Source organism: Triturus cristatus, chromosome 4_1, assembly GCF_964204655.1.
Source record: "Triturus cristatus chromosome 4_1, aTriCri1.1, whole genome shotgun sequence".
In the NCBI taxonomy this organism is placed as follows: Eukaryota; Metazoa; Chordata; class Amphibia; order Caudata; family Salamandridae; genus Triturus; species Triturus cristatus.
In genome coordinates this window covers 1,217,855,037-1,217,927,125 of record NC_140585.1, presented here as the reverse complement: position 1 = coordinate 1,217,927,125, position 72,089 = coordinate 1,217,855,037, and positions in this window count along the sequence as shown.

Here is a 72,089-nt window from a genome sequence, read left to right as displayed (position 1 = left end):
TTATCCTCCTTATCCTCCTTATCATTCATGCTAGGCACAAGGTCATTAGATGTAGGGGGAGGGATTATTGTGGATGGGGCTTGTCTAGTTATATTAAACATGCTTGGGATTGTGCGGTTGCGAATGCTGGAAGAATGATCTTCTGCTTGGTCCCCTACAACTGTAGATACAGCACTAGTAGCCTCTAGGAGCGCTTGGTAGTCATCGACAATAACTTCAATCCTATCCAGCACACAGTTGGATGCCGCATGGGTTACTTTTTTGGCCTTTTTCCCTTTTTTGTTAGAGCTGCCCCCACCTCCTTCCATAAATTTCCTTTTGGCCATGAGCAGATAACACAAGATATATATCAATAAATGACAGTTTCTCAATGCTTAGGGATTTAGCCAATAAAACAATTTAAGTGTATAATAATAATTGTTAGTCCTTGATAGTGATTCACACTGGATGATGTACGACAGTCACACTAAGCATGGGAGGATAGGTATGGCACCATAGCACAGTACCTTGATGGTCTTGATGACTCGCACGAGGGATGGCCCAGCCCTGCCTCCTCCTGCACCGGCTCAGCCCGGCGTCGCCCGCGCGCGTCCCGCGACGCGGAGGCAGCGTCGTTCTTTTAAGCGCCTCGTGGCGCGAACGGGACGTCCGCGGGTCCGGTGGCGCTTGGGATGCTGGGGGATGTAGTTTCTGCCCTGTCCCCGCTCTGCGGCCGCTGGTGTGGATGGCGGCAGCGGGGGACTGCAGGACAGCAGGTGGTCAGCGCTGGCAGGGCAACAGCAGAATGCTCCACGATAAGGTCAGATTAGGCAGAGGGACCCACTCCACCGAGGCAGCGTCGTTCTTTTAAGCGCCTCGTGGCGCGAACGGGACGTCCGCGGGTCCGGTGGCGCTTGGGATGCTGGGGGATGTAGTTTCTGCAGGACAGCAGGTGGTCAGCGCTGGCAGGGCAACAGCAGAATGCTCCACGATAAGGTCAGATTAGGCAGAGGGATTTACAGAATAGCAAATTAAGATATTCAAATTACACCTTTTTCCTGTGTCAACTCTCCTTATACAGGGTACAGACTCTGTACCAAGGTTGATACACTTCAGACTCTATTTATAACAGCAGTCCTAGGCTTGGCACACAACAGGCTAGGGCTCTTAAGGCTTAAATGATGTGTAAACTCAGAATCACATATACGCTGTCTGCCCCAGATATTGAGTAATATGTATAATGTTATTTCTTTCTACAGCTTACATTCTTCAATTGCACGCAACCTCAGAAAGCCTTCTCCCTCTATGCTCCTAAAACCCTGCAAGGGAAATTCACTGTGATGTACTTTCTTTCTTCAGAGTGACTCTCATCTTACTTTTCATGCTCTGCATACCTTCTATTTCTGAGTATAGCCTCCTCTCAGTCTCATGCCTGCCTACCTCACTCCTCTTACTGTTATTCTGCAATTGCCTGATAACTCCTTTCATTAGTCGTACCTTCTCGTCTTTAAAACCCTATTACTGTAATCTAACATTACCTAGTCTCCGCCAGCCTATCTATCTCAAGACTATTCACCTGATAAAACATAGCCCCGACTAACGATGACACCTCCCTCGCATTAATATATCACAATGTTTTATATGATATTTTAAAAAGGAGACACTAACTGTCCATCAAATTATAGGCCTACTATCCTAGTAGATAATTTTCAAACAATATTTGCCAGGAAGGTCTTAAATAGATTGTAGAAGTGGATCGAATATCAGAGGATTTGAACTCCCCTTCAGGCAGGGTTTCATGCTAAAGTTAGCACTTTAGATCAGGTTTTTAAATGTGCCCTCCTTTATTGGATGACATCCTGTTGGGCAACAAGAAACTTTACGTGGGATTTGTCAATCTGCGTGCCGTATTTGTATACTCCGGGGGAGCCTATGGGGATTAATAGCAGACATGGGAGTTCCAGGTGGATCAATTGAATTACAAACTAGGTTTCACGAAAAGAAACTATGTGCAGGTCAGGTGGGGTGATAGAGGTGAGCAGTGGCCGCTGCTACTTAATGGCGGTGGGATTGTGAGTCGCAGGGGCTGAGGCGAGGTAATAAAACAAAATCAGTTCACCCGCTTTCAGCACCACAGGAAGCAGGAATAGGAAGCACCCAGGCTTCCAGACTCCCATAGCCAATTACGACACTGTTGAGACCAGCGTTGTGATTGGTTTGAGCACTGTGGTTCGACACTCAGAGAGGGACTGGGAGGCTGGGCATGTTCTCCAACAGGCTGTGCAATACAGCCTGCTGGAGAACATGCAAAGTGCGCATGACTATTTGGCCGGCCAAACCATCATGCACATTTACTGAGTTCTCACCACTCCTCCCCCTGCTCCTGGTACAGCCAGTCTCGTTCCTAACCAGCTGATCAATGAAGGAAAACTAAAATGATAACAATGCATTGTTGTCATTTTATTTTTTCCTTTATGACCTGCTCACAGAGCAGTGGGGCGACGCTCCTCCGCGTTGCGGAGGAGCTGCCCCTGGAGGTGATTTGACAAAGCACATCCCAATCGCAAGAGGGGTTCAACATTAATTACTTATTAATTTCTAAGTCCCCTATGGGGTTACAGAATCTGCTAAATACATTTTTGGAGTTCTGGAGCCACAGGGGTTTAGAATATAGAGCTACAAAAGCCAAATTCATGGTCTTTGGTAAGAATGGTAGTAAAAGCTGTCCAGTTTTCACGGGGAATAACCATTTGGAAGGGGTTTTTAGCATCAATTAATTTGGGATGACCCTGTCAGATAAATTTAGGAGAGTCCACTGAATAAATAAAGGAGCCCTCATGATATCACATAGATCTATGGCCATTCTACACTTTCAAAAGAACTCATATTCGCGTTCTAGCTCCCTAGCCTTGAAAGCCTATTGAGCGAAGGCCCAAAGTTCTGCCCTGTATGGCGCTGAAGTTTGGGGTTACACTAATACCACGAGGCTCACAGTGACAAAGAATTCATTTGTCAGTGTATTGCTCTCGGTCCTCGCAAGTACCCTATGGGTCCCACTCTAATTTGATATGAGGATGAAAAGAGTATCTGACCAGGCGCACTTAAAACCACTACTGTTCTGGATTCGTATCTGAACTACTCCTGAATTAGGTGAATATAGAGATTCCTTGAGTGACCTAAATAATTTGGATCGTGCCATGAAGATCCCTTCGTTAAGATTTGCACATGACTGGTGAAAAAGATTGGGTTTGATCAGACTGTGGAATTCGCCTGAATTACTTTGTAGGACACATATGCTGATTTTAAAATCGAACTATTGGACCCTAGTGTGGCAAGAAATAACCAGGGATTCTCTGGGCTACCTCACCAAGCAGTTTGAGGCATTTAAACCTATTACAGCTTTTGAAAACTATATGGACATTATTACACTACCGCTGGCCAAGAGCCTGTTTATCAGATTTAGAATAGATTATTTGCCCCTTCGATGATTCAGTAAAAGTTGGAATAATATCTTCTTGTCTTATTAATGCCAGCTTGTGGCATGAATCCTGAAACCCTTGATCATGTTATGCTTGTATGTCTTGAATATCGCGGTGCGCACAGAAAATAATCGCTCCCTATCCGTTTTTCCTTGTGGATACTACATGTTAGGGAGGTGAAGAGAAAATTGACGAAGGATACATCAGGTCTGGGGTTTTTTTTTGTGAGCCGTTCTTGTTTAACATATGGATTAAACGAGAGAAGTTTTTGAAAGTATGTGAATGTAAAAATTTTTGTGCATGGGCTGTTCTGAGGAAACAATTGTAAGTATTTATCCACATGTATACATGTTTTTATAGTTATTATTTATGGATTACTTCTCTCTAAAAACACTTTCCTCAACATTGCACCTTTTAATACATAACGAGTTTTAGCCATTAGGAACTGGGGAGAATTTTAAAAAGTTTGCAGAGATAATGAAATTGTATTGTGTGAGGTTGTTGAGGTCTAGATGTTTGTTGCATTTTTTGTTTTATTCATTATATTTATGCATCAAGTTACTCAATGAAGCAAAATTTGATATATGTATGATATGGAGGTTTTGTACCTTTGATAGTTTGAAGCCAAATAAAGAATCTTGATTGATCATAAAGTAACCGGAGTAAATGCATGCAATTTTCTTGACAGCACACAACTAATCACTATAACCAACAATAACCACTACATTAATCTCTAACTTTGGATTCAGGAGTAGCGTGCTACTCACCGTAAAGCGTTTCAACGCCTCATCTAGGGTAGTAAGCACTATATAAAAAACAATTACAGTAACAGTTACAATATTTTACACACTAAGGTCTTTTCTGTTTGCTTTCTAAAAGTGCTTGCTCTGTTAGACAACAAGAACTACGCACAACTAGACCTAGTTCTATTTTTGCATGCATGTGTGGAAATGCTAAGAAGTAAACAAAAAAAGTAAATAATAATGTACTTTAGTACTGCGTGCTGTCATAAATCCCATACGCTAGTGGATTGAGACACCAGAGTACCTTTCACTTTCTTTCACCATGTGTACTTTGATGTGAACTATGAATGTGAACATTGGATTTATTGTGTTGTTCAACTAAATTTTTACAGCCTTGACAAAAAATCCAGGCCTGAGAAGTGAAACACATTTTAACAGTACCAACCTTCATTGCTAAGCTCTTGTCATCAGGAAAAAGGATGAAATTAGTAGGAATAGGCAATACATGTCTTCTATAAGAAACAAATGTGGAATATATCTGGAATAAAATACTTTTACAATAAACTCCATTCTACAAATGAATTTAAATTTGAAACGCTGCTTCCTACTAACGCATATTAACCACACCTTGTTAATATAACAAATGATCAGAGCTAAACCTGCATGTAAAGTTCGAACACTCATATATTACATATTAGGCTATGCTTATGCGTGACTACATGCACATGAATCACTAGTCTTTATATAGAAGCCAGCAGTATCATCAGGAGTGCATTTCCATAAACGACACCCACTGCTGTCTGCATAACAGTCACATGTACATATAGAAAACACACTCTTGTACACACAACTGTTGGGTTAATTTGGGTAGAAATCGATTATTATTAAAGAAAACTCCCAGCTATGCTCTTTCTTTTTCTACTCTGTGTTTGTGCTTCTCCACACTAAGCACTCCTAAACTATACTGCCTCCCAGTATGGATGACATGTGACTCCTACACTTTTAGTCCTTTGGCTTATGCAACATTTCCTATACACTGAATTACACATGTTTGTTTGATTGTCTCTGTGTAATGTGTGTGTGATGCAAAGTGCATTGACATCCTTGACTGGTATGAGTGGCGCTATATTACTAGCTCAATGACTAGGAGAGAGGGGTTATGGAGACTTGGTCACTGTTGAAGGGTGCAAGTGAGAGAATCCGTGATGGAGGTGGTCATTGGGGCCCCAACTAACATTGTCGCACAAGCGACACCAGTGCTAAAGCCGGCCCTGCTGGCCACAGCCCTAATGCACAGCAGGGATAGAAGTGGAAGCAGCTTTGCTCACCCCTAATCCGGCCTCCCTCCTCGGTCCTGACCAGTGCAAAAGGTGAAAATGCAAGTGGTTTAAGCCGCCTCGCTTTGATGTTGGCTGTGGGAAGGGGCGCGGGGGCATTGTTCCGAGTCTATCTCTTCTTTCATCCGAGACCATTGATATGCTCCCGGATCCGCATTCCCATCACAATGGCTGCCTTCTCCGCTGGCTGCTGGGGGTGTGTTTTTAACTTGGCCAGCGTGAGGCAGCGGTGCCCTCACTGCTCAGCTCCGAGCCATCCAGCTTTGGTCAGCGGGCAGGCTGTCCAGCCACGCAGGTGACATATTCTGTACCCCAGAGCCAATGGTCTGTGCTTCCTGCCTCTGGAAGGCAGCGTGCCCTCTGGCTCATTGCTGCTAGTGTCTGAAGTGTTTTTTGGGGGGCGAGCACCACGATCCAATTTCCTGAGCCCTTGTTCTCATGTAAATTCTTTCCCGCTCCTGCCTCTGATCCCTGCTCGGCCATTGTGGTGATAATGTGACCCTCGGCTGCCCCATTCAGCACCCCAGCCTGGCAAATTACTGTAAATTCAGCCATTGTCGAAGCCTCTAAGAGGGAAGCCATGTGTGACTGAGAACGCAGGAAGCCAGGTAGATAAAACGGGGAAGAGAAGTTGGTGAGGGCACTAGTTTGCACGCATAATAGAAATGACACTCTTTTTGTCTCACGCTCAGCTTCAAACTGTTTGACATTTGCACCAAGATCCCCAAGGGTTTGTTCATTTACACCCCAGCCCTCTGCTTCTTCACACACTGTTCCTGTAGTCTGAGCTCCTCATGCTACATTCAGTGTGCCACCGTAGCGAGTCCTGAGCTCTCATAGGCTGCCGCTATCCCGTGCCGCCGACTGTCCACGCGCTCCAAGCTCGAAATGCTTGTTCTCCAAGCTCTTTACAGGGCAGTCTGTGCCTGGAGCCCTTCAGGCATGCCTAAGTACCCCAAACCTCTCACGCTGCCTGCCTATCAAGGGCTCGATGCCCGCTCAGTGTCAGACCAGGAGCCCATCACACTGTCGGTGTGCCCCAATCTCCTCATTGTCTTCCCATGGCGTCTCAAAGTTCTCACACTTTGCCCACGAGCTGAAATGTCTATATCGCCCTGGCTCCTTTCCAGTCTACCTGTGTGTCATATCCTCCCCGCGCTTGGGGGGGTTGTGGGTGGGCAGTTTGAGCTTCAAATCTTTCTAACTCTTACCCGGGCACATCCTGTCAATCATCCTATGAGAAGCAGTACATGCGCTGCGGGGAGGGGGGGGGGGTATTTGGGGCTTAAGGGCCAGTGGAAAGGGAAAGGAGTGCAGATTGTGAGGGGGTACTTGCGAGCCCCCCACCCCACCCGAAGGGAGTGTCATGGGCTGGCACCATAACGGCCACCGTGGACCGAAAATTCTGTTTTTGACTTCCACAGTGCGGCCAACAACAAGGGGGTATTTTCCCCCAGGCCAAAAAGCCATGTCAAAGTTGGCGCAAAGTGAAAGGGTCCATAGGTGCCCTTGTAATTACTCAAACGCACCAATGAGGGACACTGTCGCCAGCCAAGGAGTACAGAGGGGGATATAGGCAACGTGCTGCCCCTGCACAGACTACTTTCGTAAAGCGGGGGCAGTGTACAACTTCGAGATTGGAGGCCCACATCCAAGCAAAAGTATTTCCGCAGGGCTGAAAGGCAAATGAACAGATAAGAGGGGTATATTTGTTGGGAAAGGAGGCTCACCGGCAAGGCAGTGTGCTGGAGGAATGCCACTTACTTAGGGATGCCTTACAGCAGGGGGTGTAGGCCAAAAGGTGGGAGTAGGCGCAGCATGGCACTCGCAGCCCAGTCCCGCTGGACGCAAAATGGAAAGACAAGGTAGCTAGTTGGGGCCTAACAACAGTAAGAGGCTACCCTGCCACACAATCGGAACAAAAAACAACAAAACTTTATGACACCCCCCCCCCCCCCCCCCCCCCCGCCCCAGGAAATGGCATGCATGATTGCCTCAGAGATGATTAACGACCTATCATCTGCTGGTGATTTATGGCCTGTCATACACATGATTTATGACCCTGCCAGAAGTGATTATGACCTGTCATTTATGATTTACGGCCTGGCAAGGTTATGGTTTTTGAGCCTGTCAAAATTGATTTGTGGCCTGTCATTGGTGATTTATGACCTCTCACATTTATGATTTATGATCAGGTCCATAATGATTTATGCCACTGTAATTTTGATTTATCGCTCTGTCATTTGAATGTATGTCTGGGTACTGTGATTGACAAAAACAAGATGCATGTATATTATACATGCTAAAAATAAAAACTGCAGCCACGTTTTACCACAAAGAAACGACGACACACATTTGGTGAAAACTTTATTCAAAAGTTATGCAAGACATGATGGGCATGTACAAGTTCGAGTGGGCCTAGTGGGTTATTAAAACAGAGACGTGTTTTAATGACCATGTTTTAAGACCTTCAAAACAGAGATGACTGTGTGTGTGTTTTTGTCTGAGTGAGTATTCAACCCGTTCTGCTCGGTGCTCAGGGGGCTATGTGAGGCAGATGGGAGGTGTATCATTGGGAAGGGGAGAATCTCCCCTTACCAATGGTACCCCTCCCTAGTGGGTCCCTGCTTGGGGTTCGCCTTAGGAGGGCGATCCCCAAGCAGAGATCCATCAATTAGGCACCAGGGAGGGGGGAGCAGCCCCTTGGGCAAGGGCTTTTGCCCCCCCCCCACCTCCCCAACGATTGCTCAGAATTCAGGCTTTCTGCCGGGTGGGAGTGCAGAAAGCACACTAGGCACCAGGGATTTTTTTAATGTATAGGGATGGGGCTGCCTAAAATGGACATGCCAATGCAACCCCTAAAAAAATTCCACAGCCTTTCTGACACTCCCCCCCCCCCACCCCCCCCCCCCCGGGAGGCAGATGAGGCAACAGCCCCCGACTTGCCCCTCTGGGAAGGGGGCAGAAATCACACTAGGCACCATTTTTTTAAAAGTCTATAGTAGTTGGTGCTGCGCAAAATGGGCGTGACAATGCCCACACCCCACCCCAAAAATTCCACAGTCTTTCTGCACCCTCACTGGGAGGCAGATGGGGGTAATAGCTCCTGATCAGTCCGGGGGGGGGGCGGTGGACAGAAAGCCCACTAGGCTCCAGGGATTTTTATTTATACATAGAGGTGGGGGCTGCTCAAAATGGGCATGCCAATGCCCCTGACCCACACACAAAATTGCCACTGTTTTTCTGCCTCCCCCTGAGGCAGATGGGGGCAATAGCCCATGATTTGCCCCCCAGGGATAGGGGCAGAAAGCCCACTTGGCACCTGGGATTATGTTGTTTTTTATACATAGGGGTGGGGACTGCCCAGAATGGGTATGCTAATGCCCCTACCTCCAAAGAAGTCTTTCTGCCACCCCGGAAGGCCTTATCTGCCCCCCTGAGGGGGCAGAAAGCCCACTAGGCACCAGGGAAATATTTATGGGCATGTCAGGGTGAAGCCCAATAGGCGAGAGTCGCTGCCCTTTTTTTAGGCACACATTTTGGCTGTTACAGTGATACTTTTAGTCTCATCGTTGGGGGAACGTTGGGTGGTAGGAAATTTGTTCCAGCGCTGCGATCCCACACAGAAATATGAGAAAAATGTGATTTATTTAAGCTAAATTTGTGGTTTGCAAGGGATTCTGGGTAGGAAAACATTGGTGGAACCATGCAAACCACATCTCCCTGGACTCCCCCGGGTGTCTAGTTTTCAGAACTGTCTGGATTAGGTAGGTTTCCCTAGATGGCAGCCAAGCACGGGACAAAAATAAATCAGGGGACTCCTCTTGCAAAACCAGGTTGTTTTGTGATAGATAATTGTGTTGTTTCCACAACACGTTTTGGGCCATTCCCTGTTGCGGATACTTGGCCTATCCACACTAGTGAGGTACCATTATCTCGGGAGACCTAGGGGAACGCTGGGTGAAAGGGAATTTGTGTCAGCCCAGTTATCCCACAAATTCTCACACAGAAACGTGAGGAAAATGTGATTTGTTTTAGCTACATTTGAGGTTTGCAGGGGATTCTGGGTTTGACAATGTTGGCAAATCCATGCAAGCCACACCTCCCTGAAGTCCCCTAGGTGTCTAGTTTTCAGAAATGTCTGGGTTTGGTAGGTTTACATAGATGGCCACCGAGCCCGTAACCAAAAACGCAGGTGACACCCTCGCAAAACTAGATAGTTTTGCAATCGATTATTTTCAAGTCACCACAGTACGTTTTGGGCTTTTTCCGGTTGCGGGCACTAGGCCTACCCACATAAGTGAGGTACCATTTTTATTGGGAGACCTGGGGGAGTGCTGGGTGGTAGGAAATTTGTTTCGGCCCGGTGGTCCTACAACTTTCCCACACAGAAAAGTGAGGAAAACGTGATTTTTTGTAGCTAAATTTGAGGTTTACATGGGGATTCTAGGTAGGAAAATGTTGGGAGATCCACGTGAACCACACCTCCCTGGACTCCCCTAGATGTCTAGTTTCAGAGATGTTTGAGTTTAGTAGGGTTCCCTAGATGGCCGCTGAGCCCAGGACCAAAAATGCGAGTGACTCCCTCTCAAAACCAGGTAGTTTTTCAATCGATCATTTTGAAGTCTCCACAGTATGTTTCGGGGTGTTTCCTGTCGCGGGCAGTAGGCCTACCCACACAAGTGAGGTACCATTTTTATCAAGGGATTTGGGGGAATGCTGTTTGGTTGGATGTCCCCATAGATTGCAGAACTTTCCATCACAGTAAACTGAGGAAAACTTGTTTTGTTTTACAAAGTTTGAGGTTTGCAAGGGATTCTGGGTACCATAACCTGGTGAGAGCCACACAAATCACCCCATCCTGGATTCCCCTAGGTGTCTTGTTTAAAAACATTTACAGGTTTGCTAGGTTTCCCCAGATGCCGGCTGAGCGAAGATCCAAAATCCACAGCTAAGCACATTGCGAAAAAAGTGTCAGCTTTCATTGGAAAAATGTGATGTGCCCACATTGCGTTTTGGGTCATTGCCTGTCAGGGGCACTAGGCCTAACCACACTAGTGAGGTACCATTCTTATCGGAAGACTTGTGGGAATACTAGGTGGGTGGAAGTGTGTGGCTCCCTGCAGATTCCAGAACTATCCATCACAGAAATGTGAGCAAAAAGCTTTTTTTTTTTTACACAAAGTTTTAGGTTTGCAGGGGATTCTGGGTAACAGAACCCAGTGAGAGCCACACAAGTCACCCCATCCTGGATTTCTCAGGATGTCTAGTCTTGAAAAATGTACAGGTTTGGTAGGTTTCCCCATGTGCCGGCTAAGCTAGGGTCTAAAATCCACAGCTAGGCACATTGCAAAACAAGCATTGGCAGAGCCAATAGGTCTCGCCTTTGGGAGCTTATAAGTATTTCCTTATGCAGTACAATATCCTTGGTGCAACAGCATCAACTGTTGCATGACTAAACACTTATAAGGTCCCCAAAGGCGAGACCTATTGGCTATGCCAATGCTTGTTTTTAATGCAGCCCGTTTTCCTCAAAGAAAGACAGGATGCTTTATAAAGAAAATATGAAACTTTAAAGTTACATTTTTTAAGAGTAGGCAGTGGTCCTAAAGGGGAAGGGTTCTGTAATTCGGACCCCTTCTACAGTAATATATACCATACCGATTTGGTATTTGAAAGGGACGCCCTAAACCTAAATACTGAATCACTAACACAAATTGTGATTCAGTAACATGTTACTGAATTGCAATTTGTGCTTTTGTACATTTGAAAAAGCATTTTTGTGGTTACAAACGGCCATATTCTGCGAATCAAGCCCTTTTGGACTGCAAAAATGCTCTGTACATCTGACCATTTGTGCCCTATTTAGAGTTCTGCAGACATGATACTCCATCAGAATGAGGAAATACAGAGTATTCGGTCTATATATATTTTAGGTTTGCGGAATTCCTCGCCATCTTAGTAACGCTTAAAAAGAGTCCAAAGGGAGCCAAGAAACAAGTACAGCTGTCTGCACAACTGAGACACGTAAACATATATTAACCAAACAAGCAGCAGATGAAAGACAATGTGACTTTTATAACATTTATTATTTCCTCATTTTGTATTTTCCCCTGATCGCCCTGCCTTTTATTAGTCTTTCACAGGGTCCCTTGTTTTTGTTGCATGATACTCCATCAGAACAGTGTCAGATGTCCCTTCTGCTGCTTTACAAGTGACTCGCCATGTGCAGCAGACAGGACATCCACCATATTTTGACAGAGTATAATTTAAGCCAACATTTAAATAAGGCGCTAAGTCAGCAAACCTGCTACTATGGTGGTTTTTCATGACTTCTGTAGAGGCGCTTCTCCCGTCCCATTGTCTCCTGCGGGGTAAATCTTCCAGTGCTGAATAGGTACAGGGCCTATTTCTTTGCTTGTTTTAGGGCCCATTAAATCCTTGCTAAGCCACTGGGAGGTAGCTCATCGAGATATTTAAATACTTTGAACTGCAGGGTGTTTCCACTTGTTTTACTGATACCCGTTGTCTGCATTTTTTGCTGAGTTGTTTAGCGTGTTTCCCATCTATGGCTTTGAGGATCAGCTGACTGTGATGCACAGGCACATTAATGTCCAGGGGGTTTTGAAGCACAAGCCAGACCTGCTTGTGCGTGCACTTGTATACTTGCAAACATTCTAATAGTTAACTTATACAAAACTTGTTCTAGGAGTTCTGTGTCTTACGTCTGATAGGTATCGATTAAAAGTGGTGTGTTCTGGTGCCATGTGTGAGGCCGGAGATGTACGCAGACTTGATGCCGCGGCATATAATAGTGCTTTAAGTGGGCAGGTTCCTCCAGGTCTTAGACCCAGCAGTATTTGAAACTGGCATTGAAACGGGTCCCTACAGGGCCCTATATTGATGTCCTTAACTTTACAGGCACATACACTGATCAATTTCTGAGCAATGACTATAAAAACCATAAAGGAAAGCCATGTCAGCGATGTAGTTCCTATTTACATTTCACACGTTATACTTAATCTTGCATTCCCTAAAGTGTTTCTTTTTCCAGTATGTTGTGTTCTGTATTTTATTCATGCAGAGTATTACTCTTTCATAGCGCGTACTGTGAACTGAGTTTCCTATAGGTGTTTGTGTTTGTGAGTTGAGGTTGTGGATGGCTATTTGTAATCAGCTATGATTGAAAGTTCTGACGGTGAGGCTGAAGACTGAGTGAGTTTCTCATAGTACCTGCCGGTAGGTCATAAAAGTATTAAGCTCATCCAATCCTTGGCCTCTCTACAGACCCTACAAAACAATGGTCACATGTGTCAGTTGTAATTGTGATTCTGTGCTACAGTGTGTGAAGGATGCACACAACTATTAATACAGACAGGATGAAAATAAAAGAAAATGTACTGCTTACAGGTGTGTTGGGTGAGTAACGTGGCTAGTGAAGAGCAGAGAATGCTAGGAAGCACACGAAGGAGAGAGTCAGAAGAGGTTGGTGAAGAGCAAAGAGAGGAGGTGTGAGATGCAGATGGAGGATTTTAGAAAGATGTGGGGGAGAATAAGGGCGCAAAACTGCACAAGAAAGTTGAGTTAAGGGAAGAACGACAGTGGGTGTGTGATATCTCTGAATGCAATAACAAAAATCTGAAAAGCAGAGGAGTTTACTTTACATGTTTCAAGCCACACCTTTCAATAAATAGCCAAGCCTCTTGGAAAGGTTTTCTAGTTCCCCTTCTTAGGCCATGCGCCTTTTAGAGATCCCCCCCACTTTTCCACTCCACTTAAGTCATGGGTTGTTGCACCCTGATTTTGGAAACAATTCAAATTTGATCGCCTTTCTAAATTCTAGATGGGTGTTGGTGAGTCATAATCATGATGGAAGCTTGTTCCAATGCTTCAAAGGAAAAGAACTACCACCAGCGCGTGATGACGGGGCAGCAACAGGGCAGCGTCACAACATTGATGAATTGCATTGAATTTCTTTTTATTAAGCATGCGATTACCCAATAACAAGGTGTCCTCCAGCTAATTCTGCAGATCAGAAAGACTTTACAGTAAATAGAAAGGGTTTTGTGATGTTTTGGAAAAGAACTGAGGCACGCAGTAGTACGGAGGGTGGGGGTAGGTATTCGTTATAGTCTTTGGCAGCGAGGACAGTGACATGGAGTTGAGGTGACCTCCTCAGAGACAGTTCTCGCCTCCACAAACATAATGACTCTCCCGCAGAGGGCAGCTGTCACCCAGACCTCCGATCTAACTGAACTTCAACTCATCATAGTAAATTCGCCTTTCATACAAAACCTCTAAAATGGATATAGTTCTAGAGATAAAATGGAGTCTGGGGCGCGTCACTGAATAACCCCCCCGCACCCCAAAGTAATGCTTCTGTATTTCTGCCCTGCTCATTGGATGAGACGGGAATCTATGCAGAAAAGTCTCTCTGACGTGGCAGTAGTGGAAACAACCTGGCTTCACGGAAACCAAACGCCTAACCCTTGAAGGTGTTCTAGAAATGATTTAACATGAACCATTTAACTAACAAATGCCTGTCTGTTTTCCCCGGGTGCCGCCTATGCTCTTGTCTGGGCAATGTTAAGGGATGCAGCATGGCTCCCATTCCTGCTGAAGGATGCTGCGCGGCCCGGTGACTAGGGAGTTTTCAGCCTCCTAGCCATGGCAGGACTATTTAGCCATTCACATTAATCTGGCAGTGACAGGAGCTCGGGGAGTTACCATTAATCTCTCGCCCCGGCACCGCAGTCTTGATGAAGTTAACGCAGTGTCAAACAAGCGCGCGCCCCTCGCGCAAGTAGGGGGTGGGAGGGGAGTGCGGCCGAGAGCAGGCAGTGTTTCCCTTGCGGGAGCGAGCACGATAATTGCTACGACATGGCACCGCTCGCTCCCGCAAGGAAATCGCCAGACGTGCACGCGTTGCCATTGGAAGCAATGCAACGCGTGCACGTTTTTGCCTGCAAAACCGGACCGATTTCTAAAGGTCTCTTCCTATGCAGCGCATGCGCGCTGCGTAAGCGAGACCTAAAAAGGGCCTGTTTTCACTAGAAAAATATTATATGTCCATGTTGCGTTTCGGGCCGTTTCCTATCGCAGGCACTAGGCCTACCTGCACAATTGAGGTACCATTTATATCGGGAAACTTAGGGGAACACCGAATTGTAGAACTGTTATTACCTATTGCCTTTCAATGCATTTCTGCCTTCCAAATGTAAGACAATGTGTAAAAAAGTAGGCACTTGGAAAAATGTCCTCTAATTCACATGCTAGTATGGGTACCCACAATTTCGGAGATGTGCAAATAACTACTGCTTCTAAGCTCAATATTTTGTTCCCATTTTGGAAATACATAGGTGTGCTTGATACCTATTCTTCACTCTTTATATTTTACCAAATGAATTGCTATATACCCGGTACACAATGAAAACCCATTGCAAGGCGCAGCTCAGTTATTGACTCTGGGTACCTCAGGTTCTTGGTGAACCTACAAGTTCTATATATCACCACAACTAGATGGGCTTAACGGACGTAACAGTATATATTTTTTTTAAATGTACCATAGTTAGAAGGAGTTACAGGTGAAAACGTTGGCACAAACAGCTATTTGTTTCAACTGAATTTCAATATTTTTTTATTTCAACTGTTAGTTACTATGGGAAAATCTTGAAGGATGTACACAAATGACCCCTTGCTAAATTCAAAATGTTTTCTCCTTTTCTGAAATGCATAGCTTTACAGGATCCATTATTGCTTTCATACCCATTTTTACCACTAACTGGAAGGAGGTTCAAAGCACATAAAATAATAAAAAAAAATAGGCTATGTCCCAGTAAAATGCCAAAACTGTGTAGATAATGTTGGTTTTCTGACAAAAGTCTGCCTGTCTCTGAGAGCTGGGAAGATGGTGATTTCAGCACCGCAAACCCTTTGTTGATACCATTTGCAGGAAAAAAAACAGACATTTTCTTGTGCAGCATTTTCCCCTGATTTTGTCCCAAAAAACAAAATGTTGCTGTATTTTGGCTAATATCTGCGTCCCCTTCAGGGAAATCCACAAACCCTGGGTACCTTTAAAATTATAAGGATGTTGGAAGAAAAGGACACACATTTGGCGTGGATACCTAGTTACAGGGGCCTAAGTGCAAACTACCCCAAGTAGCCCAAAAAAAGGCTTAGCACAGCAGGCAAAAAGGCCTAGCAGCAGAAGGGTTAAAATTCCTAGGTGTAATCTGACGGACACCTTACCATTCCCAACTGAAAGCTCCTGTCCCCAAATATTTATTAAATAATACATTTATTAGGAGGGTGTAACACCCCCTACACACCCCTACACACTGTCTGCCCTTCTACCTCAAACCTATTTGTTCTGTTCCAGACGAGATGTGGTTTAGAAAGACAGGTTTACCAAGGGGACTGTAGACAAATAAATCCTTATCTTCCCTATTAACAGCCAACAACTCTCATGGATCGAAGCGGGGCAGAAGGAAGGACATTGAATTACACTTGGGCTGTGTAATTCCTGATCTGGCTGATAATGGCCATAAGCAGCTGGACTATCCATCCATCCATCTACTACATTTGTGACAGTTTTAAAGACTTCAAATAAGTTATAACTTGCAGAGCTCATCTTGGACTTTTTAAAACAAGAACATTTTGACCCCATTTTCAGGTTCTTTTTCAGTTACTAAAATACGTCCCATTGGAAAAGAGCCAAAGATTGCTTCTTGGACACGCTCAACCCTCAACCATTTATGTTGTCAGTGATAAACTCATCAACCATCTAGCTTTTGCAATGCCTGTATTTGAAACAAACTGTTGGCATTTTATTGTATTGTAAGTGTATGTATGCTACATTTTCCCCTTCATTTGAAAAATTATGACTTTTGACAAATATTTACTTTCATTCTCAAAACACATGCCTTTCACCCTGCACTGGGAAGCCCAGCCTCACCTGCAGTCTGATACAGGTTTTAGTTAGGACAACCTTTAATTTGTAGAGCTTTTACTCCTAATCTATGTGTACCACTGTCACTTTTACTTCCAATGCATAGCATTAACCACCTCTTTAGCTTACATGTAAAAAAAAACCTGCAGTAACAGAAAACAGAGTCTAATAAGCACTTGTGGACCTCAACATTTTGAACAGATGCAGCACCGAGGCTGCGACTGCACAACATCTGGAGAGCACTCATTCAGAACCTTTTTGAAGAGGTTGCCACATGTGCCTGTATAGAGCATACTTACTTATGCCGTGGCTGTTTTGCTCCAAATATCAACGGTCTACAATTTTACAGCTACTTCTCAATATGTAGAAAAGTGCGGACTTTAAAGTTGTAGAGGTGGGATATCATCTAAGTTTGAATGGTGTCAGGACTCTCATATTCATTCATTCATCCACTTATTTATCCCCTTGAGTGCATTAAGCAGCCGCTTGAGAGATTTGGTACTAACCTGAATGCCACTCATGCCTTAACTGATCTGTGAGTGATGAACATTTGTACTAGTCTGCCATGTTGGATCTGGTGTTCAGGGAATGAAAGATCACATTTGCTGGCTTCTGTGAGAGTGGAAAGCTTTCTTTACTTACTGACATCCTGTGCTAATTCTGTGCAGAAGCAAAATATGCTCTGCTTCTGTCTGATTTCTATGAGACCTGTGATGGAAAATGCTTGCCCTGCTGCTGACCCACCTATGTTTGTCCTCCGCAGGAGGCAACCTTGCACTATTTCTACCCGAGGTGTGCGTGTTCTATAAAGAAGGGCTTGTTTCTGCTATGAAGAAAAAAAGGATATATAGAGTGCACTTACATAGCATGCCTTATGAACATTGACTTTTCCATGATATTTGATGTGAGGTGCCTGCACACCCGAGGAAGTTCATATCCACAAGGGGGCAATAATGGAGCGCCAAAATATGGTCCATTGCTCTACCCTCTATTTTCAATCTTACGTTAGGGTGATACCAGTAACATAATTTTAATAGATGTCTGCGACTTTAGCAAAGGGGAAACATACATTTTGACTTTAGGTACATAACCTTATGAAAATTAGGGAACCCATACCTAGGAGACTGTACAACTAGTGAACAGCATTACTCTTGGATGTTTACTGTGCTAGTTGTGGAACCCACTGATGAATCATACCACATTAGGTAGATGGGTTTCAGCATCTTATATGAGTACATGAATGAATTGTAATTCATATAGAGGTTTGGCTCTTTATTCCAGGTGTGTTGTGCTACTTGTTTATTTATGTGTGTTTACAGAGAGTGTACAGCAGTCCTTTGCCTCCTTTCACTGCTTCTTTAGTGTTAGCTACCTGTGGCTCACCCGTCCCGTATGAGTGAGAGAATTGTGCGATGTTCCTTCTGCTTCTGCCATCTGCCTTTAATTATTTATTGCGTTTGGTAAAATTGAGCTGCTAATGTTCATGTTGTACCTTTGTTGGGATGTGGAGCTCCTCATAAAACTTTCTACTACACAAAAAACAAACTAATTTGTATTCCCAATGCAAATAAGTGAACCCTCACAGAATATCTGAGCAGAGTTTACTTTTGTTTTATGTGTGAAAGAAGTCGATTTCGAATGGACTAGATGACTGTGTAACATCTTAAAACATAACTGACCAGTGGCTCCATGTCATGGATAACACCTTCCGCCATGTCTGTCTTTACAGCCGACATCCCTTTGTATTCTGGGGCTTTAAACCCATAAAGAAGTGGTAAGGCAAAAATAAAAGACCCACAATGCATATGCTGTTGAATGAAAAGCAAGGAATAGCTTATATGTCATAGTGCACTTGACAGACTAGTGGAACTCAAATTACAATGTTCTTCCTTAATTTTTCTTGAGGGTTAAAGAGCCCAGTGGGTGAGATGTAAGAAATAGCCTATCAAATACAAATAGGAGGATCTCACTGCTAATGGACTAACATTAACACTTCCTGGGGGAGGGGAGGCATGCTTAAAAGACATTTCCCAGAAAAGTGTAAACAGTAGAGACTGTGAAAGGAAAAAAATCATGCTGGCACTCTTGTTCCCCAGCGCCTCCCTGACTTGTCACCATACATGAAAGAATCCCAAGGGCAGCCATCCATGGTGCCTGAGTCTACAAGGCTAGCAGCCCAATGCCCATGTCTGTTAGGAGAGGATTTGGAGAGAGGAATTCATTGACATGTTTTCACTGCTGTAGGTGTAGTTGGAAAGTTTTGGCTTGCTTAAACATTATAAAATATAGAAGATGAAAAAAAAGAAATTGGTTAAGAAAGAGAGGAATATTGAGAATTGGCTCGAAGCCTCTTGGGTGATATCATGCGTAAAAGTGGAGACATTTCTGCACTATGCAGCAGACTTTTGGCTGTGCATGTACAAAAAACGAGGCTCAAATAATGTAATGGTGGGTGCATTGCTACAATACGTACAATTCAGAGTAAGATTAAACAAGCATGGGCATAGCCAATAGGTCTCGTCTTTGGGACCTTATAAGTGTTTTGCCAGAGCTATTGGCTTTGTTAATGTGTTTAAGCTATGTTGTATAGCACTTGTGACTGCCTGTTTAGTAGTAAAATATTGCAATACTTGGCAGTTAGAGTAGCTCCTAGAGCTTTGGGCCCCAGTGTCACTACACTTGCTGCACCATCTAAATAAAGCCTTTTTGAACTGCAAGGTAACTGCAATTTGACTGCCCGGCAGTACGCCGATGTGCTGGGGCTGCAGGAGAAGCTGGCCCGCCAGGAGCAGCTCATGGAGGAGATCGCCGCGGAGATCCAGGAGGAGCTGAACCACTGGTGGATGGAGCGGAGGAAGGGGGAGCTATGAGCCAGGGCAGGGAGGCCGAGGGCAGCTCCGCAGACAGCGAGGGGCGCTTCCTCAAGCTGGGGGTTCAGCGGCAGCGATCTCCTCATGGAGAGGGAGCGGGTGACCACGGAGCTAAGCACCAGCCTCTTTATCGGGCTGCAGCTCGACACGGACCTTGAAGCCCTCCGGGGCGACCTGGGGGGCTGCCAGCAAGTGTGGGAGGACAAGGAGCAGGAGCTGCGCAGGCTGCTGGCCAGCGCGGCCTCCCTGGAGGTGGGGGGCAGCGAGGAGTGCCCCAGGTCAGAGGTCCCGGAGGGAGCAGCGACCCGGAGGACACACGGACACCCGAGGACAGTCCGAAGGTTTGGGCTGAGGAGGGACAGGAGCTGTGCAAAAGCAGCCCGGAGGGGCACGACGAGGACTCGGAGATGGGACTGAGCTCCATGCACAGCGAAGACTCACACTCCCTGCCAGCCGTGTGCGAGTCCCTGGTGTAGGAGGCGACGTCCGCAGAGCTATCAGGGACCCAGTGCGTGCACTAGTACTGCTCCGTCTGATCCACTGGTCTATGGGGGGAGTGGGGAGCATCTTTGAACAATCGACAGGTATGGGACGAGGTTGCCTGGCCTGTGACTGACTGTCTCCTCAGCCACACAACACCTTTGAGAGGCACTCACTCGTCACTAAAATGAATACTTTAAATGTGATCACCTCGATGGTCATTTTCTTATGTTTAAAAAGAAAGATAAACTTTTGATTTAAGCTCACGCCCAGCTGTCGACTTTGTCCCAGGCAAACAGGCTTTTTTTAGGCCGCGTTTTAAATCCCCACAGTTCAGTATTTCCCACATTTATGCTAATTGTTAGTCAACAAACTCAGTAAAACTGAATTTTGAGCCAAGAATCTGCTAACTTTCTAACCTCACATGGATTAACACGCACACAGCCACCCTCCATACATTTTTAGGTCGCGCTGGTCTGGCGAGACTTATTGAGAGGGCTCCAAAAAGTGCTACCAGGCCAGCCTAGAGCTACAGTGCATGTGCGCGGGCACGCGCGCCTCACTTTCACGATCGCTTTGATGTTTGATCGCGATCACTTTCGCGGCCGCACGGCCGCTTGGCATAGCCAATAGGTCTCGCTTTTGGGACCTTATAAGTATTTAGTTATGCAACTGTTGCATGGCTAAACACTTATAAGGTCCCAAAGGCGAGACCTATTGGCTATGCCAATGCTTGTTATATGTGTTACCCAATTCTATTTATGTTATCAACCTCACAAGGATGAAATGGGGAGCCAGGCCACATCTAACTATCCAACTCTGCCAAGGGCCCGCCACACTTTCATAATAACAGTTATTCTCAGAGATGTCACCGCCCCCACTATCCCATCCACAGGCCAGCCCACCTCTGTCTTAGTTTGCAGAGTTGTACACACTTTAAAACAATGACGGAGGCACGTGGTGGGTAGAAATGTGGAGTATAACCAAAAGACCCTCCAGGAAGCTCCGATAGCTTGGAGATCAAATTGCGTATTTTCGCTGGTGCTGTTCTTAAGGTACGCAAGCGCACAACTTTTTTTTTTTTTTTCAAATGTCAAGCAGTATTCAGGACATTTGCTCCCACCTTGATGTGTTACAAGTGTTTTATAACAAGATATCCTTAAAACAAAGCGAAAATGCAGCAAAAATAAAGAAAAAACGCTTTGAAATCCTAATGGTGTTTTCTTGTGTTAGACGTGTCTGAACGTGTGCAAGCAGATGCCGCCTAAAAATTATTATGGTGTATTAAAAAATTACCAGGGGACTGGTGCTTCACGCATTTCTGGAATTATCCCTTTCCCAGCGTTTCACTTCAAAAGCTTGGCGGATTTACTAGCCCTAATCCCTACTGTGCTCTCTCTGGTAAATATGTATGTGACGGCATTGCCCTTGTTTGTAAAAGAGCTGGAGCGTGCATTGCCTCGTGAAACAAAAGCCTGGTGCCTTTGGTTCCCTCAGCCCTGCCGGCTCAGCATTTTGCCAGAGTCCTAACTTGCCCATGTACCATCAATGGGCAGAGATGGAATTGGGCTTGGAGGTCTGGGGCGGAGTGGGGTTTGAAAACACTCACTCACGAACTCACGCACACACAACACACACGCGCACTCAAGGCCTCTGACTGGAAGCACTTGCCAGAGTCCTAACTTGCCCGTGTACCATCAATGGGCAGAGATGGAACTGTGCTTGGAGCTCTGGGGCGGAGTGAGATTTGAAAACACTCACTCACGAATTCACTCACAGACAACACACATGCGCACACACAAGGTCTCTGACTGGAAGCACTAACATCACTTACAGTGGAACAGTTATAGAAACGTCCCACCAGAGCGAGGCTAGGTTATTTCTACTTGTTGCAATGTTGGTACACAGTGTGCGCCTTTGCCCTACACCAACAGCAGCGAGGGGCGGGTTTTATAGGCAATTCCCACACACAGCTCACAATGTTTATTAGTCAAATCGCGCCACGGGGGACGGCAGGGATAGACGGCTCATCTGCTCCTGTTTCATATAGCAGTAAATCCGTCACCCATTGAAAGTGATGCAGAAACGGCCATCTGCAACAGCACAGCCGCGACAGCATGCCACAATGACGGCCTGGAGCAAAGGGGATGCGGGAAAAAAGATAACATGGACAACGGGGGAGGGAGCTCGCGGCAACGCTAATTGGAAACAGATGGCCTCTGGGCGCCGCTGCTCGCTCCCGCAAGGTGGATGCCACCACAAGCATGAGTGCTTGAAAAGGGCTGACCGATTTCTAAAGGTCAGCTCGTACTCGACCTAAAAATGACCCATACTGGAATGGGACCACGAAGATGTCCCAGGTGATATGGACAAAATGGTGGCAACAGATAAAAGCACAGACATAACCCTTAACAAATCATTGATTTACCCGTAGTGCAAACACCAATAGACAAAGCTAGATTGAGACATTACCAAAATAGATACCACAGCTCTTAAACTGGGCATCCAGGAGGGATTCGAAATCCCATAAGGGGCCCAGAGAGGGACAGGGACTGCAGAAACCTCATACCAGTCACAGAGCACCCTTAAGTCATTAGACAAAAAATTACAAAGGAGCGAAAGCTGGGGAGGCTAGAAGACCCCTTTGGGGACTCCTCAATACAGAACTTCATAGTATCCACCCATGTTGGTGCGGAAGATGGAGCCAGGGCAATCAGGCTCATATGCCATTTTGTCATATCCAGAAGGTGAGTCATGAACGATGATGCCGTTGAGATGGTGAGAGCAGCAGGAAAAGATGGCACTGATGGCGAAAGTGGATATTGAATCTGCTATCAGGCTGCTTTCCATTCACCCAGATAGATTGAGCCTATTCAGCTTCAAGTTTGAGGGCAAATACTATTTCAGTAAATACCTGCCAATGGGTTGCTCAATATCCTGTACCTATATCGAAATGTTCAGTACTTTCCTAGAATACACCCTCAAGTAGGTACACCCATGCTATATTATCTGGATGGTTGCATGCTAATGGATGAAGCAGAGAAGGAAGACTGCACCAGCCTCCTGAAGGCTGATAATAACCTGGGGGTGTCACACAGAAAGGAGAAGACCGAAGGCCTCATGACCACGATGGTCTTCTTGGACATACATTTGACAGCTGGAGTATGCATGGTACCAGAGGACAAAATCAAGTCTCTATGAGACAACCTGATAGGGCTGGGGTAGTAAGAAAACAATTCTGAAGGTCCTGAGTAAATTACACTTTGGTAAGATATTTTCAAAGCGACTGCCAGGCTTGACAGCGTTCTGAGAAGAAAACAAAACACCATGTGAGTTTGGGCAAGGGGTTACAAGAGGCCATGTTAGATTGGTCAAGGTTCTTAGTAAGGTTCAATATAACACTAATATGGAGACAGCCCTGATTACCATCCCAGCAACTAGAGCTATTCGCAGATGCAGCAGATATCAAAGGTGTTGGTGCATGGACAGGCATGGTAAGTAAGTTGGAGGGCACAAAGCCTAATAAAAAACATTACCATGCTAGAAATATTCCCAGTCGTGGCAGCCATATACATGTGGAGAGAGAAACTCAAAGACAGGAATTTACTCCTCTGGTCAGAGAACCACTCAGTAGTACACATGATAAATGGTGGCTTGCCAGAGGCCCATGGCTCATGGGGAACCTGGTCCTGCTCCAACTGTGGGATAAGGTTGAACTGAGAACAAAAATATTCAGTGGCTGGCTAATTCTAGAACGGATGCCCTCTCTCATTTGCAGTGGAAGGGATTCAGTGAGCTGGTACCATGGCAGATCAGCAGATGTCCTGATTCCTCAGGGCAAATATGAAATTTGATAGATCAGGACTTGTTGGCTGGTAGACAATTGCTTGGCACCAAAGACAGGCATCAAATACCGAAAAGGCCTGGAAACATTCAAAGGGTTTTCTCTACTAAGGGAACTGAGAAACATGGGGGACGTATAAGCAGCAGTGGAGCTTTTCATCGATTGGACTTTCAAGGGGGGAAAGACCAGGTCATGGACACAAGTGCACTCAGCAGCCATATTGCACCATTGCAAGGTGAGGCAGTGCATGGGTCCCACAAAAAGCTTCCACATTAGAGCAGCAGTGAGAGGCTGGAGGCTTCTAGTGGCAGGAGTTAGTGACAGCAGGCTGCCTATACATTTTGAGTATCTCTGTTGTAAAAGTTCTTGCTGGGGTATGCACCAACCCTTACAAGACTGCAATGTTCATAGCAGACTTTTTGCCTACATTTTAAGGGCTCTGAGGGTGTCAGAGGTTGTCCCACCAGCAAGAAATGTAACAGGAAATTACTGCAGACAGCAAGAGGACATGCATGTAGAGGAGAACTTCATGTCATCCAGATTAAGGCACTTAAAGACTGATCAGGCAGCAAAAGGTTAGATCGTTTAGTTGAGATGCTCGGCAGCCCTCGAGTGCTGCCCTATATGGCTTTGAAAGTCTATATGCGAAGGAGGCCAGCAGACACTCCTAGTCCATTCAGACAGGGTTTTCCTCAGCAGGCTCCAATTCATAAAAGTCCTGTGCAGGTCATTGAAGCAGGCTGGTTTTCCCTCCTCACACTTTGGAATCCACTCATTCATGCAACAACAGAGGTGTATCTAGGAGTGGATAAAACGTGCATAAAACTGATTGGTAGATGAGAATCTAGAGGGCCTACATGTCTTACGTAAGGACAAGAGGGGCTGGTGTGCAACAACAAACAATCAAAAAGCATTGCCTATTCTTTCGACAGCCTCCGGGGACAATGCAACAAAGACAGAGTGGTTTGTGGGAAACTCATTTGCGGCAGTGGCGCAAAGATGAGCAAAGAAAAGTCAGGCATGGCGGCAGCTGCCTAACACAATGGAGATGTGGACAGGGATTCCAGGCAAGAAATAGGAACAGCTTGCCTGGGTGGTGGACAGACTACAGAGCGTGAAATACAGACCAGACATAGTACTCATACAGCTGGGAGGAGAAGGACCTGCCGATGTTAAGAAAAATACAGTTGTTAAACCTCATAAAAAAAGGGCCTCAAAATGGCGGCAACAAGGATAATGTGGTCAGAGATTATGCCATGCAATCAACAGAGGGGAGCAACATCACACAGTGCAATTGAAAAGTCCAGAAGAAAACTTAACATAGAGATAAACTCATTTTGCAGGAGAATGGACTTCGATTTGGTTAGAAACGGGCTCTTCAATTTGAGGGAGCCAGGCTTTCAAAAGGGGATGGGGTCTATCTTGGTGGCGGTTGATCCAGTAAAAACTTAAAGTATCCTGGTCCTCAAGCACCCGAAAAGGGGAAGGAGATGGACTTCAGTGGCTCTAGAATGCCGAATGGCAGGGCCAATGGGAAAGGTAGGGGTTAGAAAAAGAACACACTCAGGGCTTGCAACCCAAATGGCTTAAGGGCGGCAACAGAAACAAGTGGTCGGTATCAAGGTGAAGCCAGGAATTTGCAGTAGGACAATCCCCAGCTTTCATATCTGGACATGACGTTAGCAAGGAGCCACCAAGTACGAACACAGGAGTGAATGACAAATATTAATGATGTTATTATGACTGGCATTTATTCTGCCACCTCTGACAAACCGTTGTACATAATAAACTGCAGCCAGGCTACTCCATACATCTACTTCAGATGTTTTTTGTGTGGGGTTGGCCATTGTGACCTGATTGCACAGGCTATGACCAAAAGAGTGTTCTATCCCTCCCTCTTCTTAGAACTCTGCCTAATCTCCCCCCCCCCTCCCCTCCCCACCCTCCCCAATTTCTGGGCTCTGGAGCACTTTTATGGCTGGATTAATCTCTTAACAAGTGACCAACATAAATAACATACGATTCATTCTTAGAGGCAGATTCCCAGCGTTGTTTTTTTTTTCTATCCGTTAGAGACTTACTCCAAACTAAGGCGTGATTTACTGTTGAATATTCAAGTAGAACAAGTCACAGTGAGACGGGCAATGGTTTGCCAAGGATTACACATGTATCCGTAGAAAAGATTGGGTCTTAGAAACCCGTTCTACCGCTGTCGCCATCAAATACATTTCCCAGCACGAGGACAGCAGTACAGCATTTGAGTTCTGCCTTCCCTCCTGCTGGGTGCAGTCTCAGCAGGGGCCGACAGTGCTTGGGGGAATTTCACACTAATAACCGCTGGGCCAGTCATATTAATAGGCACCAATAAGGCACCCCTTCCGCTCCAACTAATGTCCACAGAGGCAGGAAAACAAGCGCATCCTTGAAGTGGAAATAGGGGTCGGCGCTGCCGGAGGCCAGAGCTCCTCCACATCGCAGTCTGTTCCAAACGCCGCCCCAAGGCGCAAAGCCACGCGCCAGGTTCAACCTTCGACCACTGGGCGAATGTCGGGTTAAGTCAAATTAAGGCTCTCGGGCGGCTGTTGGCCGTGGCCACGAGTTCCAAAAGCGTTTCACTAACTTCCAGCTTGAAAAATTCCCGTCTTTTTCTCCCCAAACTGGTTTTAAATAAAGAATGCACTAGAAAATACTTCATTTTAATGTGGGCTTTCGAAAAGCTCTAAAGACGCGGCTTTTCCAGCACACCTGCAGTGAGCAGTCCTCAGCGCTGTAAAACAGATGCAGACCTTAGCCATGTGCACGACCAGTGGTAAACTAATGGCTGGGTATTGAATTGGTATTTCTCCTCTTTCCGCTGCCTCTTACTCGCTGGGCCATGATCCGAGCATATCTGCCCCTCACTAGCTATCGAGGCACATACGCATTCTCCCACAAGGCTGCTATTATGCACACCCTTCGCTTCGATAGATTGCCCCCAAACCTATGGACCTCCATAACCCCTCCACCTTTCTTGCACATACTGTTCTCGGCACGTAGTCATTCTTCACATGATGTCTCTGTTTATAAACTTCAAATGAGACTCTACACTTTATTTTATCTCACATCCCTTAAAGGATTTTTTTTTATAGATATCTTCCTTTATCTGGGGTTTCAGATCCCCCTTATATTACCATTTATATCCTCATGTCTGACATCAGCACATATATACCAAGTCAAAAATCCATGTCCATTTCTTTATTGATCTCAAAAAGATTTTCACTTTATATCTTCACATACATTTTGGTCTCAAGAGACAAGAATAAATACAATATTACACTTTCCTTAACAAAATTAATTTAGATCCTCAATGTAATCATCCACATAAACACAATCATATGGCACTCAACCATCAACAATAGCATACCCCCACATTTGGCTCCTTCCATTGAAGGGTATCATCTCCTTATTTCTGCTCATATGCGGTATGTAGCTGTAGGTTTAGTTTAAAAAAAAGTACAAAACCCTGACACTGCGTATTGGTGTTTTCAACACTTTCTTTTCAGCTTCCTCAGGGAATAGACAATAACTGTGAATTGTATTTGTCACACAGGCTGTTTCAAATTCTGAGGAATTCACGAGGAGTCTTGATTTCTTCACTGAAGCCAAGTGCACTTTTCCATTTCTTGGCTTTAAACCATTACTTAGCCCTTTTAAAGAGGCCTATCTTTTCCAGCGGCGGCTGGGGAAATCAGTTCTGGATGAGCAAATAGGCAAAGTAGGCACAGACCTCTGGGCCACACTCCTTTTAGGGGCCCGCAACAATGGATCAAAATAATATTGATTTGATCTTCAAAGAAAATTACAATCAAGCTTTCTTAAATACTGCTTCCAAAAGATAGAAACAAATGAATCAACTCAAAGAAACGAAAACTTTACATGAAAGACTCTATAGAGAAAGCACTGTATTAATGTAATGTACCCATTAACAACTTAAAAGCACATAAACCAGGGACATCAGTTTCACATAACAGTTTGTCTCTTAAAAGCTCATCTTCTGGCAGCTGGTAGTTTGTAAGAAAAATCCAGTACATTGAGTATTAGGAGATAATTTGTAGGGGGGCGGGGGTGAAATTTCAACTGCTTATCATCCTCCACAGGGTTTAATCTGGCACTGCGTGAAATTTGGAAATTGAAGGGCATAAACTTTCCCGATGTACAAAGAACAAGTGAATGAAGCAGCAATCTAGTTGTATGTATACCTCAAAAACATTAGATGATACATTAAATGCCCCATGCCTTTCTAACTCTCAAAACAGCTATGTTCAAAAGAGTTCTTTTGGGACTAAATTATCAAAGACTTGACTATGGTAAAACCTTTGAAATTTTAAGCATAATCTTATTGGTTTAAAATATGCCCACGTTATTTTTATTTTTAGATAATTATTGCCTTATTAAAACCTGTTCCTTGTGTCTAAATATGTATCAATAGTTATATCTATTTTTTTTGTCAAATATTTTTATTAATATTTTCATAAGAGAAACGCATTGCATGGTAAAACATTGAGATTGACTTCATTTCGTGCGTTGTTAAACATTGGGAATTACAGTATTTCTCATCTATCTATTACATAGTACAATCGCTACTATAAACAATATCACCCTGGTTCACATGTCCTTTCCTCGGGAGATACATCTCTTTCCTGTTGCGTATTGGTCTATTAACTACCGGTTACGGTGCTGAACTCAGAACTGGGGAGTGAAACTGGGGTGGTGATCGTGAGGTCCAGGATATGTGAGTCAGACAGGGTATCGCGGCTACTGTGCTGCCTACCTGTGGATGTGGCTAATTTCTGCGAATTGGGGCCTTTCCTGCTGTTTACATCTGTCTAGCTGTCCCAGATTGTGTGTGGTTATGTTGCAGTGTGTCGTTGCACAGTTGGAGCAGTGGGAGAAATAGTGTGCATGCTTTCGGTCTGGACCTGTGATCGCGGATCCGCCGGGACTTGCGAGGAAGTGTCTGAGTCATCACGTGTCGGTTGTTGTTTGATTTGGTGTAACAGTAAGGTCCACTCCATGGATATGCGAGTTTGCGTGTTCCTTTGACTTCCTCCTCCCTAAGTGTTTCCTCCGTATCAATAGTTATATCTATAGCTTCCAAATTTGACAGATAAAAGTGACATTTCAAAATCTATGTTTGTCAGTTTATGAAACATAGCTATTGTAAACAACATGCTCTGCTCACTCTCAGACCATTGTGATAATGGTGCCTGCAAGTGGAGCTCTCTGCTGTGAAGAGGCTGTCACCCTGTGGCGCTTGATCAACCTCCTTTCAGAACACCATCCCACAGGCCACATGTAAAAGCAAAGCCTGTCTACAGCTTTTAGAGATGGTATAAGAAACATACATGTTACCGCGGAAAATACCACTCCTTTCTTACAAGACACTGAAATACTCTTCGAGAGAGACAGTGACGCCACTTGTTTCATTTTTTGCGGCTTGCTCTTTCAAAGTTATCACGACTGCTCACTGCAGCAATAATCACGCAAGCAGTTGTCTGCTGGGCGGTTGTTGCTCCAGTAACATGTTTTAAATGAAAAACATGCATGGCTTCACGTTATTTTGTTACTTGAATCTGTGCTACGATTTCACTTTAAGGAGTGAAAAAAGACACTCGGCTGAACTTTCGGTTTTTTGTTTGCATATAACATTATCGAAACCGTTGTGTGCTGTTTTTCATTCACAGCACAACTGGGAAAACAATAATAGAATAACCTAGACATGTGCATGTTTTTCATTACAGCTAGGCAGCTGCAGCAGCATTAAAACATTAATCAACGGGTTGCTTGATGACGGCTTCAGTCACTAGTGGCTTACTTTTAATAAACAAACAGTGCAGATTGAAGGCGCCAGTTCACCAGCAGACATGGTGGGTTGTTCTCAATGTACATAAAGTTACGTCCCCACTCTCTAAAAGCTCTTTCTCAACAACATCTTTTCTTGAGTAACAAGCATTGGCAAAGCCAATAGGTCTAACTTATACTAGAGCTATTGGCATTTGTATAGGCGATGGGTTGGATTGGATTGGGGTGGCATGAGTTGGATTGGATTGGGGTGGATTGGAGGGGGTGGGGTGAATTTGAGTGGGGTGTATATTTTGGAGTAGGTTGCAGTGGGGAGGATTGGAGAGGAGTGGACCGAATTTGAATGGGGGGATTGAGGACTGGATTGGATTGGAGTGGAGCGGATTGGAGGGGAGTGGGGTGGAATTGATTGGAGTGGGGTGGGATGGATTAAGGTAGTTTGAAGTGGGGTGGATTGGATTGGGGTGGATTAAGGTGAATTATATTGGAGTGAGATGGATGGGGTTGGGTGTGTGAATTGAAGTGGGATGGGCTGGATGGATTGTATTAGGGTAGATTGGGGTGGACTGAACTGAGGTGGGGTGGATTAGATTGGAGTAGTGTGGAGTGGAGTGGAGGGGAGTGGGGTGGGGTGGAATGGAATAGAGTGAGGTGATTGGAGTAGAATGGGGTGGATTGGAGTTGGTTGGGTTGGACTGGAGTGGGTTGGGGTGGATAGGAGTAGGGTGAATTGGAGTGGGGTGGACGGGATAGATGTGGAGTGCTATGGATTGAAATAGGGTGGGGTTGGGTGGGTTGAATTGATGTGGAGTGGCTTGGAGTGGGGTTGATTGATTTGGAGTGGGGTGAGGTGGATTGGATGGGGGTGGGTTGGATTGGAGTGGGGAGGATTAGAGTGGAGTGGATTGCATTGCGGTGGGATGATTGGATTGCATGTGGTGAATTGGACTAAAGTGTTGTGAATTGGATTGAATTGGATACGTGGGGTTGCTTAGATGGGATGGATTGGATTGGGATGGATTGAATTGGGGTTGGTTGGATTGGATTGGGGTAGACTGGATTGGATTGGATTGGAGTGGATTAAAGTGGGGTGAACTAAATTGGGTGAATTGGAGTGGGGTGATATGGATTGGGGTGGAGTGGACAAGATTTGAGTGGACTAGACTGAAATGTGGTTGGGTTGAATTTGACTGGAGTGGGTTGGGTTGGACTTGAGTGGCTTGGGTAGGACTGGAGTGGGTTGAGTTGGACTGGAGTGGTTTGGGTTGGGTTTGAGTGGGGTGGATTGTATTGTGTGGATTAGACTGAATTGGTGTGGCTTGAATTAGAGTGGGGTGGGGTGGGTGGATTAGAGTGTTCGCAGTAGGGTGGATTAGATTGGTTGGTGTGGACTAATGTAGATTGGAGTGGTTTGAACTGGAGTGGATTAAGATGTATTAGATTGGAGTGAGGTGAATTGGAATAGGGTGGATGGATTGGGCTGGAGTGGGGTGGATTGGATTAGAGTGAGGTGGGTTGGAATAGGTTGGATTGGATTCAAGTGGGGTGGATTGGATTGAAATGGGGGGGATTTAAGTGGGTGGGTTGGGTTGGAATGGGTGGAAGGAGTGGGTGGGTCGGATTAGAGTAGGGAGGGTTGGATTGGAATGGGGTGGATTGGACTGGCGTGGGGTGGATTGTAGTGAGGTGGGCTGGACTGTAGTGGGGAGGTTAGGACAGGAGAGGGGTTGATTGGATTGGAGTCGGTGGATTCTGGTGGATTGGAGTGGGGTCGATTGCGATGGAGAAGGGCAGGGTGGATTCAATTTTGGTGAGGTGGATTGGAGTGGTTTATATTGGATTGGGCTGGATTGGACTAGTGTGGGGTGAAATGGATTGGAGTAAGGCGATTAGAGTGGGGTGAATTGGGATGGAATAGGGTGGTTTGGGATGGCGTGGGGTGGATTGGATTGCGGTGAGGTGGATTAAATTAGAGTGGATCTGACTGGATTGAAGAGGGGTGATTTGGATTGAAGAGGAGTGGATTGGAGTTGGGTGGTTGGACTGGAGTTGGGGCCGATTGGATTGGGGCAGATTGTTTTAGATTGGAGTTGGATTGGGGTGACATGGATTGGATTGGAGTAGAGCAGACTGAATTGAAGAGGGCCGATTCGGATTGAAGAGGGGTGGATCGGATTGGTGTTGGGTGGTTTGGATTTGAGTGGGGCCGATTGTTTTAGACTGGAGTGGGGTAGATTGCATTGGATTGGAGTAGGGGAGAATGTTTTGGATTGGAGTGGGGCAGAATGTTTTGAATTGGAGTACGACAGAATGTTTTGGATTGGGGTGGGGCTGAATCTTTTGGATTGGAGTGGGGCAGAATGTTTTGAACTGGAGTGGGACATAATGTTTTGGATTGGAGCTGGCAGATTGTTTTGATGTGGAGCAGGGCACATTGTTTTAGATTGGAGTGGGGCAGATTGTTTTGGATTAGAGTGGGGCAGATTGTTTTGGAGCAGATTGTTTTGGATTGGAATTGGGCAGATTGTTTTGGATTGCAGTGGGGCAGATTGGAGTGGTGCAGATTCTTTTACATTGGAGTGGGGCAGATTGTTTTGGATTGGAGTGTGGTAGATTGTTTTGGATTGGAATTAAGCAGATTGTTTTGGATTGGAGTGAGACAGTTTGGAGTAGGGCAGAATATTTTGAGTAGGGCTGATTGCTCTTTATTGCAGTGGGGCAGATTGTTTAGGATTAGAGTGGGGCAGATTGTTTTGAACTGGAGTGAGACAGTTTGGAGTAGGGCAGAATATTTTGGACTGGAGTGGACAGATTGGAATGAGGCAGATTTTTTTGGATTGGAGTGGGGCAGATTGTTTTGGATTAGAGTGGGGTAGATTCTTTTGAACTGGAGTGAGACAGTTTGGAGTAGGGCAGAATATTTTGGACTGGAGTGGACAGATTGGAGTGAGGCAGATTGTTTTTGATTGGAGTGGGGCAGATTGTATTGGATTGGGGAAGATTTTTTTGGATTTGAGTGGAGCACATTGTTTTGGGTTGGAGAACGGCAGATTGTTTTGGATTGGAGTGGGGCAGATTGTTTCGGATTGTAAGGGGTCAGATTGTTGTGGATTGGGGTGGGACAGATTAGAGTTGGGCAGATAGTTTTGGATTGAAGTGGGGCAGATTGTTTTGGATTGGAGTGGGGCAGGTTGTTTGGGATTCGGGTGGAGCAGATTGTTTTAGTTTAGAGTGGGGCAGATTGTTTTGAGTGGGGCAGATAGTTTTGGATTGGAGTACAGCAGATCAGCAGCAGTCCATACAGGTAAAAGCGGTAGGGCGGTGGGGCCGTGTAAGGGGGGATTCCGAGGAACAATGCAGAGGGGAAATTAATTATTTATTTAATTTTCCCTCTGCATCGTCCCTTGGAATCCCCCTTACACTGCCCCACCGCTGTTACCTGCACTGACCTCGGCTCCGCAGATTGCTTTGGAATGGAGTGGGGCAAATTGTTTTGGACTGGAGTGTTGCGGATTATTTTGAGTGGGGCAGATTGTTTTGGATTGGAGTGGGACAGATTGTTTTAGATAACTGGATTGGAGTGGGGCAGGTTGGTTTGGACCAGAGGGGGGCAGATTGGAGTGGGGTGGGTTGGGATGATTGAAGTGTGGTGGTTTGCAGTGGATTGAGGTGAGTGGGTGGACTGGATTGGTCTGGGGTGGATGGGTTGAGAGAAGTGGATTAGATTGAGTGGATTGGTGTGGATTGGAGTGGGGTGGATTGGGGTTTACTGCACTAGATTTTTGAAAGTTACACATAAGAAAAAGTCAATCTCACTTTGAAATATATGGAACAATATAATCCTCATCTTTTCAGAACAGCACCACGCGCAAAAACAAAAGAAAACATAAGTGCAAAGTGAGAAAAGAAAAATTGGCAAATAAACAAAAGAAAACTATAGAAAATAAAACTTTGCAGTTCTGTTTGTCAGTCACACGCCTTCTGTTTACAGGGCACTGGAAGTTCCAAAGAACAAAATAATACCTCAACCATGTTGGGAGCAGGGGATGAGCACTGATTAAATGGAATGATCAGTGCTTGGTCCCTGCTCTACACAAAGGTGCAGGAATTATGTTAGGCCTGCAGTGACCAGTCCCAAGGCGGAAAAGAAGAGTGCCATGCAAGCTAACAAACTGTAAGCAACAGGATGGGATTCAAGCCTTTTTAGCTAACAACAGAGTCTTGCAAGCGATATGCATGTGCTAGCGCATACTATCTATCGCAGGCTTGACCGTTAAGAAGACATAGTGCTCTTCACCACTTCTAGAAACCAAAAGTCAGAGTGAAGAGTTGCCAGACTCTTCCTCCAGCCTACCCCTTAGCATCAATAACCAAACCAGCAGGGGATGAGAGTGAAGGAGGTGTAGCCCAATTTGAGGTGGTTACCACCCACTCATTCCTTGCTCTCATGGTATGCTCCACTTACAGCCCATTACTTGAATGAAGTTTTGCTGAGCCCGCCCTGAGCCACAGGTATAACACCTGATGCAAACAAATTCAGCACTGCTTAACCTTCCAATGCCAATAACTGATGTCACTGCCCCAGCTTGTACCTGTAGAGCAAGGACTTCCTCGCTCAACACATGTGCAGGGCTCCCCAGTCCTCACACCAATCCTTCACAACAAACAATAATCTAGATAAATTTATCACGAGATTGTATGCTAAACTGCTCGAATTTCCTCCTCCTTCTCCGCATTGAAGGTGCTGGAGTGTTTTTTTAAAAAAAAACTTGTATACCCTCTCCATTTTGCATGTTTACATTAATAAGAATAATTAATTAATAGTAATTGTACTAATTGTTTGCTGTGTGAATTGACCAACATTACTAATATAAGAAATACACGTGGGAATTGCATTTGCATGGCCTAATTAATACGTAAACTAATTTTCGTATGCATATTAATGATAGACAATTAGAAATTGCATGATTATATGTTGCTTTCGTGATGTATTCGTGATTTGTGCTTTATTAATGAGAATATCCGCATTAAGTGTTGCTTTTTGCTAAATAAATACACACACATAAAGTGTTTAGTGAGGGAATAACATTTTATTAGTCATTTCTATGTATTAAGTACGTTTTTGTGTTTCTTTGCTTAAGTTGACCATATGAAGTGGCCACAAAATGGCCGACATCCCTATCAGACGAATTGACTCCATTTGTGAATGTCTCTGGGTGAAGTGCGCATGCGTCACCATCAGCAGCAGGGGCCTCTGGACGACCCTAAACGCGACTGTACCCACCAAGGACACACCGGGCTAACAGCCAGCTGCCCCGAAAAGAAACAATAAAGTTACTTCAACATGAAATTATGAACTATATCTAAAGAAACATTTTCCGCATGAGAACTTGGTGCAACTGATCTCATCAACCAATCACGAATATTCAAAATATTGGCTGTTACTTTTTGGAATGTAATTTGACTATAAAAGATGGTAGAATAGAGAGGTTAGGAGCGAGACCCTTCAGAAGATTTTCGATTTCCTGACGTTATGCTGACGGAGAGGACGGTGACACTGCAGGACAGCTGTTTCCTAAGACACTGATAGTATGAACTGATGACCAAGATTTTGACTTAGAGGACGACTTTTAGCCAGAATAGGTAAATATGATGGTCTACTGCTTGATTAAACCAAAGACTCGATTTTCAATTATTTAGATAAAAATTTAAGATTTATTACTAGAACTGTGTTGGGTCGTTATTATGAAAAAATGTATTTATGTAAATATGTTATAGATTTCGTTATCACTCCAACCAGCAGCTAGATGATTCATGGCCTATTCATGGGAGGAGTACTAAACTGTGAAGTGTAGGCCTTAATAAATAGGGATATATGAGTACTTCCTTCCATTACAGCGAGTGGAACAATCGCCTCCTTGGAAGCAGGTTATTAGAGGATGAATGTTGGTGTTATGGGCCCCACCAGCGAATGTAGTGATTGAGTGTGATCTATGATCTGTGACGAAGGGAGGGATTTTGCATTCCGCGCTGCAACAGTTTTCTTGGTAGCAGAGATATGGTTAGCTACTGTTTTGGTTTGAGTGATCATTGCTTGTAAATAGTTATTGATTATTGATTGGTATTGATTTATGTACTAACACTAAATGTTGAGTTACGTTGAGTTATATGTTGTTAGCACGGCTTCTGGGAAGTAGGAAGTCGGAAGTTTGTAACAGTTCCGTAGCAGAGCAGAGGTAAGCGCTGCTCTCGGGAAAGACGGAATTGTTGTTGCCCTGTAGGTACACAGGGGAAACGTGTGACAAGTGAAGTTGCACGGCGCATTGTCTGGGTTCGATTTGGCAGCATCGTTGCCATTAGAAATATTCTCTGTGTGAGAGAAGTGTGTATGATAGCGAAGGTTACCTGTGAAATTTTGGTCTTTAAGTACCAGGAAACCAAATGGCATACCGATAACGCTTATCACTAAAAAGGTAGCAGGTGTTCTCTGAGCTTGTTAGAAGGACAAAGTAGAGGGAAGCGCTGCTTCGTTAACGAATGTCATAATTCTGTAGTAGGGCAGAGGTAAGCGCTGCTCTCGGAAAAGACAGAAGTCTGTGTGAATGGTCTTCATTTTTCCCCCGTATGACAGTGTGTGTATGAGAAAGGCATTCTGATTAATGGCGAAACTCTAGAGACCTAATGCTAACTCTAATTAGGTGTCTTAATTCTAAAGAAGCGATTAGTAGATGCTTGTTAGAAGGGTAAGGTAGAGGGATTTGCTACTTTATCAACGGAAGTAACGATTCCGTAGTAGGGCAGAGGTAAGCGCTGCTCTCGGAAAAGACGGAATTCTCGTGAGAAAGGTCTATTGCTATTCTTTGGTTAGCGAAGCGGACAATGGAGATGTTTTAGTTTTGTTACTAATAGAATTGTAAAAGTTGCAATAAGAGTTCACGGAGCGGACTTGTAAAGGAGGGGTAGACAGGAGCAGAGCTGCCGCAGCGGCTGCTGACGTCAAAACGACCGTGCTGGGATTGGACAGTCGGTCAGAAGTGTAAAGCGCCCCGGATTGGTGCGTTAGTTTAAAGCCGCGCTAGGATTGGAGAAGTACAGGGTGACGTAAACGCTCCCCATTGGTGCGTTAGTGTAAGTCGCGCTGGGATTAGAAGACTGTGACAGTGACGTAGACGCTCTTGATTGGTGCGTTAGCGTGAAGTTGCGCTGTGAGTGAACAGAATAGCGGTACAGTTGTAAAAGACTAGCGATACACAGAAACCAAGAAAATGTATTACCAGCCACCAGATAGGGAAAAGAAATCCTGGTTTTGTAAAGTTAAAAAGTGGTTTAAGAAAGATAAGCAGGTCAAAACTAGGGAAGGACAGTTACTTCCTCCACCGAAAACTCCTGCATCTTTAATGATTGCGAAATATGGATATCATACTTGTATTTGGTTAGATAATTGGGTAAAATATACCAAGGACGATGGAGTCCTGGCATTTCCAGAACATGGTTCCTTTAATATGGCAGTTTAAAGGAATTTACGCGAGAAGATGATGTATCTAGAACCAAGACCTAGACCGACGCAGTTTGAGGCGTTGACAGAGTGGGAAGACGAAATGCATGAGCGAGAAAAGCAAAGAAATGGTAGATGTTACAGATATTTGTTTGGCAGGTCATATGGACATGAAACACATGATGATCGAATGAAAAGATGGAGGAATGCAAGTATGACTGAGGGTATGTTTCCTGTAAGAGCGGTAGGAGAGAATGAAGGAAGAAAATATGTGGAAAAAAGGAATAATGTGGAATCAAGAGGTTACTGAGCAAATGAATCAGATGATGATGTGTTGGATGATGTGTTTTATAAAAATCCACCACCATACCGACCAGAACCAGAAATGTTGACACCAAACGCCCCAATGAGAGAAACATTACGAATTATCAAGACTGAGACTATGTCACCAGATTTAGAAAAGAGAAACTCCATAAGAGAAGTAAAAAAGAAGTCGGAGAATAGAATAAATAGTGAAAATTCAGCGGAATTGGCCAAAACAACTCTAGAATTGACAGAGAATTAACTAAGAATCTAGAAGCTATAACAGTTCCAGTGACCATAGGTACAGTAATGCCCATTTTTGAGAAGCAAAAGGATAGTGAACATTGCTTGACGGTACCATACCGGAACAATAATTTGGTTGAGAGTCCAGAACGGAGTCAAATTGAGAATCCATGGGGACCGACAATAAATATGTTTGAACCAAATGTTTCAAATAATCCCTTTATAAATCAGAATTATGCTGAAAGGAGTAGAACGACAGTAGAAACTTTGTTGGAACCCCAGAGAAATTCAGAACAGAGTAGCGTAGAAAACCCGGTAGGACCTTCTGTGGAAGAACTGAGTGAATGGTTAAGAGGGTTACAGAGACAAGATAAAGAATCCCTGTCAATAGATGTGGCTAAATTACAGATGGTACTGGAAGAATTAATTGTAGGGACTATTCACGTAGAAAAATTGAAAATTTATCAGGATGAGGAGCTGTTATTCCTATGCAAAAGCGTGACCTGGAGAGCGAAAAATCTGCATGAAAGACTAGGAGAAGTTGTGAATGAAATGGGTATAGATATTGATAAGGTAAAAGCCTTACAGAAACCCTATCGAGTTGATTTTACTTAAAAAGACATTGAAAATCTGAACACCACAGGACAGATAGGTCAGATTAAGGACATAATCATTTTATTGAGAAAATGGGGAGACGTGGAAAAATGGAGAAGTAAATGGTATAGAAAACGTAATGATGCCTCAGAAAGGACAGTTTCGGCATTCCCTGTTAGAGAGAAAGAAAAGGTAGTAACTGAATACCCCATGAGGGAGATTCCAAGAGGAGGATATGTACACGTCCCATGGACAAGACAGGATATTTTGTCATTTACGAATTATTTCCCTCGACTACGCGAAAAGCCCATCGAGTGGTACCGGCAGGTAGACAGATTTGTAAAATTGTCAAAAGTACTATGGGTAGATTTGAATAGTCTATTTGATATAATAGTACCGGTAGATTTGTGGACAGAGTGTAAGTTGATGATCAACTGGCCAACTCAGGAGTACCCTAGGGATCCTAAGACAGGAGCTCCGGACCCTGAGGTAATGAAGAAGTACGAGCAGCTTATGGTATTTTTGAAAAACAAAGTGCCCCCTAAAGAGACCGATTGGGTAAAAATTGATCGAACACATCAGGAAGGGAAAGAGTCAGTACATTCATACTATGATAGGCTAATTCAAGCCTTTAAGCAGTTCAGTGGAGATGAGAACCTGAGTGATAAGGATTTGAGTCATTTTGTATACAGATTTGTATATGGTTTACGCCCAGAAATTGGTGACATGATAAAGCAGCATACGGTTGATTGGCAGAATAAGAAAATAGATGAAGTATTGAGACATGCTAAATATTTCAGTGACGAAATTGAGGCCAAACAGCGAAAATTAAAAGAAAAGGCAATATGGGCACAAGTAAAGGTAGCGGAAAGGCAGGAAGCTCAGTTGGTCGAACAAGCAGCCGCGGCCCGATGCAATGCGATGCAGCGCGCGCTACGAAATTCGTTTTATTTATTTAATTGTTTACTTACCTGCAATTATCCATATTCCGGTTTTTAGAACCCCCCACCCTGGCCCTCTCCCGCCCCACCCTACCGCCCCACGGAACTCCCTCCACGGGCCGCGGCTGCGAACAAGCAAATAACCCAGGAACTAGACCGAGATTTGGCCCAGGAAAAGGTAATATAGAAGAAGCTAAAAAGAAGTTCCCATGCCATAATTGCGGTAGGTTAGGGCATTGGAAATCCGAGTGTAAATTTCCTCCAAGTACTAATAATGAAAATGCATCATTGAATCCGGAGGTGCAGAATGAGGTGAGTGGTCAAGTGCAGCAACAGCAGCAGGTGGTTACCTCACAGAATCAGGTGCCAAAACCACCTTTCCCACAGAGCAGAAACACTCAGAAGTATAGTAATGAATCTGGATTCTACAATGAAGAACAGGTAAATAAACCGCCACGCGCTCTCGCTGTTTCACAGTATTGGCTGCAACGCGATGAGAGTGACTCAGAGGAAAGCTATTGACGGTGCCGAAAGGAGGAAGAAGAGTGCGTACTTGGCGCAACTCTAGAAGTAGACCAGACAGGACCTTTTGTAGATGGGAAGGTTAATGATGAAAATATAACTTTCCTAGTGGACACTGGTGCTACTCGATCAACTGTTAGATCAGCTGATGTTAAGAATCTTCCTCTCTCGGATGAAACAATCCAAGTGGTTGGTGTGTCCAACAGACAGATAAAGACATTTCTGACAGAACCAGTGAAAGTTGGTATAGGGAAATTTTCAGAGATGCACCACTTTGTCGTATGCGACACCAGTCCAGTGAATTTATTAGGTAGGGACCTGTTGTGCAAAATGAATTGCACTATATTCTGTACTCCAGATGGAATAGCATTTGAAACACCAGATGAGGATGGGCTGTATAAAATGACCATAGCTAACAGAGAAAATGAGGTTACTGAGACTTATGCAATATTCAACCCTGATGAACTACCTAAAGAACTAAAGCAGTCAGTGAAGGCAGAAGTGTGGGATTTTACTGGAGAAGATGTAGGGTTAATGAGAAACGTAGATCCAGTCAAAATAACTGTGAAGGAAGGAATAAGCTATCCAAATGTTCCACAGTACAGTGGAACAATCGCCTCCTTGTAAACAGGTTAATAGAGGATGAATGTTGGTGTTATGGGCCCCACCAGCGAATGTAGTGATTGAGTGTGATCTATGATCTGTGACGAAGGGAGGGATTATGCATTCCGCGCTGCAACAAAGGTAGGTCAATGCCCCTCACGCGCTTGAACACCAGCTGCTCCTGATCCGTTCTGCACTTCGAATATAGCAGTAGGTCCATCCTATCATTTTAATTATCTCCTTCTATCGAGACTTCACCGAGCTGGTTTATTACATTAAGAAATATCTTGGCCTTAAATTTTCAGACATCATGGGGTTATGAAATTGTCACCTTCTTCGGTATATACATTAAGTACACTCAACTGGGCCCCACTCACACAGTTCCAACTCATATTTCCTTTTGGTAGATGGCACATCCCTTTCTTAGAATGTCAGTCCAGTGTGTAGTGACATCGTTCATAACAACGTTATGATTGTGGTGCAATTTCAGGCTGGCACGCATGTGACCTACACATCCCTACCCGATGAAGTTACTGATGCCTTATTTGCGGCCAGGGAGCACACTACCATATCCATCTACTCATGTCGATGGAATAAGTTTGTTCTGTGGTGTGAGCCGGAAGGCCTCAATCCCTTTAAATCTGCCTTTCCAATATCTTGCAATTGCGTTGTAACTTGAACAGCAAAATATCTGGCACTGGGCACAGTTCATTGCTATCTGGCGGCCTGGTCTGCCTCCATATGCCTTCCTGGTCAACGTTTCCTTTTTCATGGCCACTAGTGGCACGTTTTCTAAGAGATTTGCTTTACTTGTTTCCCTCCACTCCATATATTGTTCCTCAGAAGGGTTTGAATCTTGTATTTACTTTCTTGCTATAATCCCCATTCGAGCTGATACACAATTACTAAGATCGACTTCTTGCCCGGAGGACAGATTTATTGGTGGCCATAACTTCAGCCGATAGGGTCAGAGGAAGGCCGGTCCTCTCAGTTCATCCTCTTTTCACGGTTTTATACACCGATAACTAGGTCTTTTGTACCTGCCAATTATTCAATCCCAAGCTGGTTCCTATATGTCACATCACCCAGTCTATTACTCTTCCTTATTTTTTTCTCTCATCTGCATCCAACTAAGGAGAAGGAGCACACACATACACAGGACCCCAGATGTACGGTTCCCTACTACATCAACTGTAGTCATCAGAACAGAGTGAATAGTTTTTGTGGGCTTCACAGGCAATTACCAGCAAACACTTTCACACCGAGTCATCCACCGTATGACGGTATTCTAATTGTTAGCCAAGGAAGATGCTCTGGAGGTTATTCATGTCCATCCCCCTGATGCTATGGCTGCCTCCGCTGCTCACTCCAGAGATGTTCTCGTGGCTGATATCTGCCAGGCACTTGGTCATCTTACATACTTTTGCCTTGTAATGCTGCTTCATGTCTCAGGTTTAAGTTGTGTTGCATAACTTGTTTAACTGGCATTATTCAATCCCACACCCCAAGGAGATACTGCTTTGGGACTCATTCATAAGGTGAGAATTCTGCAGGAAAATATTTTTATCAGAAGATGATTTCAACAGAAGAAAGTTACCTTTGGTGATGATATTTCTGGTGGACACATGTTCTTTCCCCAGGTTCCTCGACATCCTTCCACTTTACCTGGTGAGTTAGTGCTACGTCTAATAAGATTTGAAATATATGCAAACATGTTTTGTGCTGTATTTGCCTCTGCTTTCGCTCTCTTGGGTCCTCTCTGCATGCCTTGAATGAAATGGGGAAAAGTATCAGGAACTAATGCCAGTGCTCTGATTAGCGGCTGATGTGCTCTGATGTCATGTTTCTTGGCAGAGTCATGGCTTGATATGCATGGAAACTGCTTTGCAATGCATGGGAGGTATTCTTGGCCAGTCAGTGACATAGAAGGTTGTTTCATGGGGTAAGGGATCTTCGAAAACAATAGCCATCCACCAGAATTATCATTACCGAATGCAAGTAACTTTTTTCTTCATGAAACCTATTTTATCAGACAAGTATTTGGATAGCTTAGCAAAGTTTCCTAAAAAAAGATTACAAAATCAGTGTAATCTTAAGGATTTTGCGGGCCCCAGGCAAGACATATTTTGGGGGCCCCTGTTTAGAACAACTGAATTTTATTACCCATTTTCTGCTAATTCAAGTCCCATGAATCCAAAAAATATCAAATTCTATGTAAAAGGATGAGACGCTGTTATTAGACAAAAAGGAACCATAGAGAAAGTTAACTTTTCCAGGTAGTCCCTTTAGAAGGTGGGAGCCCTGGGCAATTGCCCACTTTGCCCATGCCTTAAAATGCCTCGGCCATCTACCTCTGATATTCCAGATCCACACCATTAGTCACTGAAGCCACCCTCTGCTTCAGATTTCTGGGGAGACACAATTTGTCTCATCTCAAACCAGACCTTTTTATGTCCACAAATTCTAAGGGTCCCGTTTTTTGATAGAGCTCATTGCCACTGATATAGCGGGGATCCTTGAATCTCGGCCTCTAAGTGTAATCATCAAAAAGAATCCTCACAGGTTATATGGACCTTTGATTGTCGACTTGAAGTGTAAAGAAGGAGTTCACATCAGAAACACATTTCCATTACATTGAAACCAATGTGGTTGCACAGAAACAACAAAGAGGATTAAATCGAATCAGCAAAATTGTAGCAAATATATTGTAAAAGCTTACATATTAATATGATCATGCACTCTGAATTTGTAAATTATAAGGAAGAAAATGCAGAAACACGTGCTTAAAACATGAAAGGAGATTCTAGAAGGCTTCTCCAGATCAGTTTCCACCAAATGGACCAATCAACTGTGATCACTTTCTGGGAGTAGACAAACTCCCTAGTTTCGCAGTGCTGGATAATACGATGGTACACATCTGTGCAACCTTGGATGTAATTGTAGTCTGTTCTTCTGAATACAGAAGGATCTCTCCCGCCATCTCAATTGCCATGTGCAAAGCCAACTTCTAATTATTTTCAACTACCTGCCAGTCTAATACAGTAAACCTGAGCCTATTCTAGATGATGGGTATGTTGATAAGACACCTGCAGAGAAGAAAAACACCAGACTTGCAAAAGATTGCGTTGAGTACCATTGAGTTTGGTAACAATAAACACAGATTATTTAGCACCCAGATACCCTCCTGGGTGAACGTGCACTTTACAAATACACATGTTATGTTATGTTAATCATGAGAATAATTACGATTAGGTCTGTTGGAGCTTGTCTCACCATGCTCCCCATATTTTAGCATATTTGTTGGTGCAGCGACTCCTCATATAAATCTTTTCTTTTGCAGCTGCACAAAAATCCAGTGCTCTGATACAGTTATCAACCCCTAGGTCGGGTGAAGCTTTCCACGTACATGCTATTTCTCTTTTGTTTCAGTAATCTTTACTTGGGTAAAATGTAACCATAAAAGATACATATTAACAATTAAAACCTTTAACACCAGATGCAATAATTTAATAAAAACATAGACACATATATAAAAACAAATGTTTGGAAAAACTTTTTTGAGAACATAGTGTAAGGTCCAACCTACATTTGAAACATTACTGTAGGAAGGTGGAATCTGACTGCATGGTTGCCCCCACTTTTTTCCTGGTGTTTTGCTGGTTTTTGACTTAGTCTGGCTAGATCTTGCTATTCAGGACCCCAGCCTATCTGCTTTCTCCCTTAAATTGATTCCAAGTACTTTAGGTACACTCCAGATTGGATTCTGGGGTACCCTTATAAGTCCCTATTATATGGTATACTATGTACCCAGGGCATATGTACCCCAGAGGCCTACTAGGGGCTGCAGCATTTATTATGCCACCCTTGGGAAGCCTACCAAAATGACACCACAGGACTGCTACTGCAGCCTGGGTAAGGTGGTGCATGCACCCCTTACTGAGATATAGGTTCACTATATCTCTCCATATCACTGCACATTTGTTCAGGGCACATATCACTCGGATGTCTCATGGCGCTTGCAGACAGCTCTGAAAGATTGCTTGATTAGTTGTCAAACAGCCATGACTTTAACTTCTTGCGAAAGCAGTTGTGATCTGTTATGGTGCATAGATTTAAGGGCAGTTTTTTCCAAGAAGCAGGGGCAAGAAAAGAAAAGGACCTTCCTCCATTTCTAGAGGTGCGAATTCTGAGAGGTGTGAGTAATAATTTGTTGCTGGATCTAAGGGTCCTACAAGGCTGGTACCAACTTAGTTTTTTGGACCAATACCCGGGCCTATTCCGTACATGTTTTTGTGTATTAGACAGAGAATCTTAAATTGAATTCGCTTTCTGACTGGAAGCCAGTGTCGAGATCTCAGACTAGGGGCCAAAGGGGATCTGGGCGGGAGGTTAAGAGCCAGCCTAGCCGCGGTGTTCAGCAAAATCTGAAGCCTTGTAAGAAGGCCTTCGTTGATTAAGGACAACAGGGCATTGCCGTAGTCCATGCGGTTTATTATCAGTCCCTGGACTAGTGATTTCCTGGCCTCAATCGGAATCCATTTAAAAATCTTTCGTAAACTGCGCATCACTCCAAAACAGAAGCCAATTATATGATTGATCTGACTTTTCATTATTAATTGGTTGTACATGTGGAATCCTAAATTCCGTACCGTCTGTTTTGGGGTTGGACAAGGTTCGGGGACCACCAGTCATGAGACCAAAAAGCACAATCTCGGACTTGCCTCCATTTATTTGAAGGTGATTTGTGCTCATCCAACTGTCAACTTGGGACATGCATTCTTTGAATCGCAGCTTTGTTTCTACTGGATCTGGGCCAAGAGTGACCAAGATCTGCGTGTCATCAACGTATGATATGACATCGAAGCCGTAAGATCTGATCACCTTGGCCAACGGTGTCATGTAAAGATTAAAAAGAGTCGGGCTTAGGATGGAACCCTGTGGCACTCCCATCTTAACTGGTCTGTTACATGAAACGGTGTTGCCCACCTGTACCGTTGTAACTCGGTCATATAAACCTATCAGTCACCCCTATGGCAGGCCTTACTAATCCTGAAGGCAGGGTGCTGGGTTTTATATGAGAGGGTGCCCATGCATGAGCAGAGCCCCTCTGCAGCCTTCGGAACCTTTATTCCGGGGTTGTTTGTGATGCAGCCAAACCATATACTCTTAAGTGCATTATAACCTCACAGCAAATGCTAACTTTGGATAGGCTGCACGGAAACATGTCGTGCTTGGTGTCAAACACCTTGGAATCATACCCCCACACCAGTAACTGGTGTGGGAGTATGATTCCACCCTTCTAGAGGGAGAGACATGACAACACTGGTATACCTGGTACCAGCTAACAGAGCCCTGGCATCACAAAATGGATGCTGCCAGCCACAGACACGAGTCTGCCCTCCTTCTGTTGGACAAAACTCCGGCAGGGGAGGCCTGGACAATAGGTTTCCTGTCACAGGGAGGTGTCACCACCTCCCAGACAGGCTTTAGTGTATTAGAGCTGGGTGGGTGCACTCCAAGAGTGCTTTGAAGTTCAGCACTGGGGGCACATTCGGTTTCCCTGTGCATAGTCCAGCTCAAACCGGTTGCAGGGGCTACCAGCCACTGCTCTGGCGCGGATCTGGACAAAGGAAATGGGTGTAGCCACCCCTCTTTCCTGACCCTCCCATAGGTGAGTCCCCAGAGTATATCCAACCCCTTCCTTGGGTATAAAGAAGGAACCCCTGACTACAGGACTTTAGATTACACCTGGACGAAACTCTGATACTGAATCCTGGAACTTCGACGATATACATTGAACTAGATGACTAAAGAATCTCCCTTGGAGTAAAGGAGTTACTCCCCTGCAAGGCAGGCACCAAAGACGCATCTATCCAGTTTGCATCTCCGAAGCTCCTGCCGGGCTCAGAAGAACTTTGCTACACAGGAGGTGGGTTTCTGTGGTCTCTGAGGTCGATCTGTGCACTCAGCAATTCTGAGGCCTGTATCCCTCGTGGAAAACTGTGCAATCTGAACCCATGGACACCGCAACCATTTGCAGAAGCATCAGCTTTCCAGCAACTCCTGCAGCTGAGCTTTGGGTTACTTGTAGCCCTGACCCCGAGCAGCATTTGCACCGAACATTGCCCGCTTACACTCCACAAGTGTTCTGTGAGCTGGCCCTTTGTGTTTTCTCTCGGGGTCCCTTCGCGATCCCTAGTCCGTCGACTGGTTGGTCTCTGTGAAGGCAACTTTACTTTTAATTGGGTTTACCTGGTTGCTCCAGACGTGCCCTGACTCTCCATCGCTTGGGGAGTCCCCAGGATCTTGCTGGTCTGCACTGAAGCATCTTTTCTCTTCCTGCGTGGGTTGCTGTTGCCAAGGCTTGTTGGGTCCAATTCGGGCACCGACACCGCAGCACTCGATATCCTTTGTGGGACAGCTCGAATCTAGCTCCTGGTCATCGTCGACACCTCCTGGTCCTCGTGGCTGCAGAGTGAAGCTTCACCTCTTCACCCCTGAAACACCCGACATCGGAGGGCATTCATCTATCGTGCCCCTGTTCACTGGCAAGTGACCCAGACTCTGTCCCCTCTGCTTTCGGGTTCTTCTGATCTTCGATCCAGGCTTAAATCACACCTGACACTCTTCTCCTTCCCGGCAGCAGCACTTTGCAGCAGATCGCCATTGAACTCAATGACGATTCCCGACACCATTTGACACCTATGCACCCAGCTTCCCTGGGTGAGGTAACTCGAGTACTACGGTGCTCCCATGGGTGCTGGCCCTAGAACCCCCTAAGTCTAAAGGGGTTTGCTCAAAGTCCTCTCCTAAGTGTCCTTAACTTCTAAAATTCCAACCGTGACTTTCCCGTAGAATAGTACGGGGCTCGCGGCTGTGTTTCCACACTGCCCATGTCCCCCGTGGGTCTCCTGTGTCACTACCTTGGGTGGTTCCTTGGGGTCACAGAGATTCTACGTACTCTAGGCACTGTGTCTAGTCAAGTCGTGGTTCTTATACCACTTTCTTAATATATGGTTTGGTCCGACCCTAGGGCCTATTGTATATTGTGCTATTTACTGTCGTTTTAGAACTGTATTATTGTGTGCCTTGCTCTCTAATCTCATAAAGGGATTAGTAGAGAGTGTTTAGAAATAAATACATATATTTTATATATATACCTTGTGTGGTTCTCCTTTCATTTAGTTATTCAAGAGGTTATAATCTGGTTAACCAAGCTGCTTTTACACTCCTTCAAGACTTAGCCTGACTGCTGCTCTCCATAGCTACCACTAGGATAGCTTTGAATAAAGGTTGTCTTTAAACCTATCATCAATAAGGGCGGTTTTGCTTGGTGCAAGGTGCTCACTATAACTAGTGGACAACATATGCCAGGCCAACTTCTCACAATTACAACATAGATTACAATACTCTTTCAACATAAGATAATATCTAAGATATTTCAGACAGTACAAAAGCCTCAACTGGGTCCACTATACTCTCTAAAAATCAATAAGATGACCCCTGCTTAGAGACTGCAAATCATGACAATCTGAGGGTCCTCACCGATAAAGGGGTGTAAAGACACACAGCAATTTGTTCAGTCCGTTAGACCACTATCTCAGGACCACAATACAATTTGATCCACACCTCCAGAATCTTAATTACACTACTAAAAAAGTCGCCTATGTACTCACAAGTATAGACATCCATGAGCATTAGAAAGTGTAGCATAGCTGGCCTCACCTGTTTACATGTTAAGTCTTTTATATAGGAATTGATAATTTTTTGCTACGTGTGGACAAAACGATACGAAATGTACAATGGTCTGGGCGATAATTTTTCATACTCTCAGGGATTCAGAGAACCTTGAGCAGACCAGCCCTGAGGAAAACTAATTAGCTGTACAAAAGGATTTAGCCTGAACCTTGTCAATAGCTGACGGAGATAGACGCTAGTCACCCAAGTCAGATATAATTCAGTTGAGGGTACTGTTTTAATCAAACAGTGGACATGGGCGGCAGGTTTATAGTTCATTACTTTCTTTTAAGGCAGCAGCACGGATGGTAAAATTATGTTCAGCCCACTCATAATCTACTTTAGTGATCTTTTCAGGATATAGGTATAAATCCGGGCGACCCAAAATAGTGAATTCAGATTTTATATAACTGAGTCATAAGATCGTTCTTTCATTATCCAGGATAAGACAGCCCTAATGATTACTCTATTTAAGGTCGGCTTGCTCTCATACCACACTGATATCCATCGTAGAAGAAGTCTTAATGCAATGATACCAGAAGTATATTTAAGACCCAATTCGTCTTGGAAGGCAAACATTGAGGTACTTTGTGGGACAGCCAGCAAATGTATGTCAAAATTATTCTCTTCAACCTGGATGATACTGCAATCCTTAAACCCCCAGTTGTCACTACCATAAAATGTGGCAGACATACACTTGTGCAACATTATTTTTTTTGCATAAAAGGGCTTTGTGCTTAGTGAGCTTGGCTCTGACAACCATTGGGTGGTTTATGCAAAGATCTAGATGATCCATAAAATCTGCAAAAATGTTGAGAAGTAATTGCTGCTCATAGCCGTCCTCAACATAAGGACGGTATCATCTGCATAAAGCGGAACTGCTATTGGATGAGGTTCTACAGAAGGAACATCACATGTCTTGTCTATTAACACTGCCTCTAGGCGGTTAATATTGATAGAAAACAAAAATGGGGCCAAGATGCACCCCCGCCTGACACCATGAGTTATAGGGAAAGATATTGTACAACAGCCATCCCACCCATACTTCACATACGCAAACATATCCCTGTGTATATCCCCCAAAAAGGACACCAATACCAGATCTACCCCCTTTGACAACAGTATAAACCAGAGCTGTGTTCAATTTACCTGTTCAAATGCTGAGGTAAGGTCAATGAAACTCAAAAAAAGGGTCCAATTTTTGCCACAGTATGCTTCTGGGTGATTCGCTATAGGCTCAGACACTGGTCGATGGTACTTAAGCCAGGCCTGAACCCATACTGTCGGCTGGTTATGATGTGATTCTCCTTGACCCACATGGATAGCCTTTCCAAGATCACCTGGCCCAAGACTTTGACAGTTGTATCAATCAGGGACATCAGTCAGTCATAACCACTTTAATCGATTAATTAAAATCATAAAAGTACATCACAATAATTCGTACACATAAAAACTTTATACAAAATACAGTTTAAAAAATAGTTCACATAGTGGTCGACCAAGCCAATAAATATGCCCCTAACAACAGTATCAATCAGGGAGATGAGCCTGTAACGTCTTGGATCAGCTTGGTCGACCTTTTTGGAAATGGGAACGATAATAGATAAAGCCCACAAACTAGGAGGACCAAATAGCAATCCATCGTTTAATACCTTGGATAGCAAGAGGTTCCAGATAAGGGGGTCACTCTTAAAAAGATCTGCTGGGACTCCCATCAGGACCCGGTGCCTTATTTCCCACTAGTATCATAATGGCGCCAGCGACTTCTGAAATACAGAATAAAAGTTCTGAATTTCCCAACTGTTCCACCATGCTAGATTGGGGTGGAGAGTCTATTCCTGGCTCAAAGAAATATATTTGAGAGAAATGGTCAAACCACCTTTCTTCTTCTATCGCTGATGTAAAAAAGTTGGCACATCCTTAACTGCACAATGGCCAGTTTAGAGTGGAGTGGATTGAAGCCCGGGACAGCCGTCAGGCACATTCTACAGATTTATATGGTATACTGATCTGGGGGTACTTCAAGTACTGCGATTTGTGTAGATTGAATTCCTCTTGCATTTGGCCAAATGTTTTAATACATGACGTTTCCCAGACATCTTCCACTTTATATATGCCGATGGTATCCCAGCTGTAAAAAACACAGATGATTGGGGCACTTACGGAAGCCATCTGCAGTGTCAGAGGGTTGCTCTTTGGTTAGCCTAGCATTCTATTTCATCTCTCTTAATGCTTGGGGCAAACAATCAAGCAATATCTTGGTAACTGTGGGCAGTTCCTTGGACACCCTGTAGCCATATACCTGGGACGCTCTCACTGTAGCCCACTGGGAAATCGGGAAGCAATTTTATGTATGCTCTTAACATTAAGCCACAGTTTTTCTCTTCAAGGACCCCACGCAGAAGTGCCATTCCATCGAATCAAATACATTCTCAAAATCAATCGAGAGCAATGCTTTTGGATCAACTGATTGCTCTGCGTAAACTAAACACCATCTGAAGATGCCTGAAATAATGCCTTGTTCCCCTACCGGGCATAAACCCATTCTGATCCCCATCTATCAGGGACATTACCACTACCTTCGCCAAAATTTGATTTTAGATATTACTTGATGAGTTGGGCCTATATGCGACTCATTCTGGTATTTGTTTTCTCTGTTTACAAATGACAACTATTGTGGTTCTTCTGAAATTGTAAGGAAGGATCCCTGACTGCAGAGTCTCCTCAAACATCAACCGCATCTGTGGGACTAACCTGCAGTTACAGCGTTAAAAGAATTCCAGGGAGTTTAGGGCTTCTCTGTCCGTAGAGAACAGCTTGGGTAGGGAAAGATCTCATATGATAGGCGTTTACCTTGTAAGAGGTAGTATGTTCCGTTTGGCATATCATTTTTTTAATAATATTCAATAAAAGTAGTTCTAATCCCTCAAGAGTTGAAGATCATTCCCTAAACTGGGTCATGTATACATGATATAAATCTGATCTCTGCTTCCCTCTTGACAAGCCATTATATTAGTTTGCCAGCTTTGTCATATATTCTATATTTTGAGGCCTGTATAGCAGCCTTCGCATTATCTCACAACTTGGTTTTCAGTGACACTCTAGCGAACTCCAGAAATCTAAAGGAGCTTCCCTCCGAGTAAAGTGTGACCACCTACTCAAGTTCAACTATCAAGCCTTCCAAGGAGAGACAGTCTGCCAATCTTTCTTTCTTTCTTGTACTTCATTGTGTATGATATTGTTTCCCCCAATGACTGTCTTGAGGGACTCCTTATAGTACAGAGTTTGGTGAGACCAAACCTTTATTGATTACGAGGAATTGGCCAATTGCATCTCTAAGAAAACTCCTCAAATTTCTCATCAGGAAGTTGCCAGCTGTTCATTGTCCATGGGGGCTAACCCACTCTCTTACGTCCTATTATCAATTCAATAGGGGAGTGTTCTGAAAGACATATTGGGAGAATCCTTGAATTGTCAACATCTGAGAACAGGACTGCAGGTACAAGAAAATAATCTAGTCTGGATTGAATGTGGTGCACATATGACTACAAGGTGTATTTTTTGTCATGAGTATGCATGAGCCGCCAGACTTTACTCATCCCATAGACAGTGCCCATATAATGAGGACTGCTTTCCTAGCATGGTTTGGGGAGCCAGTGGTGTCACATGCTGCATCCTTAACCAAGTTAACCCCCCCTCCCTCCAATATTGTTTGTCCCAGTTGGGCCTTCCGCAATATTTTGGGAAACCCTTGCAGAGTTTCCATTGGCATTGTGGGTGGCTCGTATATACTAACAGTAAACCCTAGGCCTACTCTCCAGAGACCCAGAAATCATGACCCCTGCACCATGGGGATAGTGGCAGACCTCCTTTTTTTTTTAAACTTTGTTTATTGAAAGTTTTATGTCATGGCAATACATACATACAAAAGCAAAAAGAAAACCATAAGCAGAGGCAGGTGGCAGTGCAAGTCTCAAATTGCATTAGCATCAGATCCAGTGTGGTCGCAGGGAGCAAGTGAGCAGTCGTGTACAATAGAATGAGTTTTGATCACTTGTATACAGGGTAGAAACATCAGGCAAAAGGCCAATACACATTATAAACACCTGGCAGGGGCGTGAGGGACCCCTCAGACAAAGTTTATCCATGCGCTGCACATCTCCCATAGCGTAATCTCAGTCAAAAAAGCTCGTATAACGAACGCTTACAAACAGTCCTCGCGCCCTGGAGCATCGTGGCGGAAAGGCCCAGAGGGACCGTCCAAAGAGGAGGATGGAGAAAAAAAGAACAGAAAAAGCCGCAACCCACCCCCACATGTCCACAGCGGCACACAGTCTCCCCTATGCAGGATTCCCATCATTGAGGGCAGGGTCCGGACCGGCATCGGTCAGGGGATACGGTGTCTACTGCTCGCTGAAATCTGTGCCGTCTGCAAACAGCAGTATGTCCACCTGTCATCCCCGAGTTCTAGCCCCAGCTCCCGCTCCCACTCCCCGCGTGCCCGGGAGACGTCAGGTGCAGCATCAGAGCGGACTGCATGATACAGTATCGAAACCAAATGGGAGGGTGAGGTGGCCTGGAGGACCCCGTGTAGGGGAGCCATGGTGTCAGGCTCAGACGGGAAAGCCGGCAAGATGGCCTTCATGCCATGCCTCAGTCTAAGGTAGGTGAAAAGCTCCAGGGGGGTAGGCGTGTATCCATCAAAGAAGCTTTCCCGGTCACGAAAGATCCCGCCCGAGAACAGATCTCCCCATCTATGGAAGCCCAGCTTGCGAAGCAAATCTTGAAACAGTTTCTCTTGGAGAAGAGGAAGCTGTGAATGATAAGCAAGCGGGAGAAGAGGGGAGTACAGGAACGGACTTCCCACTCGCTTCGACAGCTCCAGCCAAGCCCTCACCGTGCCCTGCAAGGCGTTATAGCTGGCAGTGGTATGCGGGAGCACACTGTGCAGTAGGCCAGGCAGGGGCAGGGGCGCCGCTAGCCAGTCCTCCGCTGCGAGCTGGGGCATGAAAGCGATCGGGTGGAACCAGTAGTATGCATAGTGCGCTTGGGCGCAATGATAGTACAGTTCCAGGTCCGGTATATCGAATCCTCCGCGCGAATATGGAGAAGTCATCACAGCCCACTTCAAGCGAGGTCTCTTCCCACCCCATACCAATCGTATCAATTCAGATCTCAGACGAGTGAAGAAGTGCCTGCTCGGGGGGAAGGGAATATTCATAAACAAGTATAGGAGCCGGGGAAGCACCACCATCTTAATCAGGGCTGCGCGCCCAGCCATCGACAGGGGAAGCGCAATCCAGCGGTCGACACAAGAGGAGACGTGCAGCAATGTCGTGCCGTAGTTCATCCGCATAAGCTCCTCCCTGTCTCGAGAGATCTTAATGCCTAGGTACTTGACTTCGGACTCACTCCATTCTATGGGATAGTCGAGCAGGAAGGTCTGGGAGCCATCAGTTAGATGGAAGATCTGGGACTTCGACCAATTGATTTGTACTCCCGACATTTCCCCATATGTCAAGAATTCCCGGAGGAGAGGGTTCAGGTTATTTTGTGGGTCCCGCACGTACAGAGTAATATCGTCTGTCTGCATACATCGACAGCAATATCTGTCTCTGCTCACAGAACAGCGCTCGGTCTTGGTGGCGCTGTCGGAGCCGCGAGGCGAGAGGCTCAAGCGCCAGTGCAAATAAGAGTGGGGAAAGTGGACACCCCTGCCTGGTCCCTCGGGCAATTCCGAAGGGTGCAGACGTCCTGCCATTGATTAAGACCCTGGCACACGGACCGCCATAAAGAATAGCTATCCAGCCCAGGAACACCAGAGGGAAACCCATGTGAGTCAGTACAGCCACCAGATAATCCCACTCCAAGGAGTCGAACGCTTTCGTAGCATCCAAAAAGACCGCCACCATCTGTAGGCTGGGATCCACATTCTGCAAGGTCGCAAATAGCGTGCGCAAGTTGTGCGACGTCGCCCTTCCGGGTATAAAACCCGATTGATCCGGGAGTACCAGTCCCTCCATGAGGAGCGTCAAGCGATTAGCCAGGGTCTTAGCAAGGATCTTTGCATCACAGTTAAGAAGGGACAAGGGCCGATATGAGTCCGGGGACGTTGCCGGCTTGCCTGGCTTCAAGAGGGAGGTAATCAGTGCCTCTCTCATGGAAGGGGGAAGTTTCCCCAGCGTGTGAGCCTCGTCAAATACCTCTTTTAAAATCGGGGCAAGGATATCAATGTAGGATTTATAGAACTCTATCGGGAGTCCATCAAGGCCCGGGGCCTTCCCCGAGGCCATCTGCATTATGGCTTCCCGAATTTCGTCAACCCCCAGAGGAGCCATGAGGAACCGGCGCTGTCTATCAGAAAGCCATCCTAATGTGATTTCCTCCAAATATCTGTCCAGCTCCGGCGTGTGTGCATGAGTAGAGGAGTACAGTGCAGTGTAGTGGGCAACAAACGTTTGCAGTATAGACTGGGTATCCCTGTGGAGTGCTCCCGAAGATCCATGGATCTCTAGGACATGGTTGTTGAAACGGGGCGGTCGTATCGCCCATGCCAGGAATTTACCCGGCCGTTCTCCCTCACCGTACCTACGCGCTTGGAAGTGTTTCCCCCTAAACCGAACCTCTCTATCCGCGGTGGCTTTATAGTCAGACAGGAGGTCTCGGAACCTGGCCTGCGCCTCCACATCAGTGGGAAACTCAGGGGCGGTCTCCAAGGCCCTGAGGGCGATCTCCAGTTTACTAAGGCTATTACGTAGGTCCCTGAGGACTCCCACCCCTTTTGAAATGCACAGCCCCCTGATGGTAGCCTTAAAGGCCTCCCAGACTACAGCGACACTGTCCACCGTCCCACCATTGCGCTGAAAGAAGCTCTCGGTCTCCTGTGCAATTTCCGAGCGAAAGACCTCATCCAAAAGGGCAGAAGGTTGCAATCTCCAGGACATCGGAGAGCCAGCAAGGTCGACCAGCTCCACACCCATCAGGACCGGGGCATGATCGGAATACGTGCGCGCTAGGTGTTTTACCCGGCATATCGTGGGAGCAAGGCCTGGGGAGACCAAGAAATAATCCAATCTTGCCCATGTGGCGTGTGCGGCCGACCAGTGCGTGCCCTCCAAGGTCGCCGGGTGCCTAGAGCGCCATGCGTCCAACAGATGGCGCTCAGTAAGAAGGTCGTGAACATATGCCTGCGAGCGAGAGTAGTGTTGAGGGCTGGGGTTTGCCCTATCTTTCATGGGATCAATAGCTACATTAAAGTCGCCTCCCCATACCAAGTAAGTGGAGCCTATGCCCAAGATCTCCCCCCAGAGCACCCGAAGGCATTGCGGATCATCAGAGTTGGGGCCATAATAACACGCCAGTGTGAGCGTGTCCGCACCAATGCGACCCCAGATAATACAATACCTGCCCTCCCTATCAGTCAGTTCACCCAGGCACACAAAGGGGGTGTGTTTCTTAATAAGGATTGCGACCCCCCGTGAGTAAGTGGAGTAGGAGGAAAAGGAACGGTGCATGGCCCACCTTGATGCAAACAGTGATGGCCTCGACGGGTCCAGGTGCGTCTCTTGTAGGAAGGCCACGCTGATGTGATGTCTATCCAGGTACGCCAGGGTCTGTCTACGCTTTCTAGGGTCTCCCAAACCCCTCACATTCCAGGTCAGAAAATTAAGTTGCCCAGTAAAGTCCCTGCGTGTCTGTGGATCACCCATGAGGAGCAACAGTTCTCAGAAATAGTAACCCAATGCCACCGCCGCCCCTAAAAGGATGCAAAAGAAATGATGCAAGCACTACAACACACCAATTAACACTAACAAACAGCAAAGAAAATTCCCCACCCCCACCCCCCACCCTCCACCCACAGCAGCATCCCAATCATGCCATCTGGACAGTTCCCTTCCTCCCCACCCCAAAACCAAACCCTTCTATGGCCAACGCCACAAGGGATTAACATTTAAACAGAGATACAATGGGGTAATACCCTTCGGAGGTCAGTCTAGGTGGATACACCGTGTCTCCTCGATCCACGGGAGTGCGCCCGGCCAGAGACCGAGCCCACTCCAGGGACAGGGAGCGCCCAGCGAGGTGAAATGTCCTGAGAATCAGGTGCGCGGTAAAAGGAGGTAGGGCCCTGGTTACATCCCCCCACCTACAGCGCAGCCAGGCCTTCAAGTCCCCATAACATGGTCCGTGGCAGCATACATCTGCATCAGCTTACCAACTGTCAATAATCTGCCACAGAAGCACCAGGTCGACGACCCCGCGCTGTCACACCGAGGCCGGCGAGGATGGGCTGTCCATATCTCGCCTCTTGACCCGCTTCAGAAATTCCTCTGCTTGTTGGGGTTTAGTGCAGAAAAATTGTTTCCCCTGGTGGGTGATGCGTAGTCGAGCAGGGTAGAGCAACGCATAATCAATTTGAGCAGCCCGCAATTTTTGTTTGACCTGGATGAATTTCTTCCGCTCCTCCTGGACCACTGGAGTGAAGTCTGGAAATATGGTAAAGGCAATGCCGTCGTACGAGAGGGTCTTCTTCTCCCTCGCCACTCGGAGCGCCGCATCCCGGTCCCGGAAGTTTAGCAAACGGGCGATGATAGGGCGGGGGGGGGCCCCCGGCGGCGGCCTCGGAGCCAGTGATCTGTGCGCCCTCTCAACAATGAACTGCGGGGAGAGGGAGTCAGCCCCCACCACCGCGCGCAGTAGGCCCTCCACATAGTCCTCCATCTTGCCTGTGTGGGTCGACTCTGGTATGCCAAGTAGGCGAACATTATTCCTCCTACTGCGCGCCTCTAATTCCTCATTCTTGGCCGCTATCACGAGAAGGACTTTGTCCATGCGCGCTACAGTGTCCGATAATTGTGCTGTGCGATCTTCGGAATCAGAAACACGCCGCTCCGTTTCTGAGATACGCTCTCCATGACTGTCCACCTTGTGCACAATCGAGTCCATACGTGACTGCATGGAGTCCATTTTGTCCACTATGGTCGCCAGACTCTGCCGCATATCCAACAGTATGGATTTGACGTCGTCGCCCGCCTGGGCATCCACCGGTGCCGGACCCCCCGCGCCGGCCTCCGGCTGGGATCGGGTGGTCTTTTTCGACTCGAAGGTGAGGCGAGGCTGGCGGCTGTCCGGTTTCCCCATGCCGACACCGACAGGCAGACCACAGTAAGGGCAAGGATATGGTCGGAAAGACCGGATCGCACAGTAGGCCACGAGGTGGAAAAGGAACCAAGGGGGAACGCAGCTCCGCAGGGGCAGAAGCGACCCAGCAATCCGGGCGCAGGCACACCTCAACCTCCACGAGAGCGCCAATCAACTCCCTCCACCAGCGCGCCAGGGACGGGTCCAGTGCCCGGAGCCACCCTCGATCACCTGGGGCCGCCACACCTCTCGACAGCAGGTCCCCCGCTATCAGGGCAGCAGGAGCGCCTTCACTCCGGGCCACCAATCGCCATGAGCCAGTCAGGGGGGGGGCAGAAGGGCCCGAACCGGGACCCTCAAGTACTCACTCGCAGCAGCCGTAGCTCTCCAGAGGGATCCAGTCCGATGAGAGAAGCAGGCCCCAGCGCCTCCAGGCCGATAGCGAGCTCCGCAGGTCCGCTGCAGCCTCAGCGCGATCTCAGACGCAGGCCTCTCCAAGCAGATTGCTACGCCGATCTGGCCATAGGCTCCCGCCTCCAGCTAACAGGTCTCCCCGGGTCTCAAACTCCTGCTGACTCCGCCGCTCGTCACATCACACCCAGCGGAGGAGGAGACAGGCCACAGCGGGGGTGGATGGGTCCCCACAGCGCAAAGGCAGGTGAGGCAGCGCCGTGCCGCCGCAGCGTCCAGGGATGGCCGGGGGAGGTGACCGCCGCGGTCGCCGCGGTCGTCTGCAGCTCACCCCGTCAATGTGCGTGCCCTCCGCAAGTTCTCGACACAGCCGCCGCCGCGGCAGAAGAATCAGCCCAGGGTGAGGGCATCAGTCGGGGCGCTCGAGGTCCGCCGCAGCCGTAATGCAGGGAGGCCCTCTGACCACGTGTGCAGCGCCGCCCTCGCGTAGCGGCAGCACCCCGGTCACGGTTCCAGACGATTGCACACGCCAGCCGGCGCGGTCGGCAGCAGCCCCTCAGTCCGGTCCCACCGAGGTACTCAGGGCAAGGCAAAGCTCTGGCAGCAGCAGCGGAGTACGGGAATTCACCAGGGTCCGTTCTGGCAGTGAGTCGCCACGCTCAGGAAGGATTTAAGTAGGATTTTGCCGCTGGGCTGCGGGAGCTTCACCCACAGGCAGCCATTCCGCTGTGCGCCACCTAGCGCCTCTAGTGGCAGACCTCCTTCATTTGAAATGGGAAGTGACTCATGGAGCAGAATTGTTGCTCCCCTAAAGCTCCTAGTAAACCCAGAGTCGAACACCCTTCTACCCTTTCTTCCCAAGAACTGACAATCTGTGCCCAGTAGATGTGTCCCTGGCAATAGTAGGATTGCAAGGGCTCATTTCTTAGCCCACTGCAGGATTGTCCATCTTTTAACCTCGTTATTAAGCCAATTCACATTGCAGGATATTACTTTGTTAGCCAATTGGCTAATACTATATGATTCAGGTGTATTCATGTAATAACTGAAAAATATTTTAAGGAGTGATAGGGTGAGCTGCATATTAACAGAAAAACAAGACCCCACAACATATCCGACTTCCAGTTAATGAAGCATCTTTCACCAAAGAAATAAAACTGGAAACCTTACTTAGAGGAATAACTTTCCCTTACTCATTGCCTCACTGAATAGAGAAATGGCAGGTATTATTATACCAATGATGAGTTTGGAACATCCTCATATGTGTCGACAAGCAAACTGTGACCTCAATATTGCCCTTCAGCCACAAAGCACCCAAGTCTCAGTCTTCAGGTCGGAGCACCAAAAACATAATTGAGACTGATCACGCTGTCATCATACATGGACTATTGTCCTCACTTTCTTCAGAGGAGGCGATCTCCTCCAGCCTGTCCACTGCCTTCTTTGGCTTTGTACGGTATTGTCTGTCTTGCTTTAAGCCAGGACCAATGGACTGGGAACAAGTTCCTTCAAGTCTTTCTGCTGGTCCTTAATAGCCTCTTGTTGTGTTGACAGGGGCTTTCTTTCACCCATTCGCAAACCAAATCCATAATCTCAAAGATGAAGGACTTCCCCTCAAACAACACCTTTGGCATAGCCAGGAATAACAACATTTAGGATGTCTGCATTGCTCCTAATTTCTGCTTTATTCACACAAAAGACTTCTGTTGCTGTTTCGCTCAGGTGGTGTAGTGGGGAAAGATTAGGACTTTGACCAAGTCACACAAGAGATGTTATTTCTGTCTAGCCACACAGAGGCTCTCTGTCAACGTAGTTCAAGTGTCTCGTAATTATGATGCACGGGAAGCCCCGGATAAGGGTCTGGGTGCCCAGGTTCATGGGCTTTCTCCAGCACAAAACATGATGACAGTTTCCCCAGTGGAATCTAGAATGTCAGCCATGTTTTAAAGAATTGTTTGGTTTGTTTCCTTCTACAGCTTTCAGAAACGTTACTATTCTGAGTTTTTTCCTCCTGGAGAGGCTCTCCGTGTTTTCTGCCCTTTGCTCTAGTGTACCCGAAGCATCTTTCAGCTGTTTCATCTGTATTTTTTTCCAGTAAGATTTTATTCATTTCAATTCACAAGGGATTCACTGCAGAATATTTCCAATATTAGCACATAGTCTTAACTTGGGTGGTCAACTCTTGTATATTCTCCTCACCCCAAAAAACCCTCCCCTCTCTCACCTCTTCCCTCTTGCCCCAGAGTGAAATATGACCGATGCACAATAATACTATTCATTCATGGGGCACCACTTAACTTCTCCCCTAACATCCTCGGCTTGTGTTTATTGTGTTCTCACATAACATAGCTTAATTAGGTGGATAAAGTAAGTTACCAGGTGCAATGATCTCAATGTCATTGAACAGGCAATTAATACTCCTTTGTTCGGTATCTAATCCACTAATGGGTAACATTGTTTCTCAAATGCATTACCTCTTCAAAGAACACTCCATTGCTATTTATTAACCATTCACAAGTCAGACACTTCTCTTATCATTTGATGACTTTATGCTTGTTTTGATCCTGTACAGCTCTCAGCTACCTTTTTGCAAGGTTTGCGCATTAGAAATATTGCATACATACATACAGGGTTCAACATCTGCATGAGAATGCAGAGGCAGTGCAACTGGCAAAATGATCAGCTGCCAATATTCCTTTGATATGTTTCTTAGAGTGTTGAGATCGATTGGATTTTTTCTAATTTCAAAATTGCGCTACAATATTGCAGTTATTTTGGCTCAGAAAATGATTGACATGGTGCAATGGGAAACTATAGATCTTGAATTTGTTTACAAAAATTACCATCTAATCGCTGGAAGCCTCTGCGGGTCTTTGAGCAAAATAACAATTATTTTGTGAAGCAAGAGTAGCCTTGAGGAGTTTTTAATTGATAATGAAAGTGGATTTTTTTCACTTGGGTAGCTTTGTTTTTACTTTCTTTCACAGGTATCAGGAGACCTCCTATTTGAATATTGCCTCCAGTTCACGTGTGGTGCCCCTTAGATTGGAAAATTTGATTATTTTTTCACAGCACACAGACCTCAGTGTGAATAATAATGATACCTCATGTAATGCAGCAACAAATACTGTCAAAATTGTGCCTATAAAACTTTTAAGAGTATTGGTCAAGATTACACAGAGCATCAGTTCTCGATCCTCTCCTTTGATCACACCATTATCAACAAGCATTTGCAATGCAATAGGTCTCACATTTATGCAAATTTAAGCTATTGGCATTGTAAATGAAAATTCCTTTCTTTAAACATAAATAAAAGGCATTGTCATTTACAATGCCAATAGCTTAAACTTGCGTAACTGCAAGACCTATTGCATTGCAAATGCTTGTTTTAAAAAGCCTCAATATTTGAAAATTATATCCTCCCACTTACAAACAGGAACTTAGTTTCCATATATTTAGCACCCCCCCTTCAAAGAACTTGTTTGCTCGCACAAGGCAAAATGCCAAATCAGTGGTGGAATGTAACAAACACGTAAAACATATGTAACATACATGCATCTCCTGTTCATGTGAGTTAGGGCCTACATCATCTTCATTGGCTTTTGGCTAGATGAGCGCTATAGAAATACTACATACATTCATACACACATACATACATACACACATACAGATGTACATACAAACATATTTACAGACATACCTACATACATACAAACATACATACACACATACATACAGACAGACATACCTACATACAGACATACATACACATATACAGACATACATACACACATACCTACATAGATACATACACACACATACATACATACATACATACTGACAGACATACCTACATACATACAGACATACCTATATACATACATACACACATACATACAGACACACAGACATACCTACGTACATACAGACAGACATACACACATACAGTAGATAGGGTTGTCTAGTAGAGGTAGAGCTGGTTTGGGTAGCTGGGTGGTCAGGGTTCCTATTGTAAACAGGGGCCTGATGATTGAAGGCTTGAATTTTGTAGCTCAGTCAGCCTTTCATTCTTTTAGGGCATCAAAATGAGCACCGCTGAGGGCTGCAAGTGGCGCAGTAATCCCGATGTTACTGTTCATGAGAGATACCGTCTGCACTGAGATTGCCACTCATGGGGAGATATCACGACTTGAAGTTGAGAGGTTTATCTGCGCAAAGAATCGAAAACGTCTGTGTGAAAAAACAGCTGAGAAACATACGGGAATTGGGCGGGCTAGTTTCGTAATATTCTGAATTCCCACAACAAAGTAATAATTATACCGAGGGTTTTGGTCCTTCCAGGCACTAGAATGTACACTAAACTCTTGTATCACCAGTAAGCCGTCCCGAGTTGGAAAACACGTTTTAACATTGCTATTAAAGTGCAAGAATCTGCTAACAAGAGGTAGTAAGGACTAGTAAAGCAAAGCCGGCACCATACGGACATCCTCGCCTTTCTGTCCAGCGAAGACACGGACAATGTCCTCTTCTTTTCAGTGCTGGCAGCTGCCCCCCCCCCCCCCACCCTCTTTCTATTCCTCTCTTTCTGTCTTGCTCCTCACTTACTGAAATCCGTGACTTGAAGAAACGGTTCACAACCTCTCTTTCCTTCTTTCATTTAGTTGCTTCCCTGTGAAATGGATCCAAAAAAGAACAAGCTGTCTCCGTGGAGCGGATGGGACGAAAGTGGAAGCATGCGATGCACTTGTGAGTGTGCGGTGGGAGCCTGTGAAGCAGAGAAGACACCATGCGGGTGCACATCGGATGTCCGTGCGCGCACATGGTTTGTCTCCCTTCGCTAGGAAAAGCCACAACAATAGAGTCTGCGCTCGCTAGGCGAGACCTAAAAACGCCCAAGGCGACCTTTTTCTGCTGAAAACATCACAGGGATCTAGAATGCATTCCCTGGTGAAGGCATCCGTGGGAGACAAGGGTAACCCTTCCCCGGTGAAAGCGTCAGAAATACAATTATGTGCGACACATTCCTGAGTAATGAAATCCCAACCGTCTTTGGAATTGTTGTTGATGGCATTACAAAGAGCTGTGGAATGTGCTCCGTTGATGACATCACGCAAAAAACACTTCCTGCAGAATGCATTCCCTGGGAATGACATCACTGCCACCCTGCTGAATTAACTTACACATTGGATGGCATCATAGATTGTTTTTAAAAGCGTTTTCTGTTAACCATATCACAACAGCCCCCTGCGATTCAGTAATGTGCACTTCATTAATGAATTCACGTCCAACCGTTTTAATGAACTTCCTGTGAAAGTCACACCGCGGCCCTTTTCAGGTGAGTGGCGCAGCTGTCACAAATGGGGACAGGGGATTTACCAGAGTGGTTTGTGCCTGAGGGTGTAGACGAGTTGAATGTTGGTGTGCAGGAGAAGGCTTTCTCCTCGGCGCACCCTAGTGGCCAGAGAAGTCTTTCGCGCTTGACCTCCTGGACTATTTTTTCCTCGGACAAGGGAAGTCTTGCAGTGGCGTCGTATTGCACTGTGTTTGTAGTAAGCTATTTGTATGGGACAGATATGGCCAGTGGGCCGTTGGGTTGGAAATGGGTTGCTGCTGGCGCGACAGGTTTGCAAAATTGCGAGGGCAAAGTCATGCTGCGGGTGGATGACAAGTTCGAAGGGTGGCAGACAGGTTCGCATGGATCCTGAGTGGATGAGCCACCTCCAGAGGGGAGCTTGGGGGCAAAGTGGGGCTGTGATTCTTAGGAAAAATGCGAGTGGGGCAGGAGTTTAAGAATTAAGGAGCAGCAAAGAATAGAGGGAAGTTGACCCAGGGATGCACAGACTGACAAGTATTGGTGTTAACGGACCATCAGCATATTGACGCATGTGGTTATGTGCTGATCGTGTACGCTGGGGAGGGGGTGCTAGGTATTCCATACTTGATTGGTGAAGATGGTGTTATTAGGCCGCAAGATGTTACCAGGAATTGTTGTTATTGTCAGTGCAGAACTGTCTCTATAAAGTGGAATTTGTAAAGCTGCATCAATGTCTTCTTTGCCGTCTCATTGTGCGGCAAAGAAAAATGCTGAAATGTAAAAAGGTCAACTGGCAGTTCGAGTTAAAACAAACTTTGAGTAGATATGAGAGTAGTCCCTAAATTCTTGTATACAGTTCTCACTTTTTGTGAAAGTGATGTCTGCGGAGAGCCACTCTAAAAGAAGATAAATCTGAACTACGCACAGATAATTTCCCTCATCATTATCATGCAAAAATAAACAAAAATACAAAGGACTGCGAGTGAAACCCCTCGATGCTGCGCGCGCTGTATAATTGTAAGGTCTGGGATTGAGAACAGATGTTTATCAGAGTTATGCACCACATTATGCGAAAAGGAGCCGTCTTCAAAGCTGGTTGGACGCTGGGTGAACAAATTGGACGCGTCATGGGCAATGCCCAGCGGACCCCGGCCTCGCGCTGCCAATCTGGACCACAACCGCGCCGCTGCCCCCTAACGCCCCCTGCATCAATGCCAGAAGAGGCCTCCCGAGAGAAGATGAGAGGGGAAAACTCGGCGTGCTCCTCCCCTCGGCTTCCCCAGGTGTGGTGCTAGCCCTCAATCCACGCAGCGCGCGCTCTGCATGTTATGGTAGGTGGTGGTGAGCCCTCGCGCTCGCTCCGTTTTATCCTAGCGCGGGAAAATGCGCAGGTGAAACTTTGATGAAGAAGCATCTGTAGGGCGTGCCCCCTGGGTCTGAGGTGAAACGGGGACTTTCTTCATCTGATATAACACAACGGAAGTGTACCTCGTCTCCTGCACAAAGGTCTTCGGCAAACTTATCCAAGGCAAGCAATGTCTGCTGCTAAAGTTGGTGTTGAGGTGAAGAGATCTACATTTACTTGGGCAGAGCCGGCTTTAGGGCAGTGCGACAGGTGCGGCCGCGCAGGGCGCTGACCCGTATAGTGGGGGCTGACCTCATTGGGGAGGGGGGGGGGCTGGGTGGCTGTTTAGTAATAACTTATGATTGGAGAGATTAGGGACATTTTTGCTGGTGGAAGTGAGAGAATTCGAGGAGGAGGAGGTCATGGGGGTGGGGGTACCAAAAATGATTATCGCAACGGGCGCAACCAGCACTAAAGCCGGCCTTGTACTTGGCAGAGTTTTGGGTGGCGATGCAGCCGATGCAGCGTTGACAAAGCACTAGACATAGCTTGGCATTTCTTCAGTTTGTTATGAACACTATTTGTGTCACCTATAAATGGCTGCACATACTGCATTATCTGCAATAATGTGTTTAGTTGAAGGCGGAATTTCAAACATAAGCTATGCTCTTTTTGTATTCTGTGCTTAAAGCAGGAACACACGCTGACAAGCATATGTGTTTGATTTCTCTCTTTAGGGCAGGGAGATACAGATTACTCTAAAGTTTTTGCTAATTGTATTGTTTTCTCTGTGTCGGAATGCCGGTTAGTTGCACACGACACATTGTCCAGCACCTCAGGTTTATATTCCCTCAGCTTGGGATGCAGCCTTTTTGACTGGAGGTGAAACTGTACTTTCAGGGGTAGGTGAAGAAGTCCAGTACCAGTGCAGTCTCTGGTAGTTGGTAACCTTTGATAGTGACTAAAATAACATTTTGTATAAAACAAGGGTTTTCATTTTGTTGCTTACAGCTCAATTTCTACATATATTGGCTTAAAGGGTTCTGAAGTATTACTCATTAAATATTTATCGAAAAAGCGCAGCGAAAGTCCATCAAACTGTATACGTGGTTCGTCAAACTGAAAGCGGTGTTCGACATGGTACCCAGAGAACTCCTATGGCAAAAGATGGAAAAATGGGGCATCCTGCCTCAGCTACTAAGGGCCATAATCAATTTGTACTCATCCACTTGGGTCCAGATAAAATTAGGAAAAGGAGAAAGAACCACAGCAAGGATACCAATGCACAGAGGCCTAAAACAAGGGTGTGTGCTAGCCCCCAGCCTATTTAACATATTTACAGCAGATCTGGAAAAAAGGCTCACAGAAGTTCAAAGTGACCCTCCAAAGCTAGCACACCGCCAAGTCAGAAGTTTGCAGTACGCAGATGACATTGTCCTAGGTAGCCAGACCCCAGTAGGCCTACGGCGCCTGCTCACGAAGCTGTTGGAATACACAGAGGAGCTCGGCCTATCTCTAAATTACAACAAAACCAAGATCAGCTCTTTCTCTGCAAACACCGGGCCCCATAGAAAAAAACATAAGTGATATGCAGCAGATAACAGCATAGAGCAGAGTGGATCTTACAAATATTTGGGAGTGGTGGTAGATTCCAGATTTACACTTAAAGACCATCCAATCAAAAGACGAGCACAGGCGTTTAAATTACGCCTCGCACTAAACACCCTAAGACAGAAACTAATGTGCCCATCAAACTCCCATTTACTAAAAGTCATTGCTGCTAAGTTTCTCCCAACCCTTACTTATGGCTCCAAATTATTTAAGGGCCAAGATGCAAATTTTTTGAACCTACAATCAATCCGGCCTCTTCGAACAAATTTTTCGGATTTCTCAATTTACATCTCAAGCACAAGTTCGCCTGGAATTCGGGCTATTTAATCAACTCCCGGAAAGGCAAGTAGCAATACTAAAATTGTGCTGGGAACTGGGCTCAAGAAGAATCCTTGCAGGGGCTTTGCTGGACGGAACTGAAGAACCAGCCAAAAGGAAAGAAAGACTGGCCAACCGCCCTTGACTAAGCTTTACTCGCACTCAACTTACATGAAGCCTGGGACACAAACTATAGCTTCCCTGCATTTAAAAAATAGCATACAATGCTGCAAAACAAAAAGCCTGGCTACTGGACAAAGCTGCCCTGGCAAAGAAAAAACACGGCTGGATGGTTTTATCTTCATATGAGATCCGTTCACCACAGCCGTATCTGGTCCAACACATAACGCGAACCGTACAGCATTCTCTGCTCTTGATTCGACTGGGAGCTTTTTGCTCAAAATATAAGGTTCCAACATAGAAACAAACATGGCCGTCCACTCAGTGCAGACTCTGTGAACAGGCAGAAGAGTCTCTCTTACACCTTCTGTGTATCTGCCCAGCTGTGAACAACTGGAGACAGCATTTTCTACTTCCTGCTCTCCGTTCTCTTCGGGTCAGATCATGCCGACCAGCCATAATGGCGTTACTAAACAGCCAATCGCTACACATTTCATGCGGGGTAGCTAAATCCCTGCACCAAGTCAGCAAGTTACTACAAACATCAAATAAATAGTGTTTAATATTCAATTGAATAATCCATTATACGACTGCTATAGTAAATCTGCTTATTTTGCACACAATCTTCAATTATGTGGTTGCTACAAAGGGCACAGGGTAGATGTACATCTGGCATCAACTCGTACATGGTACACTTTTCTCATGTTTTGATGCACTTTGTGCCGTGATGTTTAAGATCACGCTATCTTCTAAGTGCTCGCCACACTGAATTGCACATTCGCATTTTTGCACACGAGCTACGTAGACTCAAATGTGCTGGCTTGGCAGGTTTTATGTAATAAGTCCAAATTACCTTTTTAACTTTCAACAAATTTAAAATTTAAACAGGAATGTTGTCACACTTGATTTTATGCTAAAATTGCAATGGTTTTAACTACACAATAAATTCTTATTATAATACTTTTACACAGCGCAAATAAAGCCTGATGCTGTGCAGGGGTTTTGGAGGTTCACCCCCAACCAAGAAATCATTGACCTATGATTCTAAAATGGTGAATTTTGCAGCAGCACTCCCATTAAATTTAGCTAACAAGCTATAGACAGGGCTACTGTAATTATGTGGCAGCTGTGTACCAGAATTATGTGGCAGAGCTGACTAAATTATGCAGTGAGAAAAAGCGAATTATGAGGAATGGTGCATTTTGTGATAGTATTGCTCCTTTATTTTGTCATTTGCACTCAGTTTAATACTGTGGGCAAAGGTTGTATCTCATTGGTATCAGTTAACACCTAACTACAGTAATAAGCAACAGAAATGGCACCAGTCAACCTTTTCAAGGTGCCTTCCACTAAGTGGCAAACATGTCATCACTTTTTTAGTATCTTCTGATCTGTTTGGGATAAAAACATTTTTTTGGTTCATATCTGTAGATTATACAGCAGATTATGGATTGTGTGGCAAATCCGTCATTATGTGGAAAATACAGCAGCAGCAAAATCACATAATTCTAGGGGCACAACTATAGGCGGACAGTTCAAGAAATCTGTGTTTTGCAATTTCAGATAACCTATCACTTAAAAAAAAGTATTTGGCATCTTTCCTCACTTCAGCATTCCATGTCCTTTCCTTTTTTTCTCTCCTGCTCATTTTAGGCAGATTATCAATCAGAGACACTCCCTGAGATTGTATTTGGAGAGACACTGTGCTTAAAAAATTAATACAATTATAAGAATCTCACAATTCCAAGCCAAAGTGAGCTGAGCTCACCATGAACCGACAGGTCAACGCCGTCACCTCCAGCTGCTTCAACACCCTGCGCATCCTCCGCAAGACTTTCAAGTGGATTCCCCATGAGTGAAGGAAAACAGTCACCCACGCACTCATCACCAGCAGACTGGACTATGGAAACACACTCTACGCCAGAATCAACAAGTCCCTGCTGCGCAAACTCCAGAAAATACAGAACACCGCCGCCAGACTCGTCCTCGGCATCCCCCGACACGAACACATCAGTCAACACCTACAAAGTCTCCACTGGCTCCCCGTGGAGAAAAGAGTCACTTTCAAAATCCCCACTCACGCCTACAAATGCCTTCACAACAACGGACCCAAATACCTCAACGACAGAATCAACTTCCACGTACCCAAAAGAAACCTCCGATCTTCCAACCTCGCACTAGCCGAAACCCCGCGCATCCACAGAGCCAGAGCAGGCAGAAGATCTTTCTCTCACACTGCAACCAAGACCTGGAACGAGCTACCAGCAGACATCAGACGTGCCCCCTCCCTGAACACCTTCAGGAAGACCCTCAAGACCTGGCTCTTCGGCTAAACAGATCTGCGGACCCCACCCTCAGTGCCTTGAGACCTTCACGGATGAGTAGCGTGCTTGCAATTGCCTGATTGATTGATTGATAGATTGATTGATTGATAGCTAGACAGAAATTAAAACATCTAAAACTAATTAAAATTCGATATACATTGTTTAAAACCAAAATTGTCAATGATACAATCGATCAACAATTTATTTATTGTTTTTCACATCGAAAAATAATGTATTTAATACATTCATGCATGTATATTTCTCACAACATTGTTATGAAATCGACAATCATGTAATTAAATGATGTTCAATACAAAGTAAAAAACTTTTTCACAACATGTTTCCTGAAAAACTGTTATGTACTTCTATGAGGTCCACAAAGGAAAACCCTTGATGCCCTCTGCATTTCGGGCCCCTTTGTCCCTTCCTCAAAGACCATTAATGTTGTTTGGTGAGAAACAACAGTAACCGCTTCAGAGTAGAAGGTGATGCTGTTAGTATATGACCTCCTGTGTCTGCATCCGACAGTCTCTATCAAATTAAACGCGCTCCACTCTGCTGCTTGAAACTTTCCCATTGAGTTCACAGTCAGCAAACTTGCAAAATTCTTGGAGTGCTCCGCTCACCACTGTTTTTTATTCAAAGCTGGCAAAAATACCCATTATCAGTTTACCAGATTACACGAAAAAAAACCTGTCTGATGGATGCACCTTCCCTTAGGTTGCTCACCTTCCAGACCAGAGTGGTCTGGAAACTTTTCCCCAATAAAAGCTCTCAAACATCGCCTGGAGTTTTAATGCAGCTTAAGGAACAACTCCACCCAACACGTGTGACAATATCAGAGCACATTAAGAGCCAACCAGACCCGATGGTGTCAATTCCTTATTTTTATCACCTCATTGACTATGTTTTGGAGCTCTCATAATGTTTCACTGATAAAATCCCTCAACCTTGTGAGAGCTAGTAAGCCGAATGTCTCCACCACAAACTTCAGAGTTTAAGCCCCGCTGCAGATGCTGCTAGAAAAAAACCTTGCCGGATTGCATGGTATCTGCATGTGGTGTATGGGCTTAGGCCTTCAGGGATGCACTGCCACATTCATCTTCACTGTCAAGTAAGTCTCCGGACAGGGAATAATCTTCCTAAAAGGTCTTCATACAACAAATACAAAATGTGCTACAGGAAGAAGAAGTCTTTTTTTTCTTCGAGAAACTGTTTCTAGGATCGTTTGGCGTCTCTGCTCCATACCCTGATGCCACACTCCTCCTTGTGATCAGAGAAAATGCAGGCAGACAATAAAGAAGATGAACCCAGAGTTCCCTCCTCCATTGGCCAGCCCAACGCAGGTCAAGTCATCTGGCTGGCTAAGTTGGATTTGTTCAGGATGGCTCTAGTAACCCCTAGGCCAGTCTCCAAGATTGAGCCTGATGTTGTCATGTCAAGGACTCTGATTGGTTCTGGTGCTGATGCCTCAAGCATCCATGGAGACCAGTGGCTAAGAAAAACATTAGGCCTGACAAGGTGTAAAGAGTTGCTTGGTTGGTGCCACCTCTGATGGTGACACAGATGCTGCCCTCAGAATGTCACCTTCCAAATCTTCCAAGTTGGCCAAAATCCTTTATGTTGGAAAGGCAAAAGTCAATGCATGTTTTATAATGTGCCCTTCGCGGAGCAATTTCCCTGGGTCCATAGGTTTATTTGGATGGAAGAGCTATGGGGCATTTGCTATGCCTGACGAAGACTATGGCCTCACAAAAAATGACTTGAAAGCTGACAACCTCTTTCACCATATAATACTTATGCTCCAGAAGGGGATATCTCTTACTTCTCTAACAGAAGACTCCTATTCACTCACTATAGTGGAACGAAAAGCAGCAGAAGCCTTGGACTTAACCTGTCTCTCTGATGAGTCAAAATCTAACATTTTGACAGAAATCTTGCAGCTATCGTCCACAGTTTTGGAACCCTTCCTTCTCTTCACTGAGTGTCTTCTCAAAGCTTTTCCACCTGTGTTGGAGTTCAAGCAGTGCACAGACAATAGTCAAATTACATAAACCAGCCGCTGGTGACCCAAAATGCTTGTCATAAACCTCTTCATGTGAATGTTTAGTGGTCCAAGCTTCTTCAAAATGTAACCCAAATGCCTTTCCTATGGTGCCTCTGTCTAGAACTGCCAAGCAATGTCTTCCCTGGACCGGAAACAAGCATTCTGGGACCGGTTTCTGGCTAATGAGCCGTCATCAGCCAGGCTAGCTTGAATCCAGTGGCAAAGTGAGCAAGGGACCCACGTCTGGGCATACCCTGCCAACTTAGGGCGCACAAAGCAAAACCAAAGGGGATGATGGACGCATTGTTTGAACAATGGATTTAGGCCCAGGTCTCTGTACTGGGGTGAATGTATGACATTGTTCTGCATTCTGTCCATCAACTGTTGTTTTTGCATTTGTCACCCCGAGTGGGACGGGTATGCTCAGACGTGGGTCCCATGCTCTCCATGCCACTGGAATCAAGCTATCCTGGCTGAAGAGGGGTGAAACCCCGAAACCGGTCCTAGGATGCTTATTTCCAACACAGGGAGGACCTGGCTTGGCAGTTCGGGCTGGACTGTACCCATGAGACACAGGGTCAAGACTGATTTGCATATGGCTGGGTTCAAACTGGAACAGCATGGTGAGCCAAAAAACGATGGATTTAGGCCCAGATCTCTGTACTGGGGTGAATGTATGACATTGTTCTGCATTCTGTCTATCAACTGTTGTCTTTGCATTTGTCACCCCGAGTGGGAAGCGTATGCCCAGACATGGGTCCCGTGCTCTCCATGCCACTGGAATCAAGCTATCCTGGCTGAAGAGGGGTGAAACCCCGAAACCGGTCCAGGGAGGACCTGGCTTGGCAGTTCGCCTGGACTGTACCCATGAGGCACAGGGTCAAGGCTGATTTGCAATGGCTGGGTTCAAACTGGAATGGCATGGTGAGCAAAAAAACTATGGATTTAGGCCCAGATCTCTGTACTGGGGTGAATGTATGACATTGTTCTGCATTCTCTCCATCAACTGTTGTTTTTGCATTTGTCACCCCGATTGGGAAGGGTATGCCCAGACGTGGGTCCCGTGCTCTCCATGCCACTGGAATCAAGCTATCCTGGCTGAAGAGGACTGAAACCGGTCCTAGGATGTTTGTTTCCAGTCCAGGGAGCACCTGGCTTGGCAGTTCGGGCTGGACTGTACCCATGATGCACAGGGTCAAGGCTGATTTGCATATGACTGGGTTCAAACTGGAACGGCATGGTGAGCAAAAAAACGATGAATTTAGGCCCAGATCCCTGTACTGGGGTGAATGAATGACATTGTTCTGCATTCTGTCCATCAACTGTTGTTTTTGCATTTGTCACCCTCAGTGGGAAGGGTATGCCCAGACGTGGGTCCCGTGCTCTCCATGCCACTGGAATCAATCTATTCTGGCTGAAGAAAGCTGAAATCGGTCCTAGGATGCTTGTTCCCAGTCCAGGGAGGACCTGGCTTGGCAGTTCAGGCTGGACTGTAC